Source organism: Mauremys mutica, chromosome 10 (genome assembly GCF_020497125.1).
Source record: "Mauremys mutica isolate MM-2020 ecotype Southern chromosome 10, ASM2049712v1, whole genome shotgun sequence".
NCBI lineage: Eukaryota > Metazoa > Chordata > Testudines > Geoemydidae > Mauremys > Mauremys mutica.
The window spans coordinates 86,506,553-86,576,497 of record NC_059081.1 but is presented as its reverse complement, the minus strand read 5'-3'; the positions used below and the strand labels follow the sequence as shown (position 1 = coordinate 86,576,497).

General features: G+C 57.6%; 1 protein-coding gene across 1 annotated transcript; it reads right to left on the bottom strand.

The window, feature by feature from the left end:
- Positions 1-19,566: 19,566 nt before the first annotated feature.
- LOC123378627 (lanosterol synthase-like) lies at positions 19,567-68,649 on the bottom strand. The gene is made up of 21 exons (XM_045032670.1): positions 68,121-68,649; positions 66,303-66,441; positions 65,448-65,556; positions 63,277-63,398; positions 61,384-61,480; positions 60,260-60,395; positions 53,519-53,627; positions 45,651-45,769; positions 45,007-45,104; positions 44,505-44,532; positions 42,769-42,825; positions 41,488-41,559; positions 32,800-32,850; positions 31,602-31,751; positions 24,988-25,084; positions 24,605-24,710; positions 23,921-23,986; positions 23,319-23,399; positions 22,612-22,782; positions 21,881-21,959; positions 19,567-20,324 (listed from the first exon to the last, which is right to left on the bottom strand). Exons 1-21 carry the CDS (start codon positions 68,421-68,423, stop codon positions 20,112-20,114), a joined length of 2,403 nt encoding a protein of 800 aa, XP_044888605.1. The 5' UTR covers positions 68,424-68,649; the 3' UTR covers positions 19,567-20,111.
- Between the last annotated feature and the right edge of the window lie 1,296 nt (positions 68,650-69,945).

Sequence of the window (69,945 nt, the reverse complement as noted above, 5' to 3'; positions counted from 1 at the left end):
AGCAGCCAGCTGGTCCAGCTCCAAGGCGTTGGGGACGGGGCAGGGTTAGGGTTAGGGTCCGCGCACGGCTCTCGCCCACAGTCACTGCCCTCCCAGCTCCCATTGGCTGGTTCGGCGGAGCCAGTGCTCGGGGTGGGGGCAGCATGCGGAGTTCTATGCCCCCCACACACACCTAGGAGCTGGACCTATTGGTCACTTTCGGGGTGTAGCATGGTGCCAGGACAGGCAGGGACTAGTCGACCTTAGCCCGACAGCACCGCCAACCGGACTTTTAACAGCCCTGTCGGTGGTGCTGACCGGAGCCACCAGGTCCCTTTTCGCCGGGGCATTCTTTGCAAAAACCGGACTCCTGGTTGGTAGCAGGGTGTTCTGGTCCCACACTTCTGAAATGCGTTTGTGTGAATGTCCTGTGCCTAGAACTTCTCATGAATGTGTGTTTTTGCAATACCAGCCCTCTTCTTGCCAGGTTCTGTGAGCTTGCGTGCGGGCAGTACGACGATGGCCTTCGCCCGCCAGCAGAGTTGGGAGTGGGGGAGCAGACAGAGCCCAGCTCCTCCGGGCAGCCCCACCCCTCTGTGACACTGTTCGGAAAATGTGGGACACTTTGTGCTATTGCTGATACCAATGTTATAAAATTGCAATGAGTCTGACCAGATATGCCATGTGAGGTATCTGCAAAAATGTTATAATTTGCCAAGTATGAGAATCTTGTTTATATGTTCATATCACCTTAGTATTATGAGTTATAGGGATGTGGGGTATATCTGAATTTCCAACTTGTGCTGTTTCTGGGTGACACCCCCAGACAGACTGGCATCAGCACCGCCTAGCCTGTTCGATGGCCCATCAGCGGTCATCAGCTGTACGATGAACCCCTTGAAAGGAACCAGGGAAGACACCTTATGAGTCAGCAAGACGTGGTATGCCTGTGCACAGAAAACTCTAAGGCTTTTCCATGCCACATGCTGGGCAGCTTGTGTTTGGGACAAAGGAAGTACAAGCCACATAGCAAAGGATATAAAAGGCAGCTGCATAGTCCTCATTTTGTCTTCATTTCTGCTTCTTACCTCTGGAGTAACTCTTCTACAAACCAAAGCTCTGAACAAAGGATTCAATGACCCATCCAAGCTGTGGATGTGTTCCAGAGGGACTTTCAAGCCAGCAAACCCACCAATACTGCTAAGAACCTGATATATGGACTCTGAAGTTTTTGCATGTATGCTTTACCATTTCACATCTCCCTTCCTGTTCTTGCTTTTGTCTTTATAATAATACCAGGTCTTGCAGGTTCACACAACAGGACCCATCAGTTAGGTCCCTCTTGGGGGGAGGGGGTTGCAGGGAGGCCAGAGCCCCGTTGGGAGGCCAGAGCCCCATCTGGGCTCCCCTCCATTTCCTCAGCCAGCTCCAAACTGAAACTCCCTCCAGCCATCTCACTCAGCCTCCCCCCGGCTCCTCCCCCACCCTTTGTCCAGTTTCCCAGGCAGTGGTGTCACCTGGCCTCCAACCCCCTTCCTGGGTTCTCATGTTATGTGCTCAGGTATCCTCCCTCAAGGAAACTCTCCCATCCCCCAATGCAGAACAGTCCCAGCAAAACTCCTCTGCAACCTTCCCAGGTCAATACTCCCACCCAGTATTCAAAGAACTCATTAAGAACAGTCCCAGGTCGTCACAGGGCTCACGCCGGTTCTGGTGAGCATTGTGAAGAGGAACCCCCCAACATGGCCCTGGTGGCTGCTGCTATCACCTGGCAGAGGGGCTACATAAGAGGGGGAATCTCTTCAGTGACGTGGGGAAACGAGCCAGGTCATGAGCTTAAAATGCTTCCAGTCAGAAACTGAACAAACCAAACAGAAGAGAATCACTAGTCACACGGTTGCAGGAGGTTCATTTAGAAGAGGAAGCAAAGGGCAGCAGAAGAGTGAACTGGAGAGAACTAACAGACGTTCTTAAATTGTATTTGGTTTCTGCTGCTGCTGTGCCACAGATGTGAGCCAGGCCAGTGGGAGGCGCTTTCTTAATCCGAGTCAGAACTGCTGCTGGATCCACTTCCATGCTGAAAGGGACAAGGATTGACGTGTATTAGATACCGTGAGAATAGCCCTCTCCCACAGCTGTCTGCATTCACAGCAGTTACCATCCCACAGCCTGTCTCAGAAGATGGGAGCTGGCCCTGCTGCCGGGCCAGTTACACTCCGGCTGCTCCTGTGTCACCTGTACGTGGTGCCCTCCACTTCCTGACCCAGACTTTGGCATCATTTTCCGGTGGCTCCTCGGAGGGACGGCCGGGGCTAGTAACTGGTTTCTCTGCTCGCCCGTAGCAGACAGCGCTAGGGAGTCTGATGCCAGCTCTCCTAGCCAGGCCTGCAGCAGGCATGGGGTGGGGTGGGGGCAGGACTGCTCAGGCACTGAGGAATAGGCAGGGGTGTGAAGGTGGAAGGTCCGACCTTTGAGAGAAGCACAAGCCCACGAGCTCCCCTTCAGGAACAGCCCTGGCAGGCTTGGGGACACTCCCGGCCAGGCCTAGCCAGCAGGAAGGAGGCAGGAGGGCTGCAGCCCTGGCTCCCGAGCATGCCCAGTGTGATGAGAAGGCCCTGGGCACAGAGAAAGCAGTGGCCAGGCCCAGTTGGCAGACGGGCACCTCACAACACTAAACAACGAGCCCACTGCACACTATTTGTTACCAGCCAGGAGGCTGCTTCCCCTTGGAAAGGAATCGCTCCGGCAGAGACAGGTTGTGCAGGGAGACACTGAAACAGCCTGACCTGCAACCCCTGACACTGCGGGGGGGAGGCTGGGCTTTGAGTCCAGTTCTCAGCCCCGAACCTCTGCACCCCCCATGCTGCTGGGCTTCTCTACACTCGCCACGTGATTCTAGGGGCCAGTCCCCGCGCCTGAGCCCAGCCAAGTAGAAGAGCCACTAACTGCACCACAGCAACCCCAGGGCTGCGGCAGCACGTGCGGGACCCTGTCCCCAGCAGGACACTAAGGCCCCGCCCTGCGAAGACGTGTGCACATGCCTGACGGTCCCTCGGCCTTAGCAGCGCTGATTTCCAGGTGCTGCTTACAAGCTAAGGCTGAGCATGTGCACGCGTCTGTGCGGACTCGGGGCCTCAAGCAGGGAGTCAGGCCCTAAGGGCTCCCAGCGCCAGGCTCCGAGGCAGAGGGATATTCCGGCTGGATGACGGGTGTTTACAAAGGCATCACACCCAGCAAGCTGGGTTGGTTTGTTGCAGCCACGTGTCCCGGTACATGAGCGAGGCTGGCCACAGGCTGCAGGCTGGGCGCGGCGCTGGGCAACGTGCTGGGGGGGTCCCTGGGAACCCAGGCTGCCTTGTGAGGTGTGTCGAGGTGCCATGTCGCGGCTCTGACACTCTGTGCTGAGTAGGATGGCCAGCTGTCTAATCGCACAAACCCAAGCACCCTTACCCTGCTCCCTGACCCACAGCCACACCTGTGCCCTGCCCCTTCTCTGGGGCCCTGCCCCCCACTCACTCAGTCCCCTGTCCCTCTATTGCTCACTCTCCCCTGCCACTCACTTTCACCGGGCTGGGGCAGGGGGTTGGGGTGTGGAAGGGAATGTGGGTTCGGGGCTGGGGGGTGGGGCCGATGGGTGTAGAGTGTGGGAGGGAGCTCCAGTCTGGCGCAGAGAGTTGGGGTGTGAGAAGCGGTGTGGGGTCAGGGAAGGAATTTGGGTGGGGGGGGCTCAGGGCTGGGGTTCAGGAGGGGGTGCGGGGTGCAGGCTCTGGGAGGGAGTTTGGGTGAGGGAGGGGGCTCCGGGCTGGGGGTTGGAGTGCATGAGAGAGTGAGGCATGCGGTCTCCAGGCAGTTCTTACCTCCGGTGGCTCCCAAAAGCGGTGCCATGCCTTTGCAACTGCCATTGGCCATGGTTCCTGGCCAATGGGAGCTGCGGAGTCAGTGCTCGGGTCAGAGGCAGCGCACAGAGACTCTCTGGCCACCCCTGCCTGAACCTAGGAGCAGGGCCGGCTCTAGACCCCAGCGTGCCAAGCGCGCGCTTGGGGCGGCATCCCGCGGAGGGCGGCAGGCGGCTCCGGTGGACCTCCTGCAGACGTGCCTGCGGAGGGTCTGCTGGTCCCGCGGCTCCAGTGGAGCATCCGTAGGCATGCCTGCGGGAGGTCCACCGGAGCTGCGGGACCAGCGGACCCTCCGCAGGCACGTCTGCAGGAGGTCCACCGGAGCCGCGGGATCGGCGACCGCCAGAGCGCCCCCCACGGCGTGCCGCCTTGCTTGGGGCGGCGCAAATCCTAGAGCCGCCCCTGCCTAGGAGTCACGGGGACATGCCGCCACTTCCGGGAGCCACACAGCTGCCTTAGCCCCACTGGGCCACCAACTGGACTTTTGGCCTATTAAAATCTCCCAGATTCCTTTCGATAGCATCTGGGAGGTGGAGGCCGACTCCGGGAGACTCCCAGCCAGTCCGGGAGGGTTGACAACACTAGTGCTGAGCTGAGTTCTCCGTCCCACCCGCGTGCCCTGAGCTGTGGCTCGTGCTAGGCCTGCTCCCTCTGACGCTGACTGTAGGAACACCTGGGTTCCCAGCAGAGCTGGGCCGGTCCTGCACTGCTTTGGCTGCACAAGGTGTCATGCAGTACCCTGTAGCTGCAGGTGGGTTTGGTTTGGGGTTTGAATACAGGAACCAGTGATGCCCTGGCCAATACAAACCCTAATCCGGAATCCAGGGAACTTGTGAAAACAGCCAACTCTTAAGGGAAAGAAAAATGTTTCCAGGGACTGGTGTAATGTCCCCTGGCTGCAGGGAGCGGAGAGGGTGGGTTCTCATGTCCCCACAGCCCCATGTATGGGTTGGGAGCAGAGCAGTCCCTAGCCCAGCTAGGCTTTGGGCTGTGGGCCCTGTGCAGCGTCCCAGCACAGAGCTGACGCTAATGGTGCATCTTCTGCAACGTGGCCCCCAAACCCTAGTGACCAGGGCTCCGTACCTTGTGTCCATGGTGACCATGGCCATGCTTCTTATGCTTGTGCTTTTTATGGTGCCCATGAGGGCCCCCGGGGGGATGACACCCAGGAGGAGGAGGGCATCCAGGAGGGCATCCAGGTCCACCGGGCATCGGGGGTCCATGTGGGTGGTGTCCATGCGGGTGTCCATGCGGGTGGTGTCCATGCGGGTGTCCATGTGGGTGGTGTCCATGCGGGTGTCCATGCGGGTGGGGCCCACCAGGCCCAGGGCATGCAGGAGGGGGAGGAGGACAGACAACAGGAGGGCATGGATTCATGCCAGGCCCAGGGCATGGTCCAGGGGGAGGAGGACAATATGGCGCATTTGGTGGGGGCATCCCACCAGGCGCTCCTGCCAGACCAAAGGAAAGAAGAGGAGATGCGTTAGAGAAAGGCCAGGGCTCTTCACCCATCCTCACAACGACCCAGTCCATGCTGCAGTTGCTTCGGCCAGCCTGTTGGTGTCACTAGGCATAGCTACCAGGTAACTCGGGGGGGGTGGAAGACCACGAGTGTCGATGAAGCCCTCCTGCTCTGGGTCTACGTGAGCCAAAGCAACTCCATCTTGTGAACTTTAACCAACCTAAATGTTAACAGCCTAAAAGCAAAATGTGTAATAGTCAGCATTTCTAGCAAACAGCTAACAGCTGTAGCTTTGCTCAAACTAGCAAAAGCGGTAGTGATAGGAAGGGGGAAAGTCTACATGCGCCTGGGCCGACAAGGCCAAAGATAAGCATGCGGACGGGAACTTTTCTAACACGCTAAAATGTAATGCTTAAAGTAACTGCTGTTGGGAAGGGAGGGGTGAGGAGGGAAACAAAACAAAAGGCTTACACAAACAGCTTAAGATATAAATACTGGGACCCCGCCTGCGTGCAGGTGTGCAGGATTTGAGAATGCTTTTTCTCCCTGGCACCTTATTTGGGCGCAAATAAACTTGGTTTGCTTCTCCACCCTGGTGTGTTAATTAGTGCGACGCACACCGGGCAACGAACCCCGCTGTTGCCCCCCCTCGGGCCCTTTGGGCCGGCAACAAGAAGGCTCGCGCTGAGTAGGGCATTGCCTGATTTCAGTGGCCTGCCAGCTCCAGAGTAAGTGGGCTGGGGAAGGCGAGGAGGCAGCATGGGGCCAGTAACCAGGCCATGGACACTACACACGTACATGTCCACACGTCACGCTCCGGGAGGGCTGGGTGCTGCAGTCCTTACACGGGCAAATCTCCCAGAGACAGCCCTGCTGTCTGGCTCCCAGCCAATCCCCGCTTTAGCCATAGCCCCACACAGAGAGCCCTGAAACCCGTCTGGGTCCCCGTAGAACAGAGGAACTGGCCTTAGCCTGAGGCCCAGGAAACAGCCCTCGAGTTCCCCAGCTTTAAGCAAAGCAGCTGGAAACAGCCCGTCCCGGCTCCCCCCAGCAGGCCGGCCTGTGCTGAGCCAGGGTCTCACCTGCATTCGGACACCACATGCCGGGGGGGTTCATCAGCACCTGCAAGGGAAGGAGAGTCCTGGTCAGACGGTTTCTCCCCCCCCACACCTCCATTCACCTGCCTCACGCCCCTGCAGCCGCTCTCTGCACCAGTGCAGCAAACCAGGGAAAAGCGCCATCATCAGGGAGGCAGAACAGTCCCGACCTGCAGCCTGCGCCCCCTGCACTGCCCCATCCCTGGGCAGTAGGGAGTGAGCGGGCCCTGCCCCCCCAGCACAGGGAAGGGGCTCAGGTTCTGCTGGCCCTTGCCCACGCCCTCCAGAGAGCCAAGCCGTGGCCAGAGGAGGCAGGTGCAGGGCACAGAGCCAGCAGCAGAGCCCTGCCCAGGCTATTGCCTGTCTCCTCTGGGCCAGTGGGCGCCCAGCCAAGGGTTAGCGCAGCTCCTCGGGGCTCCGACCGGCTCCGCTGTCCCTCCCGCATGGGGCTGGGGCAGGCGCCAGTGCACTCCAGCTCCCCCCACCCGCACGACGAGGGGAGGTGCTGCCAGTGTGCGATGGCACCGCACACACACGCCCTGCTCCAGCCGGCTGCCAGCCTGGGCTCCCGTCCTGTCTCTGCCACAAGCTGCTGGGTGACCTTGGGCACTTCCCCTGCCACCTTGGTCTGCCTTGGCAGCCGCTCTTAGAGCAGGGCCTGTCCCAGTGCGTGTGCAGCGCCCAGCACCAGGGACTCCTCAGCTCAGCTGGGGCCACGAGGGGCTGCTGGACTACACAGCGCCAGGAACAGGAGCAGCAAACCACCAGGGCCAGCTGCAAACCCACACGAAACCCACAGGGCCGCTGCGCCCACGGCCCCCTCCCCCGGCAAAACTGCCATTGGCCCCAAAGGGATCGAACACATGAGCTGAGGGAATAAAGAGAAGGTGGCAGATGGCACGTGAGTTCCACCAGTTTTTGTTTAAGCCCCTCTGTGCGTGCAGCTGCCTTTGATCTCAGTAGCTGTGGCACGTACGGATCTCGCCTACAGCTCAGCAAAGTGTTTCAGCCGAAACTGGTTTTCCATTCAAAAATGCAGTTTCCAGTTGATGGAACCATTGGTGAATTTGTCGATTCCGACTAATTGTTCCCAATTAAAATCGTATTTTGGAAATGTCGAGACGGTTCATTGGGCCCTGCGCCAAACAAAAGCTCCCTTGATCTGCACGGACAAGGGGAAGGAGGTGCTGGTCAGCAACATGAGGTGGGTGGTGTCCCCTTGTGCCCAGTAGTGCCTGGGGCAGTGCCCCACCTGGGAGGGGAGAGACCTGGTACAAACCCACCACAAATGCAGGGCTCCCAGCTGGGTGCCCGAACCATGGGGCTAGGGACACAAAGGGGGCAGCGCCAACGCCTCGGCTGCATGAATGGCATCTAGGTGCCCCCCTGTCCCAATTGCCTTTGCTTTTATTAAAAACACCCCGAAATCAAACACAACTATTTTATTTGCCCCAAAATAAAAAAAAATCCCCCTCCCCGCCCTTTGCTAAAAACAGCAACTTCCAAATTCCAAACTCCCAGTACAATTAGCACTTTACTGCCTTCTTTGTCTGAATCGTCACATTATATCATTGGATCAGGTGCCTGCACCCTCACACATACCCCCACATATCCCCCCCACACCCACTCACAGACTCCACTCACATAAAAACACGCCCCCCAGACGCACACAGTCACACCACGGTTGAAGAAAGTGCTGCAAGGAGCAATACTAGTTCAAGCCTAGCAAGCAGCCTATAGCTACTAAACAAAACTGCCTACGATACCAGCACGAGACGGTGACACAGACGCCGCTCCCTGTGGCCGCTCTCTCCGGTCTGGCTAAAATGTGCTGACAGAGCAGACCACAGGTCCCTTAAATACGCCCCCCTCTGCCCCCCGCGCCCATCGTCGGCTGAGCCAGTGAGCAGGCGGGGGGCAGAGCACCAGAGATGCTGTGGGCCGGGCTGAGTGCAATAAAGTTGCGTAACTGGCTTCTCACCTCTTGCCTCCCTTGTTGCCAGGCCCTGGCGCTGTGTACAAACATGAACTGCACACCCAGGTGAAGTGCAACGGTCACCTTGGGCTTGGCGCAGAGGCTGGAGGGGTGGTGCAGTTCCTTCCTCTCACAGTTCAGCTGTGATTAACGATCAGCTGAGTGACATGAGTCAGACTTATGTAACCCTTCTGCCCATGTGAGTTAGCAGCAACAAGGGCCGGGTTCAGTATCTAGGGGTTCCATTTCAATAACGCAATGCAAAACCGGCTCGAGCCTCCACGCAGTGACCTGGGACAATTACATACCACTCCCTGGGTGCCTCTAAGAGGCAATACTTCCCTCTTGCCGGGGCGGCTCCCAACACCAGCACGCCAAGCATGTGCCTGGGGCGGCAAGCCGAGGGCGGCAGGCAGGTTGCCGTCGGCAGCATGCCTGTGGAGAGTCCGCTGGTCCCGCAGCTTCGGCGCACCTCCCGCAGGCTGCCACCGAAACTGCGGGACCGGGAACCTCCCGCAGGCAAGCCACCGAAGGCAGCCTGCCTGCCGTGCTTGGGGCGTCAAAATACCTAGAGCCACCCCTGTCTCTTGCAAGCACAGAGTCTGAGTGTAGCAAAATCCTTTTAATAAAGGAGGGAAAGAATGCAGCATTATGTTGGGGAAACACCACAAACAGGATTCATAACACAAAGCATGAGCAAAAGACCCACCAAGTAAGTTTGGCACTATCCTTTGTCCCTCAGGGTCTTAAGTCCAGCAACCCAAAACTCACCCAAAAGTCCAACGCCCCAAAAGTCTCTGTCCCTGGTCAATGCAGCCACAGAGTTCAAAAGTTTATCTGCAGTTTTACCTCCCAGACTGGGTGGCAATGAGGGAGGGGGCACGGGGGTGTTAAGGGGCACCTTACATGGTCTGAGGCCGACTGCCTCACCTCTCCATGGGGTTCTGCTGCAGCCTTCACCACGAGCCACTCCAGTCCTCTCCACGCAGCCATCCCATGAACCGCTCCAGCCATTCCACAAATTGCTCTGCTCCACCAGCCGCTCCACTCCACCAGCTGTCCCATGAACCGCTCCAGCCATTCCACAAATTGCTCTGCTCCACCAGCCGCTCCACTCCACCAGCTGTCCCATGAACCGCTCCAGCCATTCCACAAATTGCTCTGCTCCACCAGCCGCTCCACTCCACCAGCTGTCCCACAAACTGCTCTGTTCTGCCAGCTGCTCCACTAGCTGTCCCACAAACAGCTCTTCCAGCCATTCCACAAAATAGCATCAGCCCCTTCTACTTAACACAGCACTCAGTGATTTCAGCTTGTAGTAGAGGAGCATCAGTACTGGTGCACCACTGGCCCAAAGTGAAGTCAGATCAGCAGCCTGTAACTGGACTTCTAATAGAATCAAAATTATTTCTCGATAGGATGGGATGGGATGGGATGGGATGGAAGTGCAATTGGTACTTCAAGCCCTCAAAAGGTGCCCATACTATCAAGTACAAGTACAAATCCACTCATCTCTCCCTCCTGTGGAACCCATGTCCCTTGTCTAGCGAGTGCTACTTAGTTGATGGCAAGTCCCTCTGTTATAGAACAGTTCCACTGGCCTTGATTCACATAATCAGGGTAACATCACTTTATTCTTCCTGCCCCAATAACAGAGAAACTGGGGATCCCACAGCAGCCAAAGTGACCATTTGGGCAGCTGTGGGCTCATGCTAGGCAGGGTGGGTGTGCCTATGCAAACAAGACCAGCCCCTGAAGTTCTTTTCCACAACTCACCACAATTCACCACCAGATGTCAGGGTAGAGCTCATCCTGACTCTGCTTACATCTATTCCAATTGCTCTTGGGCATGGGCCTTTCCCGTGCCCCCTCTGTCATCAGTGCCAGCCCCCATGACTGCCATGGGTATAGGCCTAGACCTTGGGGGCAGGCTCTCCTTTCTGCTCTGGCCCCCTAACCTGGCATAAAGGGCTGGTAAATCCAGCAGGCCCATGCCCCATTGAGCACTCCAGCACAGGGGTTTCCTCAGGAGGCTGAGCACAGGCAGGATGGCCCTAGACTGGTCCCTTCCAGGCCCACTATCTCGGGAGAGGATGGGTGTGGCCCAGAGGTTGCTGTGTTCTTGCTGTTCCTCGTTGCTGCCTTGCCCCTGAGGTGAGCATAGGTTACAGCAGCCCTGAGGCTGCTCTAATCATGCCAGCAGCCAGTGCAATCACAGCCACATGAAGGCATGTGCAAGCCACCTGCCAGCCCTGCACTGAGCACAGCTTGGGCAGAACAGAGACTCAGGATCGATTCTCCTCTCGCTGCCACGCCTGCTAATTGGGCCACCCCTGCGAGCTCATTGACCCTCCAGGGTGTGCAGTCAGATGAGACCCCATCCACGGGCCCAGGGCTGAGCCCACCATCTGGGGAACCCTGTCTGTGGGGTGCCCCTGAGGCTCTGCATTCAGACCCTGGTGCCTAGATATGGTGAGTGGCACCAGGAACACCCTGTCCCTCCCATGGGGCTGCCTACCAGCCATGGCGCCCTGCTCTCTCCAGACATCAGGTACCGGCCCTCGCCCACCAGCAGAGCCTGGAGGGGATTGCAAGGTCCCACCAGGCCAGGGCACCCCCCCAACATCTCTCCCGCTGCCTGCAGAGGGGAGGCTCCTGGGCATGGGGCTGGCCGGGGGGAGGAGCCTGGAGAGTCCTTGCATCAGGGGAGGGGCAGGGCAGCCAGTGCGCATGGTGACATCATCAGCACAGCTGCCATGACATCATGCCCCTGGCAGGCTCTGTCCTTGTGACATGACAGAATTTACAGCCCCGCCTGGGACTCCCTCTTGGTATGACTCCCATCCCCCACTGCCCCACCCCCTCCTGAGGAACAGCAGTCACCCAGAGCCCATGCAGGTAGAGCATCCCAAACCCATCCCCGCCCCCCCAGGAGCCAGAGGCGTTTGAGAGCAGACAGAGCCCTGCTCCTCGGAGTGGCCATGCCTCTTACATCTCCCCTTCCTGACAGTCTGCTCCCTCCTGTGAGCAATGGGTCAGTGTGACCCCTTCTCCCCCCCAATTAGCAATGGGTCAGTCTGACCCCCATCCCTTCCCAGCCTCCTCCCCCACATGTGAGCAATGGGCCAGTCTGCTCCTTCAGTTCTGCCCACACGCCCCCGTCTCTGCAGCACCAGCCCTGGGGAGGGGCAGTGGGGTGACAAGCCCCTGGAGCTGTAGATGAGGCCGGTGTGGGGTTTGGAGGCAAGAGTGATGTGGAGCGTGGGAGGGGCATAGTTCCTTGCTGGGTGGAGGAGGGGCAGGGGCAGGAGTGATGTGAGGTGGGGGAAGGGCATAGTTCCTTGCTGGGTGGAGGAGGGGCAGGGGCAGGAGTGATGTGGGGTGGGGGAAGGGCATAGTTCCTTGCTGGATTATGTAACAATGCAGGTATGTAACAAAAAACTCCTACATTTGTAAGTTGCACTTTCATGACAAAGAGATTGCACTACAGTACTTGTATGAGGCGAATTGAAAAATACTGTTTCTTTTGTTTATCATTTTTACAGTGTGAACAGAAGAGAAGCAAACAGAAGGAGTTTACCTGGGGGGAGTTGCCCCAGAGTTTTTGCCTTTCAGCCTTCTGTGAGCAGTAAGTACAACATCTGAAGAGGCTCTTAGAAGGAAGACAATATGGCCAGTGAGCGATCAGCTGTTGTGACCTGCACAGGATGTGCCATGTTTGTCTTTCTCCCAGAGGGTAGAAGCGACTTCGTCTGTACGAAGTGCAAGCTGGTCTCCATCTTGGAAGAGAAGGTTAAAGAGCTAGAGACCCAAGTGTCAACCCTGCATTGCATCAAAAAACATGAAGACTTTCTGCATAGAAGTCAGCGCTTGGTACTGCAGGCACAGCATGCCGAAGAATAAGAGAAGGCAGTGCAGAATGGGGAAGAAAATTGGCAGCATGTGACCTCCCAGAAGAAGAAAGAGGAGCACCCATGTACCCCCAATGCAGATAGAGGTAAGAAACTGTTTTCAAGCTCTCTGCACAGGTACTATAGCAGAGAATGGTTTGGAAGAGTCATCTGATGGAAGGGATCAGAAGGAGACCCGATCGACCGGAAGGCATGGGATGCATTGTCCTAGGGATGGGGGTCCCACAACCACCACTCCCAAGAGGAGCAGATGGGTGGTGGTGGTTGGGGACTCCCTCCTAAGGGGGATGGAGTCGTCCATCTGCCATCCAGACTGGGAAACTGGAGAAGTGTGCTGCTTGCCTGGGGCTAGAATTCAGGATGTGACGGAGAGACTGCCGAGACTGATCAAGTCCTCAGATCGCTACCCCTTCCTACTTCTCCATGTGGGCACCAATGATACTGCCCAGAATGACCTTGGCGGGTCAGTGCAGACTAGGAGGCTCTGGGAAGAAGAATAAAGGAGTTTGAGGTGCAAGTCATGTTCTCGTCCATCCTCCCTGTTGAAGGAAAAGGCCCAGATAGGGACCATTGAATTGTGGAGGTAAATGTATGGTTACGCAGGTGGTGTCGGAGAGAGGGCTTTGGACTCTTTGACCATGGGATGTTGTTCCAGGAAGAGGGATTGCTAGGAAGAGATGGGATCTACCTAACGAAGAGAGGGAAGAGCATCTTCACAGTCAGGCTGGCTAACCTAGTGAGGAGGGCTTTGATCTAGGTTTGCTGGAGGATGCAGACCTCAGCCCTGAGGCAAGTGGGGAAGTGGGATACCAGGAGGAAACACAAGGAGGAGGGTGCAAGAGGGGAGGTCTCCAGATTCATACTGAGAAAGCAGGGCAATTGGCTAGTTATCTTAGGTGCCTGTACATGAACGCAAGAAGCCTGGGAAACAAGCAGGGAGAACTGGAAGTCCTGGCACAGTCAAGGAACTATGATGTGGTTGGAATAACAGAGACTTGGTGGGGTAACTCACATGACTGGAGCACTGTCATGGAGGGGTATAAACTGTTCAGGAAGGACAGGCAGGGCAGAAAAGGTGGGGAAGTTGCACTGTATGTAAGGGAGCAGTATGACTGCTCAGAGCTCCGGTATGAAACTGGAGAAAAGTCTGTTGAGAGTCTTTGGGTTAAGTCTAGAGGCAAAAGCAACAAGGGTCATGTCATGGTGGGCATCTGCTATAGACCACCAGACCAGGAGGATGAGGCAGACAAGACTCTCTTTGGACAACAAACAGAAGTTTCCAGATCACAGGCCCTGGTTCTCATGGGATACTTCAATCACCCTGCATCTGCTGGGAGAGCAATACAGCAGTGCATAGACAATCCAGGAAGTTTTTGGAGAGTGTAGGGGACAACTTCCTGGTGCAAGGCTGGAGGAACCAACTAGGGTCTGTGCTCCTCTTGACCTGCTGCTCACAAACAGGGCAAAATTGGTAGGGGAAGTAGGAATGGATGGGAACCTGGAAGTCAGTGACCATGTGTCATAAACAGATAGTTAAGGGTTAAGGTCTCTTTTACCTGTAAAGGGTTAACAAGCTCAGTAACCTGACGGACACCTGACCAGAGGACCAATCAAGGGACAAGATAATTTCAAATCTCTGTGGAGGGAAGTTTTTGTTTGTGTTCTTTGTTTTGGGGGTTGTTCTCTCTTTGGATCTAAGAGGGGCCAGACGTATATCCAGGCTCTCCAAGCTTCCTGAAGTATTCTCTTCTATTCAGTACAGTGAGTATTAGAAAGGCGGATTAGTCTTATAATTAATTTCTGTATTTGCAAATGTGTGTTTGCTGGAGAAATATCTTTATTTCTGTTGGCTGTTACTTTTGATTATTCTGTAAAAGGGGTGGGGGGGGAGTCCCTCTAGGTTTATAAGCTAGACCCTGTAATATTTTCATCCTGGTGTTACAGAGATAGTGTTACTTACTTTCTTTCTTTTTAATAAAATCTTTCCTTTTAAAAACCTGATTGATTTCTTCCCTTGTTTGGAACCTCAGGGGAGAAGGAGGGCGGGGGAAGGTGAATCCCTCTTTGTTTTGATTCAAGGAGTTTGAATCAAGGTGATCTCTCCCGACGGCTAAGGGAAGGGGAGGTGGGGGAATGGGCTATTTCCCTTTGTGTTAAGATCCAAGGAGTTTGGATCGGTGTTCCCCAGGGAAAGTTTGGGGGAATAGGGAGTGTACTAGACACTGGAATTTCTAGTTGGTGGCAGCTTTACCAGATCTAAACTAGGATTTAAGTTTAGAGGAGCCCATGCAGGTCCCCATCTTGTGGACGCTAAAGTTCCAAGTGGGGAATAAACCTATGACACCATGAGATGGTCAAGTTCAGGGTCCTGACAAAAGGAAGAAAGGAGAGCAGCAGAATACAGTCCATGGACTTCAGAAAAGCAGACTTTGACTCTCTCAGTTAACTGATGGGCAGGATCCCCTGGGAAGCTAATATGAGGAGGAACGGAGTCCAGGAGAGCTGGCTGTATTTTAAAGAATCCTTATTGAGGCCACAGGAACAAACAATCCCAATGTGCAGAAAGAATAGTAAATATGGCAGACGACCAACTTGGTTTAACAGAGAAATCTTTGGTGAGCTTAAACTCAAAAAGGAAGCTTACAAGAAATGGAAATTTGGACAGATGACTAGGGAGGGGTATAAAAATATTGCTCAAGTATACAGGAGTGAAATCAAGAAGGCCAAATCACACTTGGAGTTGCAGCTATCAAGGGATGTGAAGGGTAACAAGAAGGGTTTCTACAGGTACGTTAGCAACAAGAAGAAGGTCAGGGAACGTGTGGGCCTCTTACTGAATGGGGGAGGCAACCTAGTGACAGAGAATGTGGAAAAAGCTGAAGTACTCAATGCTTTTTTTGCCTCTGTCTTCACAGACAAGGTCGGCTCCCAGACTGCTGCACTGGGCAGCACAGTATGGGGCGGAGGTGAGCAGCCCTCAGTGGTGACAGAACAGGTTAAGGACTATTTAGAAAAGCTGGACATACACAAGTCCATGGGAGCAGATCTAATGCATCCGAGGATGCTGAGGGAGTTGGCTGATGTGATTGCAGAGCCATTGGCCATTATCTTTGAAAACTCGTGGCGATCGGGGGAGGTCCCAGACAATTGGAAAAAGGCAAATATAGTGCCCGTCTTTGAAAAAGGGAAGAAAGAGAATCCAGACAACTACACACTGGTCAGCTGTACCTCTCTCCCTGGAAAAATGATGGAGCAGGTCCTCAAGGAAACCATTTTCAAGCACTTGGAGGAGAGGAAGGTGATGAGGAACAGTCAACATGGATTCTCCAAGGGTAAGTCATGCCTGACCAACCTGATTGCCTTCTATGATGAGAACTGCTTCTATTTGGCACTGGTGAGGCCACATCTGGAGTACTGCATCCAGTTTTGGGCCCCTCACTACAGAAAGGATGTGGACAAATTGGAGAGAGTCCAGCAGAGGGCAACAAAAATGGTCAGGGGGCTGGAGCACATGATTTACGAGGCGAGGCTGAGGGAACGGGGCTTATTTAGTCTGCAGAAGAGAAAAGTGAGGGGGGATTTGATAGCAGCTTTCAACTACATGAAGTGGAGATCCAAAGAGGATGGATCTAGGCTGTTCTTAGTGGTGGCAGAAGACAGAACAAGAAGCAATGGTCTCAAGTTGCAGTAGGGAAGGTCTAGGTTGGATATTAAGAAACACTATTTCCCTAGGAGGGTGGTGAAGCACTGGAATGGGTTACTTAGGGAGGTGGTGGAATCTCCATCCTTAGAGGTTTTTAAGGCCCAGATCAACAAAACCTTGGCTGGGATGATTTAGTTGGGGCTGGTCCTGCTTTGAACAAGGAGCTAAATGGACTCCTGAGGTCTCTTCCAGCTCTGATCTTCTATGAGTCTATAATTCTATGATTGATACAGTGCAAAAATTTGTAATTAAAAGTAATATACAGTTTCATTTCAGTTACAACACAGAATACAATATACATGAAAATGTAGAAGAACATCCAAAATATTTAATAAATTTCAATTGCTATTCTATTGTTTAGGAGTGCGATTAAAACTGTGACTAATTGACAGTCCTAATTATTATTGTATTTGGTATTGTTCCATACACCAATTATATATGTTTTCTTTTAGCCCTTAAAAATCCACGTTGTTTGGTTTTGTTCATAGCCAGAGAGAGCTGGAATTGTTTGTATTTTCTTTTAATCCCCGTTGTTTCTTAACACCATGGTTTCACGTGGTCTTTCAGTGCTTGTCACTGGTGCAAGTCATTGGCATGCATGATGCAGCGTGTCTTGATGTCACATGTGATGCTGCCATGCAACGGTCCTGAGCGATGGTGCCCTCCCCAGACAGTTTGGCATGTATAGTATGGTGCCAATCAATGTGTGCCCTGTGTAGGGAACACACCCCAATTAGCTGGTGGAGGGTGCCACAGGAGTGAGGATGGTGGGGTGTGACCATCTGTCTCCCTGCAGGTGCCCGGGTCGGGGTGGTGCAGTACAGCCATGAGGGGACGTTCGAGGCCATCCAGCTCAACGACGAGCGCATCAACTCGCTGTCCAACTTCAAGGAGGCGGTGAAGCATCTGGAGTGGATCGCCGGGGGCACCTGGACACCCTCCACCCTGCAGTTTGCCTGCAACAAGCTCATCAAGGAGAGTAAGCGAGAGAAAGCCTGTGTGTTTGCCGTCGTGGTGACAGACGGGTGCCACGATCCGCGGGTGGATGACAACAATCTCTGGGCCTTCTGCCAGCTGGGGAGCAGATCCCCATGGGCAGCCCCCATCCCCGTGGGTGTCCTCACCCACCACAGAGCGAGAGGCCTGGCCTGCTGCTGAGACGGGGCAGCACCATCTTACTAGCTGCTCCTTTGTTCTCGTTTCAGATCCACAGATCGTCTGCCCGGAACTGCCCTGCCAAACAGGTAAAAATAACACCAAACAGCTCCATACATTGTGTGCCACGTGGTAGTGTCATGGGCTGTGGGGTGGGGAACGGCAGCCTTTCTAGCCACGCAATATCCCGGCGGGGGCAGAGAAAGGGGCTGTCACTTTATCTCAAGAGAGACCCCAATTTCCATCCCCCCAGCGTTATAACTTGGGGCGGAAGGCTGTCGCATCTCTCTCTCCACACTGAGGGAGAGGGAGAATTTCGTGAGTGACTCTGTCCAGTTCCCTGTGTGGCGCAGGACGGTCTAACACCGGGTTTACACTCCAAAGGGGGGTGCATGCCTTGAGAGCTGGGATGTGCCTTAGCCTTCCCATGCAGAGCTGATCTCAGCATCTGTGTGCAGCGGCAGCTGGCTGTGTCCCTACCTGTGAGTGCTGATTGAAAGAACAAGCTTGGAGAGCTTAGCAACTTGTCACAGCAGCACAGTGTGAGAGGCACCCCAGGCTGGTGGGTCAGAGGGGTTCAGTGGTACCCCAGTTCCAGGCGGCACCCTGGGGGGAACCCATCACAGACTGCCAGGGGGAGGGAGAGGCGGCAGCTGGCAAAGCCTCGAGCAGGGACGAGAGTGGAATTTTGCACCTCATGGTGAAAGTGCCAAGCTGCTGTCCCGGGCCAGAGAAGGGGCTAGCTGGGCACCCTGCCCTCCTGCTGATCTGCTGCTGTGCGTCAGCGCTGACGGCTCCGGCTGCTGCAGCCTCGCCTGTCTTGAGCAGCACCTGGCAGGTGTGTCAATCGGTGTGTTGTGCACGAATATCCAGTCGGGACCGTGCAAACCCCACTGACTCCTTTCACTGACTCAGGTTTAACCCTGCACTGCGGAGCTGCACAGCTAGCCCCGAATGCGGCACCTTCCCACAGAATTAGGGGCTCTGGACGATGCACTCCAGCCCCAAGTCTGATGGCGGACGGAGTCTCTGACACACTTGTGCCTCAGAATAGCACCCTGACCCTGTAACCCCCAAATTCATCATTCATATATGGTTGTGATATTTCGTACAAAGCATGCCATGTAAGATATCATATGAAAGGCCATGATCTGCTGAAACTCATTGTTCTGTCAAAATGGGCCATCGGGTGGGGAGCGGCTGCCTAAAGCCAGAACCAGCCAAAGTGGAGGTGATCAGAGACTGGCCCGCTCCCCAAACCAAAAAGCAGGTCCAGGCCTTTATTGGGATGGCGGGGTACTATGGAAGGTTCGTGCCCAAGAAGGGGAAGCCAGACAAGGTGGTTTGGACTGAGCAGTGCCAGCAGGCTCTCCGGGTGCTGAAGGAGGCTCTGGTTAGTGGCCCAGTTCTGGCAAACCCAGATTTTGACAAGCCCTTTATGGTGTTCACCAATGCCTCAGACACGGGACTGGGGCGGTGTTAATGCAGGAGGATGAAAAGGGGAGGAGACACCTCATTGTGTACCTGAGCAAGAAGTTGCTACCCCAGGAGCAAAACTACGCAGCCATCGAGAAGGAATGCCTGGCCATGGTGTGGGCCCTTAAGAAACTGGAGCCATATCTGTTTGGGCGACACTTCACCGTGTACACCGACCACTCTCCCCTGACCTGGCTGCACCAGATGAAAGGAGCCAACGCCAAGCTCCTGAGGTGGAGCCTGCTCCTGCAGGACTATGACATGGACGTGGTCCATGTGAAGGGAAGTGCCAACCTGACAGCGGACGCGTTGTCCCGGAGAGGGGGCCCTGAACTTCCCCAGGTCACTGGGCAGAGTGACCCCGCTCAGTTCAGTCTCGAAGGGGGGGAGAGATGTGATGGAGTAGGGACTGTCTGTGTGGGGGATGGAAGAACCGGGGAGGACTTTAGGTGAGGGACAGGTGCTCAGCCTGGAACCTGAGCCAGGGAGGGGGGAGGTGTGTCAGCACCTTTGCCCAGGAAGCTGGACAAAGGAAGGGGCCGGCTGGAGGGGTGTGTTAGTTTAGTTTCGGTTTGGGGCTGGGTGGTTGGAATTCAGGGAATCCCAAGCTGTGGACTAAGCTTCCTGAACCCCAGAAGGACTCGACTGAGGGGTCCTGGCTGTGCCCACAAGCTCTGCTGTAGCCTGTGTTCCTGTTGTCCAATAAACCTTCTGTTTTACTGGCTGGCTGAGAGTCACTCCGTGACACCATTGTTGTGTTGCTTAGTGTTAGTTGTATACCGACTTGTGTTTTCCTTGAGTGAACACATTTTGCTTGCCACATTTTTTAAAAATGTAGCTTTACTAAAATGCTTTGGGTTCAAAGCTCTTGAAGCATTTCTTTCAGTGAACAGGAACCAAGGACATCATTTCTAGGGTTACAGTTTAATTTTAATTACTACATCCATATAATCAGTCTCCTCCAGAAGTGTCACTAGTGGGCGGCAGCGCCCATGGCAGCCGCCCAAGTGGGCCTCAGGGAAGCAAGTTTAGGAACCCCTGGGTTAGTGCTGTAACTCGATTTCAGCGAGCGTTGGAGTGTCTCCTCCAGCTTGAAGTGCAGACACCTGCTCAAGGTCATACGGTTAGGCCCCACCCCCCAGCAGCCTGTCCTGTGCGGCAGCGTTCACCTGCAGACACAGCCTTTTACACAATGGATCCAGGAAGAGGGGTCCATTCAAGCCAAGCCCCAGACATACAGCACGTTTGACTGTAAGCCAGCCAGTGCCCACACACTCGCTGCCCCCTCCAAGCCCACACGTAGGCCTGGAGCTAGAATCAATGTGCAGAGTCCTCATGGACCACGACACAGCGCCAGGGCCTGCTGGCCTCCCGTAAAGAGCCTTGTAACCAAGCAAATCCAGCTCGGGTGTCACTGAGGCTGCAGGCCTGCCATGGGGCGTGGGCAGGGCCCAGGCTCAGGCAGAGGGGGACCCTGACAGAACCCCATCCCGCTTCCCTCCAGCCAAGATCTCCTCTTCGCTGCGCAAGGACCTGGGCTGCAGCTTGCCAGCAAGGGCGCTGCCGGGGTGCAGGCGTGCAAAGCGCCCCAGGGCCCAGATGGGGAAGACGTTGCGGTAGGAGGTGTAGTTTATTGCACAGGACCTGCTGAACACTCCGGAGATGTTCTCCTGTGAGGGGAGAGAGACAGAAAGAGGCAGGATTGGCAGGGTGCTCGTGAGCAAGGGGTGCTCTGGCAGGTGGTCCCACAAGCCCTTTGCACTCTCAGGTCTGTTGCGGGTACTGTGCCACGCACACGTTATGACTGATACACTCGTGTTTCCCACACACCCCGGCACATGGATACACTCCCTGCTCACTCCCCCTGAGGCATGACACCGCACACATGTGGGGCCAGGCTCCCCATCCCACTCCGGTGGCCCCGAGGGTCCAGACACTGGCCACCTGCCCATCCAATCCCACCCCCTTAACACGCAGTGCCTGCATCTCCCCGAACACCTCCAGCCGCTGAACAGCAGCAGTCAGCAGATGAGCCCTGTCCTGTTCCTGGTTCCAGCTGGATCCAGGGCTCCATTAGCCAAGGGCACAGGGCCCTGGGAAGGGTCAGGTGGGGTCACACAAAGCCACGCAGCCCGAGCCAGGGGGGAAATACCCCTGAGATATATAGAAGAAGCCTCATCCTGCCCACAGTCCTTGCACCCAGGGTGCCCCACGGGATGGGGAGCTGCTGGGACGCAAAATGGATCCGTGTCCAGGGATTTGATAGGCTACTTCCATGTGCAAAAAGCAGCAAACCCCGCAATGGCCCCAGCTCCACATGACGCAGAGGGCGAGTGCTGGCAGGGGAAAGCAGGGCACACAGGATTGGCTTGGGGTGCTCTTTGGTTTGCCAGCGTGAACAGCAGGGAGATGACAGGCAGCTGGCAAAGCCAAGCCCAAGGGCAGTGTGGTGGGGAGAGGAGGGAGGTCAGCCAGAGACCCTGCCGCATCTGGGACGCTCCCACTGCCGAGGGCACCTGCTCCCAGAGCATTTCACTGCTCTGCAGCCTGGGGCTGCTATGGGCCCTGCATGGCGCCTGGATCCCCAAGTAACCATGACAGCAAAAGCCCCCTCACCTCGTGGCCTCGGCCTGAAGCCTGCACTGATCAGAAGCAGGCCCCTCCCAGAGTGTATCCTGCCCACCCCACCTCTCTGTGAGATCTACGGCTCATTACTGCAGCTAGGCACGGACCCACAGGCCCTGAACAGCTCCGGCTGGTTCAACATGCCGCACAGGTCAGCCCAGTACACGCTCCCTGCTCCGGCTCCCCTCTCACAGCATCTAGGGCAAGGGCTCCATCTGCTGGTCAAACCTTCTCCACCAGGGAGATCGTCCCTTCTTCTGACACCACGACTTCTCATGACAACTGCATTCCACCAGCTCACCCAGACAGGGAGGCTTTTCAATACAGGAGGCAGAGCTGTCCCTGGAGCTGGACCCAGACTGTGGAACTCACTGCCACATGACAAAAGAGACCACGGGCCGGAACAAAATGCAAAGCTCAGCTCTTCCACGGAGCCACCCTCAGCCAGCGATTCCCTCTCATGGACAACCCCCAGCAAAACCCTTTGAGCCATCGGCCTGCTTCTCCCGCAGCTGGGGGGACGAGAGGGCGAGTGGCTGGCTGAAATGCCTGCAGTGACAGGGGCTGGACACGTTAGAGAGAGCAGTGAGGAGCTGCATACCTGAGGCCAGTCACCATTGGGCAGCTGCTTGTCAATCAAAACCTTGATCCCCTTTTCCAGCACCCCAACGTCCGGGTATCTGCAACGAGAAGGGGCAGACGTCAGTGGTGTGACTCCGAATAACATGCTAGCCCCCCATCCCCGCCAGTGCAGCCGCAGCCGGAGCTCTCCTCTCTCCCTCCCCGGCACCGCAGCGGGGACAGGAAAGCTCTTCCCCTCCCCCCACCAGCCACCAGCACTCGCACTATGGCCACCCCCCACCTCTGTGTCGTTCCCAGGCCGGCAGGGCGGCACCGAAGGCCCCAGACAGCCAAGCAGGTGAGGAGGCACCAGGCGTTAAAGCCAGGCCTGCGACAGCAGCCACCTCCTGCAGCGCTGAGCACGGCAGTGCCAAGGCTGGGGGGCAGCTCTGGGCCGTGCTGCTGCCTTACAGAGCCCGGACGCTCGCTCTGGGGAGCCGGTAGCGTGACGACGGGCACCAAGCACCAGCCCATGGAGTGGAGCGGTCACTGGCTAACCCCTCTCGGCACAGGTGCCTCCCAATCGCTGGGGCGTGAGCTCTGGGGTAGCCCAGGCGAGGACACCGCAGAGCACAGCAGGGGGAAGGCATGGTGTGAACGAAGGCTTCCACACCAGCGCCCCGGTGCCGAGGTCCTTGGCAGGGCTGTGCTCTGTGAATGCAGGTGAAGAGGACGATGTTCTGTGGTGAGAAGCGGCATCGGTGCTCCTACCTGACGGCCATGAGCCCCAGCAGGGCCCAGCAGGTGTTGTGGATCTGGGAGGTGGAGCTCTGCACGTATCTGCGCTGCTCACAGGACTCAAAGTCCTCTCCCCAGCCACCATCCTCCATCTGCTTGGAGACCAGGAACCGGCAGGCCTGGGCCACCTCCCTGCATGCGGCTCTGAAGGGACGAGGCAGAGCAGTGGGAGTCACTGGGGGCAAAGGGACTAAGCCAGGGCAGCCTCACGGGGCTTTGGGGGAAGGGGCTGGTGGAGCAGGTAGGGGCAGCAGACAGTGTGAAGCTGGGGCAGGGAGGCTCTAGCAGGACCAGGGGGCTCCGAGATGAGACCTGGCCCCGGGGGTGGGAGCAGCAGCCTAGGACCAGGCCAGCTTCCTCTGGTGAGTGCACAACCTGGCTCTGCACACCAGAGCCCCCAGCTGCGTGCAGCCAGCCAGCTGGAGCCAGGGGACCACGGCTGGGGACAGGGCCCCAAGGGGCTGTGACTCTCAGTGAGTGGGGGACCGGAGGGTACAGCACAGGACATAGGAGCCCGACCTAATGCCCAGTGCGGAAGGCTGCTCTGGGTTTGAACAAGCTCCTCCCCCAGCAGACTGATGCGGCACCTCCCGTGCTCCAGGGATGGCGCCAGCCACTCCAGGCCATGCCCTGCAGGCCGTGGGCAGACAGGGAGCCGCACGCCGGATTCCCACACTCACCCGTTCTGGTAGGTCTGCTCCAGACAGGCGAAGGCCTCCAGTCCGAACCAGGTGCCGTAGGTAAAGCACACGCCAAAGTTCCTGGCGAGAGGAGAGAGCCAGCGTCAGGCAGTGCAGAACGCTCTGCGGGTCTAACACCACCGGCCCCCCGTGCCACAGACGGGCATGGGAAGTCCCCGCCTCCAAGTACAGACCCTCCCCGCCGCAGACCAGGGGAAGGGTCCCATCGCCACAGGCTACGCTGAGCCTTTACTGGAGCTGTCGCACACACACGAGCCAGGAGTCGCATCCCATCCCCCGTCGCTGCGTGTCTGGCTTGTCTCTAGTCTGCAAGCTAAGGGGGTTAGTCACTCACTGTCAGCGCCCGGCACCACAGGCTCTGGTCTGCAGGGGGCCCTAGACACGACTGAAACAGGCCGGACTGCTGTGGGCTCCCTGAGCCAGCCCCCCATGCCCCCTCCCCAGACACTGGCACACCTGGAGGTAAAGGGGAGAGAGGGTTGCCCAACAGTACAGGTACCAGCACCTCTCTCCTCACCCCACCGCCTCCTGCCCCGAGCAGCGTGGAGTTTGCTGCACCAGCGGTGCACGCGGCCACTCACCCTTCCCATGAGCCGTCAGCTCTCTGCACCCTGCGGCAGTACTCCAGGCCCTTGCGCAGCGTCTCTCTAGACAGGAGGAGAGGGGGTTCCTTAGTGTGCAGCGTCCATCCTCCTGCCAGCCCGACCCAGGGGCTCCTTGGGAGCTCAAATCCCCTCGGAGAAGTGGGGGCCCAGCCCCTATTAAAAGAGTCACTCGAGGGCCGTAAGCTGCAAGATGGACTGAGCTTCCACAGCCCCTGGCAGCTGCCCGACCATGGCCCCTGGGGCTCAGATGGAGACAGGACGTTTGCCGGTGGCCTCCCGGCTGGACTGCGGGTGAAACACAGCCTGGTCTCTGCCCCCAGTGCCCTGCTTGAGGCCGGATGGCCCTTTGGCCTCACGCAGGAAGCGGATGTACTCAGTTGGGCTCTTCTGAAAGGGTAGCTAGGAAAGGAGGGTGCCCCTCACTGCACCAGGGCAGCGCTGCCCCAGGGGCGTGCACCCAACCAGCGGCACCCGCTGGCACAGGAGCTGCCGTGTTCGGTTACCCGATTCATTCCTGGAGCTGTGTGGGCGGCAGGGTCTGCCCTGCAGGTCAGAGCGTACAGGCGGGGCCCGCACCAGGTTCATCCCAGCAGGCCCCACTTACTGACCTCCCCAGGGTGCAAGCTCTGGACTGACGGTTCGGCGCTCCCCCTCCCTTACCTGACCTCCCGGGCCCGGTGCTCGGGGAAGGCCTCATGGAAGTGCTTCAGTGCCTGCACGACGGCCGACGTGCACTCCACGGAGCAGTAGTCTATCATGATGTCACCTGCCAGACAGGAGAAGGAGCAGTGAGCATCCCCGTCACACAGGGACTCATGGCCAGCAGGCAGCTCGAGGCCATTGCCAGGGCCCTACTTCCCTGGTGCATGCCCATCCCAGGAGCTGTGCAGAGCTGCTGTCTCTGGGGAGGGGCACTGGCCGTGTGACTGCACCAAGACCCCCCCGGGCCTGCCATGGGCACCACGCCCAGCAGACCTGGCCCTGCCTCCCCTCGCGGTGCGAGTGACAATAGCTGGAGAGAGGCCCAGCGCGCCTGCCCTTACCAAACACCTCCGAGGGGTTCAGGAGCTCCAGCAGCCGGCTCCCCCGCTTGGTTTCGTACGTCGCAAAGCCTCCATCAGGATTCCTCATGCTCAGCAACTGCCCGGACATGGAAGGGAAGAGATTGACAATCCAAATCAGCCTCGTTCACCCCTTGCTACAAATCACCACCACCACCACCACTCCCTACCCACCTCACAATCCCTTGCCAGAACCTAGATCCCAAGGCCGGAAGGGCTGGCCTGACCTGCAGAGCACAGGCCAGAGACCTGCCCCAAAGTAACTCTTTTCCAACAACAGCAGATCTTCTAAAAAACAGTCAATCTTGATTTAAAAATGGGTAGTGATGGCGAATCCACCACAACCCTTGAGGAGTTGTTCCAAATGTTAAATACCCTCTCTCTTTCCAGTCTCAATTTGTCTGGCTTCAGCTTCCAGCCATTGGATCGTGTTAGCCCTTTCTGTGCTAGACCGAACAGTCTATTATTAAATATTTGTTCCCCATGTAGGTACAGTCGAACCCATTTATCTCGACCTCGGTTAACTTGCCAATCCTATTAAGTCGACGTTTTAGAAGTGGAACCGCCAAACTCCCTCTTTGTCTTATCGGTTTCTCATCGGTTATGTCGATTCTTTAATCTCGCCGAACCCTAATATCTCGAGCACAGAAGAGCGCCGAATTTGCCACTTACCGGCAAACTACTAACTCCGGCGGCGGCCCTGCCCGGCTCCTGCCGCATCCCTCCCCGGCCACGCGACTCCTGCCCTGGCCCCGCGTCCCCGGCCGCCCGGCTCCCCGCGTCCCCGACCCCCCGGCTCCTCAGCCCCAGCCGCCCAGCTCCCCGTGTCCCCAGCCGCCGGCCCCCCGGCCCCGGCTCCCCGCGTCCCCGACCCACCGTGTCCCCAGCCGCCCGCTCCCCGGCTCCCCAGCCGCCCGGCTCCCCGCGTCCCCGACCCACCGTGTCCCCAGCCGCCCGCTCCCCAGCTCCCCAGCCGCGCGGTTCCCCAGCCGCCCGGCTCCCCGCGTCCCCGACCCACCGTGTCCCCAGCCGCCCGCTCCCCGGACGCGCGGTTCCCCAGCCGCCCGGCTCCCCGCGTCCCCGACCCACCGTGTCCCCAGCCGCCCGCTTCCCGGCTCCCCAGCCGCGCGGTTCCCCAGCCGCCCGGCTCCCCGCGTCCCGGGCCGCCCGGGTCCCCCCGTCCCCGGCCGCCCGCTCCCCGGCTCCCCAGCCCCGCGTCCCCAGCCCCGCGGTTCCCCGTGTACCCGCCCGCCCGGCCCCGCTTCCCCGGTCCCCGCTATGCCGCCCGCCCGCCCGCCCGGCCCCGCTTCGCCGGTCCCCGGTTCGCCGCCCGCCCCCCCGGCCCCGCTTCCCCGGTCCCCGCCCGGCCCCGCTTCCCTGGTCCCCGCCCGGCCCCGCATACCCGGTCCCCGCTTCGCCTGCCGCCCGCCCGCCCGGCCCCGCTTACCCGGTCCCCGCTTCGCCTGCCACCCGGCCCCGCTTACCCGGTCCCGCTTCGCCTGCCGCCCGGCCCGCTTACCGGGTCCCGCTTCTTTGGCTGCCCGGCTCCGGGTCCCCGTCCACGGCCGCCCGGCCCCGCTTCCCCGTCCCGCTTCGCCGGATCCAGCCACGTGCAGGCACCGCGGTAAGGGGGCAGGGAGGGGGTGTTGGAGAGAGGGCAGGGGAGTTCAGGGGTGGGGGGGTGGATAGGGGTTTATCTCGATCATCGGTTATCTCGACGCTTTTTGGCAAACCCCTAGGCCAGCGACATAACAGGGTTCAACTGTACTTATAGACTGGAATCAAGTCACCCCTTAACCTTCATGTTTTTAAGCTAAACGGATTGACCTTCTTGAGTCTATCGCTATAGGGCAGGTCTTCTAATCCTTTAATCCTTCTCATGGCTCTTCTCTGACCCCTCTCCAGTTTGTCAACATCCTTCCTCACGTGTGGGCACCAGAACTGGGCACGGGATTCAGCAGCCCTCACACCAGTGCCAAATGCAGAGGTAAAATAACCTCTCTGCTCCTACTTGAGATTCACCTGCTTATGGATCCCAGGATCCCATTAGCCCTTTTGACACTGGGAACTCCTGTTCAACTGATTCTTCAGCAGGACCCCCAAATCTTTTTCAGAGTCCCTGCTTCCCAGGATAGCGTCCCCCATCCTGTAAGTGTGGCCTGTCATCTTTGGTCCTAGATGTATACATTTACCCATATGAATATGCATATTGTTTGCTTGCACCCAGCTTACCAAGTGATCCATATTACTCTGAATCAGTGACCTGTCCTCGTCATTATTCACCACTCTCCTAATCTATGTGTCATCTGCAAATTTTATTAGTGATGATTTCATGTCCTCTGCCAGGTCACTAATAAAAATTAAGGCTGTCAGGTGATTAAAACACTTAATCACGATGAATCGTGCGATTAAAAAAGTTTATCATGTTCTACTGTGTGATTAATCGCACAGTTAAACAGTAGAATACCATTTATTTAAATATTTTTATGTCTTCTACATTTTCAAATATATTGATTTCAATTACACAGAATACAAAGTGTATAGTGCTCACTTTAAATTTATTTTTATTACAAATATTTGCACTGTAAAAAACAAAAGAAATAGTATTTTTCAATTCATCTAATAGTGCAATCTCTTTCTCATGAATGTTGAACTTACAAATGTAGAATTATGTACAAAAAAAACTGCTTTCAAAAATAAAAATGTAAAACTTTAGAGCCTACAAGTCCATTCAGTCCTATTCCTTGTTCAGCCAATCGCTCAGACAAACAAGTTTGGTTACAATTTGCAGGAGATAATGCTGCCTGCTTCTTGTTTACCATGTCACCTGAAAGTGAGAACAAGTGTTTGCATGGCACTGTTGTAGCCGGCGTTGCAAGGTATTTACATGCCAGATGCACTAAAGATTCATATGTCCCTTCATGCTTCAACAACCATTCGAGAGGACATGCTTCCATGCTGATGATGGGTTCTGTTCAATAACAATCCAAAGCAGAGCGGACCGACGCATGTTCATTTTCATAATCTGAGTCAGACGCCACCAGCAGAAGGTTGATTTCTTTTTTGGTGGGTTGGGTTCTGTAGTTTCCACATAAGAGTGTTGCTCTTTTAAGACTTCTGAAAGCATGCGCCACACCTCGTCCCTCTAAGATTTTGGAAGGCACTTCGGATTCTTAATCTTTGGTCAAGCACTGCAGCTATCTTTAGAAATCTCACCCTGGTACCTTCTTTGCGTTTTGTGAAATCTGCAGTGAAAGTGTTCTTAAAATGAACATGTGCTGGGTCGTCATCCAAGACTGCCATAACATGAAATATAGGGCAGAATGCAGGTAAAACATAGAGCAGGAGACATAGAATTCTCCCCCAAAGTGTTCAGTCACAAATTTAATTAACACATTTTTTTTAATGAGCATCATCAGCATGGAAGAATGTCCTCTGGAATGGTGGTCGAAGCATGAAGCGTATCTGGCATGTAATTACCTTGCAATGCCGGCTGCAAAAGTGCCATGCCAATGCCTGTTCTCACGTTCAGGTGACATTGTAAAATAAGAAGCAGGCAGCATTATCGCCCATAAATGTAAACAAACTTGTTTCTCTTGGCTGAACAAGAAGTAGGACTGTGTGGACTAGTAGGCTCTAAAGTTTTACGTTGTTTTGGTTTTGAGAGCAGTTATGTAACAATAAAAATCTAAATCTGTAAGTTGCACTTTCATGATAAAGAGACTGCACTACAGTACTTGTATAAGATTAAAACGGCAATTAATTTTTTAAAATCACAATTAATTTTTTTTAGTTAATCGTGTGGATTAATCACAGTTAACTGACGGCCCTATTAAAAGTATTAAACAGCAAGGGTCAGGAAACTCATCCCTGTGACACACCTCTAGAAACTCACCGCTTGGTGCCGATCCCCTGTTGACATTACATTTGGAAACCCATCAGTTAGCCAGCTTTTAATCCATTGAATGTTTGCCAGGTTAATTTTGTATCACTCTAGATTTTTTACCAAATTTTGTGTGGTACCATGTTAAACATCTTACAAAAGTCTAAGTCTTACATCAACACTATTACCTTTATCAACCAAACTGGACAAAAATTTATTATTTTCCATAAATAATTTTTTGATTATTCTAATTTTATTCTCAATGGTGACTGGCATTAATTATATTATCCTCCTTTATTTTTTTATTAATGAAGTTCCTTGGCCGCTCCATTACCTTGCTAGGGATTGATGTCAGACTGTCCGGCCTTGAACATTTTATTTACCCTTTTCAAATACTGGCACAACATTAGTTTTCTTTCAGTCATCTGGAACGTCTTCAATGTTCCAAGGCTTTTTGAAAAAAATCAACATTTACAGTCCAGTGAGCTTCTCAGACAGCTCTTTTAAAACTCTTGGATTCAAGTTATCTGGACCTGCTGATTTTTAAATGTCTAACTTTAGTTGCTGCTGTTTAACACCCTCCAGAGATACTAGTGGAATGTAAAGATCAGCAGCATATGATACGACTACACCAGCCGGCTTTTCCCCCAAATACAGATAAAAAATATTTATTGAACACTTCTGCTTTGTTTTGCATTATTACTGATCATTTTATCATTTTCATCTAGTAATGGACCAACACCATTGTCAGGATTCTTTTGTTCTTAATATCTTAAAAAACTCTGTATTATCCTTAACTCTGCAGGCCAAAGAGTTCTTCTTCTGCCCCTTTGTTTCCTGCATCCATTTTCTACAATTCTTAGCTTCCGACTTCAACTTCCCTTTTCTGCCATTTGTTAGATATTGTTTTCTTATTTTTATAGGTGCCTTCACCTCCCCTCTAATCCAGGTCTTTCGTTATCCACTCCCGCCTTCTTCCTTGATTGTGGGATTGTAGCTTTTGGGGCATCCACTTGTTCTTAAACAATTACCAGTTATCATCTACATTTTCTCTGATTAAATTCTTCCTCCCAGCTGATTTGGGTCATAGTTGTTTAGCTTTGTGAGACTGGTCCTTTTAAAGTACCAAGTATATATGCCTCTGGTCTGGACTTTATTCTGTTTGCACAATACACATGTGATCGAGTTATAATTACTTGTCCTAAGCTTCCACTAATTTTTAGTTGTGTGATCAGTTCCTCTTTATCTGTCAAGACGAGGTCCAATACAGAATTCTCTTGTCTCGGTGGCAGCACTTTTTAAGTTAGGAACCTGTCATCGATGAGATTTCGAAATCCCAAGGAGGTTTTGGTATTGGCTGCATGAGCCCTCCAGCGTGTGTCACTCTGACCGAACTCCCCCATCATCACACAGCTTTTTTCCCTACACACTGTAGATAGGTGCGTAAGGGGCTGGACATCCTGGCCCCTCCTGTGATTTGGAGTCTGTAGGAAACACCGACTTGTGCTCGGTCTATTAGAACATTGATCTATTAAGCATCTGAGATCATTGTCTTCCGAGTTATCAGTGACTCAGAACAGGTGATGCCATTTTTGATGTAGATGCCACTTCCCCTCCCCTTTTGCCCACTGGGTCTTTGCTAAATAAGTCAGGGCCATTGACTTTACCATTCCAATCGTGGGACTTGTCCCAGCAGGTTTCAGTAATGCCAGCTTTGGGTATGGCTACACTTGCAACTTCAAAGCGCTGCCGCGGGAGCGCTCCCGCGGCAGCGCTTTGAAGTTGCAAGTGTGGTCGCAGCACCAGCGCTGGGAGAGAGCTCTCCCAGTGCTGCAGGTACTCCACCTCCGCGTGGGGATTAGCTTACAGCACTGGGAGCCGCGCTCCCAGCGCTGGGGCACTGTTTACACTGGCGCTTTACAGCCCTGTAACTTGCTGCGCTCAGGGCTGTTTTTTCACACCCCTGAGCGAGAAAGTTGCAGAGCAATTCCAATTCCTCCTGTTTGTTACCCAGGCGCTGAGCATTGCTGCATAGGCAATTCAAGAATTTTTTCTCTCTCATGTCCTTTGGCTCCCTGATTTTATTCTCAACATCTCAATTTTGTGCTAAAGGAGGCCTCATTTCTTCCCTCTTTTTCCCCCCTTCCCTATTGCTAGGAGCTGGCCAGAGCCAGAGGCACTTTTATCCTCCCCCCAGAACAGCTGCCTGGTCTCCAAGGCCCTGGAGCCAGCTCGGGACACTCGCTTCCGCTCCCCAAGACCTGGGCGAACGAGCTCCCTGCACGGGGTGTCTGTGCTGTGAGCAGACTGCCCACCGGGGAAAGGCTCTGCACTGTCCCTCCACGCGCCGTCCCAGGGACTGAGAACAGCTCTGAGCTCTCTCCCGCACACAGGGCAATCTGGTCACGTCCGGTCAGCCTGCACGCGCTGCTCCCCTCTCGGGACTCATGAGCGACACCCGTTGGCAGCGAGAGGCGCTGCACTAACAGCCCTGCCTGGGCTCCTCCTGGGGTTCATGCCAGCCCGGCCCAGCTCACATCCAGACGTGATCCCAGGCTCACGCCCAGCAGGCCGTAAGCCCAGTCACTGGACGCCGGAGGCCCACAGAGGCAGAACATCCCCCACCCAGAAGCCATTTTGTTTTAAGCTGTTCCGAGATACGTGGCGCTGACTCTGGGGTTCTCCCCCCAACCGGGTCTCCGCCACCTCTTACCACATTCACAGCGTCAAAGAGGCGCCCCGTGGGGACATGCTCTGCTATGAAGGGACACTTCTCCTGCAGCAGCATCACCGATTTCAGCCCCTCCGCAGTGCAGTCAGACACGATCCAGCCGCAGTCACGGGTGCTGAAGGGGAATCCGCCCTGGGGAGTCAGGCACCAGCACTCAGCCCCAGGAGTGAGGGAAACTCCCCCGCCAAGCTCTGCCCTGCCCAAGGGACGGGGGAGCCCCCTCACCCAACCCCGCATTACCGCTCCGCCTGTGCACACGAAATGGGGAGAGAAGGCTGGCAACCATCCCCCACTTCGAGTCCAGCAGGCAGCTGGGGAGGCAGGGGAGTCCCTCCTTAACAGCAAGGTGGCACCAGGAGCTACTGCCATAGCTTTCAAACCTAAGTCTGGGCCCCAAGCAAAGTGCCAGTGGTGGGTGAAATCCAGCCCATGCCGTGGGCAGGTGTCCAGACACATTCACTGAGCAGCTGGGCGCAACGGGAGGCCCTGGGGCAGGTGAGTCCCAGAGCTGGCACAGTGGGGGCTGCAGCCCAGGATGGCAGTGCCATGGTGGAGCCTGGGGGCAGGAGCTCACGCTGTGTCTGGCTGCGCTTTGCCTGTTACACGGGACCCTCATAATTACCCAGGTGAAGCTGCCTCCCGCACCAGAAAATACTGTACTGGAGAAAACAACACTGCCCGGCCCCACCACAAACAGGCCTTAGTGGGATTGTGCCACATCTCCTTCCATGGCAACTGGCCTGACGGCCAGCCCCGGACCCACGGCCATTGGCCTCAGCTTACAGAGCCCCTCCTCCGCTGATGTGATGTGTATTGGCCAAGCCCCACCTCCATATGCAGACACCAAGCCACCTGCTGTTCTGCTTCACATGCCCTGCACACCGCCAGGTAAACGCCAGCTCGTGCCCTTCTTCCAAGCAGGCTGAGGCTGTCTAACTGTCAGCCCTCGGCACCTGGGATCTCAGTCACGGCCGCAGACTCCTCCGGACACCAGAGAGTCGCTCTGCTGCCAGAGCCTCCCTCTGACGCTATCACGGGATAGCTCCACTTTGAGTCTAAAAGGTTCGTTCCCTGCCCTGCGAGCAGCCCAGAGCTAGGGGCAGACAGACACGTGAGGAACAAACATGGAACAACAGGGGAGAATCATCCCAGGGAAATCCAGGCACGTGGCCCGCTGTACCTTGCTCATGTGGCGATAGTATTTCTGGTAGTCGGGCGGGTTCTCCGGAATCTGCAGGAGATACGAGGGGCACCAGTGAGGAGGAACAGCAGGAGCAGCCTGGCTGCAGGCTCCATAGGCCCCACTGCAAGAGCGGAGCACTGCAAAGGGCAGGGGTCCCACAGTTATGGTCAGGGACGGCTCTATGTATTTTGTTGCCCCAAGCATGGCCATCAGGCGGCTTTCGGTGGCATGCCTGCAGGAGGTCCGCCGGTTCTGCGTGTCTTCAGCATACCCGCCGCCGAATTGCCGCCAAAGCTGTGGGACCGGCGGACCTCCCGTAGGCATGCCGCCGAAGGCAGCCTGACTGGTGCCCTCACAGCGACCGGCAGGCTGCCCCCCGCAGCTTGTCGCCCCAGGCACACGCTTGCTGCGCTGGTGCCTGGAGCCGCCCCTGGCTATGGTGATGGCCACGGGATCAAGGCCAGCCATACCCGCAGAGCACTCCTGTCTCCACTGCCACAGTCTGGTCGCCAGAGGCCAGGCTGGGACTGGTGCTTGTCTGTGCCACATCTCCCTGGATCAGGCTGGGGCCAAGGCTGGCCCTGGACTCCACCACTGGGCGGGGATGAGCAGAAGGGACTTCCACAGCTGACCTTTTGCAGTACGCCCCAGTGCTGCCCTGGCGTGGCTGTGTCAGTGCACAGGGCACCTGGAGCTCTCCCCCCAGCCCGGCTGCAGAGGGCCCTGTGCACCCACTTCTTTTCAGGGCTTCACCTCCCCCCTCCCGCCCGAGCCCTGAGAGGGACCCGTGGCTGGGACCGTCTGCACCAAGCTTCCCATGAAACTACCCTGCCACGCTGGCCCCAGCACCAGCGACAGGGCAGCCTGAGAGCAGAGGGCTGCTGGGGTGCGACCCCCCGGGCCAGGCAGCCCTGCTCAGAACAGGCCTGGACGATGAGGTGGTGAGAACACCAGTGGAGGTTCACACGTGTGCTCCCATTGCCTCTAGCGCCTGTGGAGCAGCACCGGGAAACGGCACCAGTGCAGGGACATCACGGGAATCTCAGGGTCAGCCAGGCCCATGTGCCAGCTGTGTCCCAGGGCAGGCGGGTCTCCCTCCCTGAGAGAAGGGACCTCAGGAGGTATCTAGTCCAACCCCCTGCTCAAAGCAGGACCAAACCCAACTAAATCATCCCAGACAGGGCTTTGTCAAGCCTGACCTTAAAAACCTCTAAGGAAGGAGATTCCACCACCTCCCTAGGTAACCCATTCCAATGCTTCACCACCCTACTAGTGAAAAAGTTTTTCCTAATGTCCAACCTAAACCTCCCCCTCTGCAACTTGAGACCATTATTCCTTGTTCTGTCATCTTCTACCACAAAGATTCCACTGTAAATGAGGTGAGGCACATCCCACTTCACAAGGCCAAGTGCGCCGCGCCCTGCAGCACATGCAGCTCTGGCTGGAGAGCTGGGTGGGGAACAGCTCACTGCGAGAACCCTCACCGGAGCTGCAGGGGGACAGCGGCACGGCACTGGAAACGGGAACTAGAGAGAACCCAGCTGGCTCTGCCCCTACAGAAAAGCCCCATGGAATGTAAGAAGGAGGAAAAAGACGGTTACTCACCGTAGTAACTGTTGTTCTTCGAGATGTGTTGCTCCTATCCATTCCAGTCAGGTGTGCGCGCCGCGCGTGCACGGCTCTTCGGAACATTTTTACCCTAGCAACTCCGGCGGGCCGGCTGAGTGCCCCCTGGAGTGGCGCCGCTATGGCGCCTGTTATATACCCCAGCCGGCCCGTCCGCTCCTCAGTTCCTTCTTGCCGGCTACTCCGACAGTGGGGAAGGAGGGCGGGTCTGGAATGGATAGGAGCAACACATCTCGAAGAACAACAGTTACTACGGTGAGTAACCGTCTTTTCTTCTTCGAGTGATTGCTCCTATGCATTCCAGTCAGGTGATTCCCAAGCCTTACCTAGGCGGTGGGGTCGGAGTGAGACGTGGCGGAGTGTAATACCGCGGAGCCGAAGGCTGCGTCGTCTCGAGACTGCTGCACCAACGCGTAGTGGGAGGCGAAGGTGTGGACAGAAGACCAGGTGGCCGCTCTACAGATGTCCTGGATGGGGACATGGGCCAGGAAGGCGGTCGACGAGGCTTGTGCTCTCGTGGAGTGAGCTGTGAGGCGGCATGGTGGCACGCGAGCCAGCTCGTAGCAGGTCCGGATACATGTTGTGACCCAGGAGGAAATCCGTTGGGAGGAGATCGGCTTGCCTCTCATGCGGTCAGCAACCGCTACGAACAGCTGTGTTGAACACCGGAAGGGCTTTGTCCGCTCGATGTAAAAGGCGAGTGCCCTGCGGACGTCGAGGGTGTGAAGCTGTTGCTCCCGAGGCGAGGCATGCGGCTTCGGGAAGAAGACCGGGAGGAAGATCTCCTGGTTGAGGTGGAAGGCCGACACCACCTTGGGGAGGAAGGCCGGATGTGGTCGAAGCTGCACCTTGTCTCGATGGAAGACGGTGTATGGTGGACCAACCGTTAGAGCACGGAGCTCAGAGACTCGTCCCGCTGATGTAATTGCGACGAGGAAGGCTGTCTTCCAGGAGAGGTAGAGCGGGGAGCACGTGGCCAAGGGCTCGAAGGGGGGACCCATCAGCTTGGCCAGCACGAGGTTCAAATCCCAGGTGGGGGCAGGACGCCGCACCGGCGGGTACAAGTGGTCCAGGCCTTTAAGGAAGCGGGAAACCATCTGGTTGGAGAAGATGGACCGACCTTCCACAGATGGACGAAAGGCGGACACTGCTGCCAGGTGAACTCTCAAGGAGGAGACCGCAAGACCTTGCTCCTTAAGGTACCAGAGGTAGTCCAGGATGGTAGGGACAGGGACTACGAAGGGATTGAAGCCTCGGTGGTCACACCAGAGCGCAAACCGCTTCCATTTCGCCAGATAGGTGGAGCGAGTGGAAGGCTTTCTGCTCTCTAGCAGGACGTGCTGAACTGCCGCCGAACAGTCCCTCTCTGTGTGGGTCAACCACGCAGGTACCAAGCTGTAAGATGGAGGGACTGCAGGTTCGGATGGCGGAGTCTGCCGAAGTCCTGGGTGATGAGGTCCGGCCATAACGGAAGGGGGATAGGATCCCAAACCGAGAGCTCGAGCAGCAGGGTGTACCAATGTTGCCTCGGCCAGGCCGGAGCCACGAGTATGACGCTGGCTCTGTCCCTCCGAAGCTTCTGTAGCACCCGGTGCACGAGTGGGAACGGAGGGAAGGCGTAGAGGAGGTGATCCTTCCAGGAATACAGGAAGGCGTCCGACAGGGAGCCCGGCGAGTGACCCCGGAACCAGCAAAATAGGTGGCACTTCCTGTTCGCCTTGGAGGCGAATAGGTCTATCCGGGGAAACCCCCACCTCCGGAAGATTGTGTGTACGACGTCGGGACGGAGAGACCACTCGTGGGAGAGGAATGACCTGCTGAGATGGTCGGCCAGCGTGTTCTGCACTCCCGGAAGAAAGGACGCTTCCAGGTGAATCGAGTGGGTTACGCAGAAGTCCCACAGGAGCATCGCTTCCTTGCAGAGGAGGGAGGAGCGGGCTCCGCCCTGCTTGTTCACGTAGAACATTGCTGTGGTGTTGTCCGTGAACACTGTCACACAGCGGCCTTGCAGGCGGGTGCGGAAGGTGTGACACGCCAAACGGATTGCTCGCAGCTCGCGGATATTGATGTGCAGAGCGAGCTCTTGGGGCGACCAAAGGCCTTGGGTGTGAAGGTCGCCCAGGTGAGCTCCCCAACCGAGCGCTGAGGCATCTGTGGTCAGAGTGGCGGATGGGCGAGGAGGGTGGAACGGGACTCCCGCACACACGACCTCCGGGTCGAGCCACCAGCGGAGGGACTCGAGGGTCGGCTTGGAGATCATGACCACCATGTCGATGGGGTCTCGATGCGGCCGGTACACCGACGTGAGCCAAGACTGGAACGGGCGGAGGTGGAGCCGCGCGTACGCGGTGACATACGTACACGATGCCATGTGGCCCAGGAGGTGGAGGCAGGATCGCACCGTCGTGGTCGGGAAGGTGACGAGGTCCCGGATGATAGAGACCATCGTCTGGTGCCGAGATTGCAGCAGGCAGGCGCGAGCCAACGAGGAGTCGAGGACTGCTCCAATGAACTCCACCCGCTGTGACGGAATCAAGGTGGACTTCTCGGCATTGATGAGAAGACCGAGGCGCTGAAAGAGGGACAGGATTTCTGTCATCTGACCCATTACCAGGCGCCGAGACGTTCCGCAAACCAGCCAGTCGTCGAGATATGGGTAGACGTGTATCTGACGACGGCGGAGAGCTGCGGCAACCACTGCCATGCACTTGGTAAACACTCTCGGTGCGGTGGATAGGCCGAATGGCAACACTGCGAACTGGTAGTGTGCGTTGTTCACCACGAAACGCAGGTATCGTCGATGGGGAGGGTAGATCGCGACATGGAAGTAGGCATCCTTCATGTTGAGGGCGGCAAACCAGTCTCCCGGATCCAGAGAGGGAATGATGGTCCCCAGGGTGACCATGCGAAACTTGGGCTTGAGCAGATATTTGTTCAGCTCGCGGAGGTCCAGGATAGACGTAGCCCTCCTTTCGCTTTGGGGGATGAGAAAATATCGGGAATAGAATCCCCTGCCCCGCCTGTCTTGAGGCACTGCCTCTATGGCACCCACGCTCAACAGAGTCTGGACCTCTTGTAAGAGGAGTTGCTCGTGAGAGGGGTCCCTGAAGAGGGACAGGGAGGGTGGGTGGGAAGGGGGGGGCGAAACAAACTGAAGGCGGTACCCCGACTGGATTGTTTGAAGCACCCAGTTGTCCGTTGTTATTCGGGACCACGCCGAAAAGAAATGGGAAAGGCGGTTGTAAAACAAAAGGGTAGGATCCGGTAGGGAGAGTGATCGGCCGTCCTCGGGCGTCCCATCAAAAGGCCTGCTTGGACCCTTGGGGGGCCTTGGAAGGGGCCTGGGCCTGATTGCGCCTGTTGCCGGATGGTCGACGGCGATTCGGGCCTGGTCGCCTGCTGTTGTACGGGCGGTACCGTTGTTGAGGGAAAGACCGGGAGGGTTGTTGCCGGAAGGACCTGCGTTGAGGAGCCGGTGTGTGCATCCCGAGGGTGCGGATGGCGATGCGACCGTCCTTCAGGGTCTGGATCCGGGAATCAGTCTTCTCAGAGAAAAGACCCTGTGTGTCAAAGGGCAGGTCCTGTAACATATACTGCACCTCCGGTGGCAGGGTGGAGGACTGCAGCCAGGAGATGCGCCGCATCGTCACCCCTGAGGCCAAGGTCCTAGCTCCCGAGTCCGCAGAGTCAAGGGCGGCCTGGATGGAGGACCTGGACGATTTCGTCCCCTCCTCCAACAACGCGGAGAATTCCTGGCGGGAGGCTGTTGGTAGGAGCTCTGTAAATTTCGCCAGGGACGCCATGATGTCGTAGACGTACCTGGTGAGGAGGACCATCTGGTTGGCGATGCGAAGTTGCAAGCCGCCCGCCGAGTAGACCTTGCGGCCTAACAGGTCCATTTGTGGCGCGTCCTTCGACTTTGGCGCAGGGGCAGGTTGACCATGCCTCTCCTTGTCGTTGACCGACTGAACGACCAACGAGTCCGGGGTCGGGTGAGTATATAGATACTCGTAGCCCGTGGGGGGGACAGAGTACTTGCGCTCAACCCCACGGGCCGTAGGAGGGATGGACGCAGGCGTCTGCCAGAGTGTGGTGGCATTCTTTTGTATCGTGCGCACGAACGGTAATGCCACGCGCACTGGCGCCTCTGCTCCAACGACATTGGTTATGGGGTCCTCGTCCTCCTGGACCTCTGCCACTGGGAGAGCCATAGCCGTCGCCACGCGGCGAAGCAGGTCTTGGTGCGCCTTTAAGTCTATCGGCGGAGGATCCTTGGCCGATGCTCCGGCCACTGCCTCGTCAGGTGAGGACGAGGAGGATAAGCCCTGGACAACAGCCTCCGACGATGGATCTGCTGTCCGCTCGTCGTCTGGGTCGGGCTGCGTGTGCCTCTGGGGTTCAGGCGGTATGGAAACCGCGCCTGGTGACGAAGGGGCCGGCCGGCTGACGGTCGCCGCTGGTACCCTGCGCTCGGAGGCAGGGGCTCTTGGGGGGAATGGCACCCCCTGAGTATCGTACTGGGCCCAGGGAACCCAGAAGCCCCACTGCTGTGCCCCCTGAGGTTGGCCTTGTGGGGTAGGTGGCAGGTGCCCGTTACTGTCTGCCCCAGAAGCAACCGACGCGGGACGGGATGGCCATGGAGGCGCCGAGGCGCTGACGAATTGCGCCGCCGACTGAGGTAGTCTGTCCCCGGACGGTGCCGAGGATCGGTGCCGGTCCACACGGTACCGGGATGGTGACCGAGACCAATGTCCGCTGCGGTGCCGGGAGCTCGACCGGTGCCGGGAGCTCGACCGGGATCCAGACCTGCGGCGCCAGGAGCGGCTGCGCGAATCGCGGTGCCGGGAACGGTGCCGGGAAGCAGACCTCCGTCGGTGCCGACGCGACGGCGATCGGGACCTGGAGCGACGCCGGGAGTGCGACCGGTACCGCGATGTCGAACGGTACCGGGACTGCAACCGGCGTCGAAACAGCGACCGGTACCACGATGGCGAGCGGTGCCGAGATCGCGAACGACGGGACGGTGACCTGCGGCGGGACCGGGAAGGTGACCGGGACCGGGAGCGTCGTCCGTGCCGTCTGTCTGGAGAGGGGGGCCGAACCATCATTGCCGGCTTTCCCGCCGAAACGACAGCCCGCACCGGCGGTGCCGGGGGCCGGAGGCTCGGTGCCTCTGTGAGCTCTATGAGCTCGCGCGCCGTGGAGAAAGTCTCCGGCGTCGATGGCAGCCGTAGCTCAACCGCGGCCAGTGCCGGGGAGCATGGCAGTGCCGGATTCGACGGCCCTTGCGGCGCCGGAGTCAACGGCCCGGTGCATGTCCTGTGCACAGCCACAGCGGGGACCGCAGGTGGCGCAACTTTCTTGGCTGCTGGGCTCTCAGCGTGGGGCTTGGCACCAGCTTTCGCCGGCTTGCGCTTCCTTGATGGCGAGAGGGAGCGGTGCCGGGCCTTCGGTGCCGGTGGCTGAGGGCGCGTAGTCTCAGTGCCGGAACGGCCCGGGGCCGGCGGAGCACTCCGGACCGATGAAGCCTTCGGCGCCGGCGCGGACGGTGCCGGGGGCTGGAGCGAAGCCTCCATGAGGAGCTGCTTTAAACGTATGTCCCGCTCCTTACGCATCCGGGGTTTGAAAGAGGAACAGATAGAGCACTTACCTGCCCTGTGAGTCTCGCCGAGGCACCGGAGGCAGGAGTCGTGCGGATCCCCTACTGGCATAGGCCGCTGGCAAGATGCACAGGGCTTAAAGCCCGGTGCCTTGGGCATGAGCCCGCACCGGGGGAGGAAAGGGAGGGGAACCCCCCCCTTTAACCTTATCCTAAGAACTAACTATCTAACTAACAGAAACTATCTACACTAATCACTAAATGAACTATATACACGAGAAAGTAGCGAGAGCTAGAGTAGTGGAGGACAGAGAGCACTCCACAGTTCCAACTGGCCGTCACGGGCGGTAAGAAGGAACTGAGGAGCGGACGGGCCGGCTGGGGTATATAACAGGCGCCATAGTGGCGCCACTCCAGGGGGCGCCAGCCGGCCCGCCGGAGTTGCTAGGGTAAAAATGTTCCGAAGAGCCGTGCACGCACGGCGTGCACACCTGACTGGAATGCATAGGAGCAACACATCTCGAAGAAGAACCTACAGATCCAGAGACATTTGACAGGGTGCACAAAAAGGACTCTGCAAACTAGTGCGTTTGACAGACAATGAAAGCCCCTGAGCTGAGCTAGCCCATGGGACCCACAGCATTCACCTCCCTGCCACGCTGCTTTAAAATGCCCCTGGGTTCTGACCCCCAGCCCCAGATGGAGTTAGACACCTCAATACCTTTGAGACTCTGGGCCTCTCTCCCTACCATGTCCTGGTACCAAACCCCTTTCCTCTGTATCCGGGGACGCCCAGAGGGAGGGGACAAGTGGGACAATTTGCCCCAGGTCCCGGGCCCCACAGGGGCCCCAACGAGTGTTTTTCGGGGGCCCTGAAGCAAGGGTCCTTCACTCGCTCCAGGGGCCCCGGAAAACTTTCACGGGGCCCAGGCCCCTGGAGCTTCTTCCGCTCCAGGTCTTCGGCAGCAGTTTGGCGCCGGGGGGGGGTCCTTCCCCTCTGGGACTCGCCGCCAAAGTGCCCCGAAAACCTGCAGCAGGGGGGTCCTTCCTCCCCGGGACCTGCCGAAGACTCCAGGCCCCCTGAATCCTCTGGGCGGCCCTGTGTGTATCTCCTACCACGGCCAGAGGGCAGAGGCGCTGGGTGCTGAAAGCCAGCTAACAACACTGTAAACCCTGTGTGTTCAAACACAGTGTGAAAAAGCGCAATTCCTGCTCACACCACACTGGTGCAGCACATCTCCAGAATTCTCAAGAATTCCTTCTAGCAGCACCAGCAAACGTTTCACAGTGAAACCTGGGGGTGCTGCAGCACCCCCATCCCCCTAGCTCCTGTGCCTATGACTACAGCGCATGAAGGGGATGAGCCACATGGCTGGATGCCAAGAAGCTACGCAGGACACTGCAGTCTTACCAAAGTCAATGCTGGCTTCCCACATCTGTGACCCCAACTCAGGACTCACCTGGGTGATTTTGAGGAACTCATGGGCCTGCCTCAGACAGGAAGCGAATGCCGGGTCGTTCTGAGCACCAGCCTAGACAAGGAGGCAGACACACAAAATAAACAGACATCACTGCTCAGCTCTGTGATCAGTTTAGTTCTTCGGGAAAAACAAATTAGAAGAGAGCTCCTGGAACCTGTGCCAGGCAAGGTCACCCCCTGGTAAGACTCAAACACAGCACTTTGGCCAGACAGGGACTCTGGGGCACCAGAGATCTGCACTGGGGTGGCTCATCTCCCACTGGCTGGTATCGGGGAGGAACAGGAACTCTCAGGCTCTGAGCGACTGGCGCAGCAGCATTGCAGTGCCCAATGCTGGAGCTGTGCCAAGCAACACACCTCCATCGCTCGCTCAGAGCCCACTCTCAGTATTCCAGCATTGCTGCTGGCTCCGAGCAGCGCTGGGCTCTGGGCGGGTTTTACCACGGCAGGGGCGATATGGCCCATCTTCGTACCAGTACCCCAAAGAGAACACAGCGCATGTGGGGAAGAGGTAACAGGAACTCCCCTTGGTCCCTGCCCATGTGCATTTCAGCGCCTACCCACCAGTGCCGTGGGGCCACGTGCCTGCACCTGACGGGGGTTAGGACAGTGTTTTCGGGGACCATCCCCGGCAGCATGCCACATGCCTATGGAACAGCTATAGCAGCTCTTCCCTACGCTCCTGCCAGCTCCACGCCTGCAGCTGCCCAAGTGCAGGTTACCAAGCGACATGACAGTGCTGCTCATCTCCGGGTGTTACTACAAGGGGACACGTGCAGAGCCCCGTGACATTCTAGCCTTGCTCCAATGACACCTCGCACCCAGCGTTCAAAGGCCAGTCCGCCTGCAAACCTGCACACAGCTGCCTTTGTACACAGGTGCGTCCACCCGACGCTACAGGGCACTAGCTGTTCTGCGCCCTTAGCGTGTGTTCGGAGCTCATTGGGATCGCAAGCCTGCAGGTCTCTCTCTAAACACTGTGCTCTGGCTGCACCACCAGTTACCGGCTCAGCGCAGGGAGCTCAGGGTGACATTCTCTGGGCTGTGCTATGCAGGGGGTCAGACTCGACGATCGTCACAGTTCTGTCCAGTCTTGACACCCGAGGCTGTCGAAGCCTCTCTCTAGTGTTGCTGTTGAGCGTACACTGCAGGAGCCGGGCCCCCAAGAGCCACAGCACTGAGGAAAGTGCAGGATGGTGCCTGTCTGAGACCCACGGCCCTGGGGGGCAGCCCAGCAGGCCGGCACGACAGCAAACATTACCTCCAGGAAGGCTTGGAGGGCAAACGCTGTGTCCCAGAGCTGGGATCCGTTGGTGCCCTGGAACAGAAGAGTGTGCAATGAGAAGCAGCTTTTCAATCCGCCCCAGGCTTCCCGCCCACCCCTACGGGCCACACTGCCTGTAGGCGCCATCACGCTGGACCAATGGGCCCCATAGACAGAGAAAGCTATAGGGCACACGGCTGGGTGCAGTCACGCAGTCACTGCACCAATGGGCCCCACGCACAGGGAGGGCTGCAGCCTAAGGGAACCCACTGGGGCAGAAACGGGCAGCAGGAGCAGGGTTATGGAGTTTTTTGGTTCCGGGGATGGGGTTAGAATTTCCTTCCAAAGCTATTTTAGGGTCTGGTCCTGCAAGCCCCTCATGGACCCAGTGCAGGATAGCTCTAGGCACCTCACCCAAACCAGTGTTGGTGTGTATAGCACCCTAGGCTGCAAGTTGCATCCCAACACAGCGACTGGAAACAAGAGAGAGCCCACAGCAGCATGCAGAGCACGAGCCGTAGGGACAGGACGGGATGGGACGGGACGGGGGGCGTCTCTGAGCTGAGATGTGAAGCGAGGCAGAGCCAGGAAGACTGGCCCAGAGGGCAGGAGCTGCAGGGGACCCGGCTCTCGCACAGCAGAGGAGGCTGGAGGAAAGGGAAGAGAAGCTGCAGCAAGCCCACAGAGGGGTTCAGAACGAGGGCAGTTTGACCATGAATCCTGAACCCAGAGGTGAGCGCGAGGAGGGGACTGGGATGGGCTGACAGGGCTCCAGGCACATGGGGGGCTTGGGCAGCAGCATGTGGGCCCTGCTGGGCTGGGCCGTGGGGCAGCCGCGGTACTCAAGCCCCAAGGAGCTGAAGGCTGGGAGAAGGTCTCGGTGGAGCACTGCACTACGAGACTGCCTGCATGGCAGGTCTGTGAGTGCTCTGCTGGCCAGGGCCAGGCCACGACACCAGGAACAGTCAGTTTTTGCACAAACTTACAGCAGTGCGAATGGCTGGCTGGGCGGCAAGGGGAGCCGTGGGGCGGGGGAGGAGGGAGGTGGCAGAGCTGTGTCTGGGGGATACACCGCTGTCCCGGGAGAGGCACGTTTGTCTGGGAGACACTGAGCTGCAGGAAGTGGGACAGAGAAGCAGCCTGTGTGGCCAGGGCATGGGGGAGCAGCACGCAGCCCCTTTCCTTGCTGGACACTCAGCAGGGGCCAAGCAGCCGTTAGTGTTCTGTTCTAGCCCCCAGCGCAGGTAGGAGAGGGGCTGCCCGCTAACGTGGGGGCCAGAACCGCACAGCTGAGACAGGACAGGATGGGACTCCCCCCTAGGCTCCATCCCAGGGGCAATGCGTGTGTGACAGGGGCTGGGCACGGGATGGCGGGTGCAGAGCACCCCCCAGAGGTGCAGGGGAAGCAGCTGCCTGAGAGCAGGACACACACTGCTCCCAATACCAACCCCTTCTACCCTCGGCCAGGAGGAGGAGCAGGGATGGGAGAAGCTGCTGCTGTGAGCCGCACAGCTGGGCCAGGGCTGGTCCTATGACCATCAACAGCCCGGCAGGAAAGGGAGACATTGCAGGGGTGGCGGATCCCCCAAGGCAGAGCAGCCTGGCGAGACCCCCTTTGCAGTACGCGCTCAGTCCCCGGGGGAGGGGTCCCTGCCCAGCCCTGGGAGCCGTCTCACAGCAGCGAGAGCGGGCCCAGGGTCCCTGCGTTCGCTGCCAGGGCCTCAGCGCCTTACCTGCATCTTCATGCCGTCCAGTCCCAGCCTGGTGGAGAGAGAGCACATCAGTGCAGCAGCCTGGGGAGCGTGGTCCTGTCCCCAACTCCCGCAGCCACCAGGCGTCTAGCACTGCTGCCAGGGCACGGAGCACTGAGCTTCACAGGCAGCCCTGCAGCAGGTTCCCTACGGGGGCCCTGGCCTACCCCTTCCCAGCCCTCTGGCCCCCACCTGACTGGGAGAACTGGAGCGAGTGCGACTCGCTAATAAGGAGCCAGCGTCTGGAGCTGGCTGCTGATCAGAGCAAGACCCCCCCCGTTCGCATGCCGCCTGCACAGAGCTCCCTGCTCCTGGGGCCTAGGCAGTGTGGTAGCCCTGGGGGCAGAGCGGGGTCCCCCATGGCAGGTCTGGGCAGCAGGTTCCCTGCTAGGGCCTGGGGATTCCCGCACAGGGCAGAGTGGCTCTCTCTAGCTGAGTCCTGCGCTGTCTCTGGGGCTGGGGAGGTGCATGGGCCTGGCCTTACCAGAGATAATCAGGGATCCTGGAGACATGCTCCTGGAAGGCTGGAGAGCTCTCCCCCTCCACGGACCAGCGAACCAGCATGTTAATGGTCTTGGAAATCTGCCGAGAGAGAAGGCGTCACTCCCCTGCAGAGCGCAGTGGTGTTCGGCACCTGCACAGCATGACCTGACCTCGTGACCAGCCAGAGGAGCAAACCCCAGGCTGGGGACTGTCTGCAGGCGAGCGAGCACGTCTCCTTGGGGCTCTGGTCACAGAACGGACCCCTTGGCATCCCCATGACTGTTCCCCATCCCAGCGCAGGAGATCACTCTCCAGCCAGGGCCTTCCACCAGCTGTTCCCAGCACAGACTCTGCAGAGGGGAACAGCTGGCACGCCCTGCCTCCACAGCCACTGCACAACGACCAGGCGGTTGCTCACGCTCTCCTCTCCCGCCAGCCTGCTCACGCCCCTTGTCACCCACCGTGAACTCTCCTGTGTGCAGCGCCCAGCACAACAGGCCCTGAGCCTGCCTGGATTGCTGGTTGCTATGGTTACGTGCCAGCAGCCGGGAAGAGACGGGGAGTCCCAGGCCGGTCTCTCCCGCACCTGGGCAGGAATTGGAGCCATCGCCGTTGATTCGTTGGAAGCGGTAACGAGCAGCCTACCGGGCCAATGCTGATGGCCTTGGTGAATCTGTCGTCAGCCTTGATGTGGTCATACAGCTCCGCGATGGCTCGCTGCCTCAGCCGGGCGCTGTGGTGGGCTTCGTACATGTTCAGGATGGCTGAGACGGGAACAAGAGAGACACAATAAGCTGCCTGGGTTCAACTCCTGTGCGAGCAGGGCCCGGCCCCGAGCCCCAGAGAGCTCCCCCATCCCTTCCCCAGCAGGCCAGGGCTCTGCGGGGCGCCCCAGGGACACAGTGTCACAAAGTGTGGGGGAGTCCGGTGTTGCACCCCTCTTCCTTGGACTCACAGTGACTCTCAGCCAGCCAGTAAAACAGAAGGTTTATTGGACAACAGGAACACAGGCTACAGCAGAGCTTGTGGGCACAGCCAGGACCCCTCAATCAAGTCCTTCTGGGGTTCAGGAAGCTTAGTCCACAGCTTGGGATTCCCTGAATTCCAACCACCCAGCCCCAAACCGAAACTAAACTAACACACACCTCCAGCCGGCCCCTTCCTTTGTCCAGCTTCCCGGGCAAAGGTGCTGACACCCCTCCCCCCTCCCTGGCTCAGGTTCCAGGCTGAGCACCTGTCCCTCACCTTAAGTCTTCCCCGGTTCTTCCATCCCCCACACAGACAGTCCCTACTCCATCACATCTCTCCCCCCTTCGAGACTGAACTGAGCGGGGTCACTCTGCCCAGTGACCTGGGGAAGTTCGGGGCCCCCTCTCCGGGACAATGTGTCCGCTGTCAGGTTGGCACTTCCCTTCACATGGACCACGTCCATGTCATAGTCCTGCAGGAGCAGACTCCACCTCAGGAGCTTGGCGTTGGCTCCTTTCATCTGGTGCAGCCAGGTCAGGGGAGAGTGGTCGGTGTACATGGTGAAGTGTTTCCCAAACAGATACGGCTCCAGTTTCTTAAGGGCCCAAACCATGGCCAGGCATTCCTTCTCGATGGCCGCGTAGTTTTGCTCCTGGGGTAGCAACTTCTTGCTCAGGTACACGATGGGGTGTCTCCTCCCCTTTTCATCCTCCTGCATTAACACCGCCCCCAGTCCCGTGTCTGAGGCATTGGTGAACACCATAAAGGGCTTGTCAAAATCGGGGTTTGCCAGAACTGGGCCACTAACCAGAGCCTCCTTCAGCACCCGGAGAGCCTGCTGGCACTGCTCGGTCCAAACCACCTTGTCTGGCTTCCCCTTCTTGGGCACGAACCTTCCATAGTACCCCGCCATCCCAATAAAGGCCTGGACCTGCTTTTTGGTTTGGGGAGCGGGCTAGTCTATGATCACCTCCACTTTGGCTGGTTCTGGCTTTAGGCAGCCGCTCCCCACCCGATGGCCCAGGTAAGATACTTCAGCCATCCCCACCTTGCACTTCTCAGCCTTTACGGTTAACCCAGACTCTCAGAGTCGGTCCAGCACTTGTTTAACCTGGGACACGTGGTCCTCCCAGGTCCGGTTAAAGACAAAGATGTTGTCAATATACGCCACGGCAAAACTCTCCATCCCCCACAGTAGCTGATCCACCAGGTGCTGGAAGGTGGCCGGCGCTCCCTTGAGGCCGAAGGGCAGGGTCAGAAACTCGTAGAGCCCCAGAGGGGTGATAAAGGCCGATTTCAGCCTGGCATCTGCGTCCAGCGGCAATTGCCAGTAGCCCTTTGTAAGATCCATGGTGGTGAGGTACCAAGCACCTCCCAGCTTGTCTAGGAGCTCGTGAGGCCTGGGCATGGGGTAGGCATCAGATACGGTGATGGCATTGAGCTTTCGATAGTCCACACAGAACCGGATCGACCCATCCCTTTTGGGGACCAGCACCACTGGCGAGGCCCAAGGGCTGGAAGACAGCTGGATCACCCCCAAAGCCAGCATGTCCCTGACCTCTCTTTCTAGGTCCTGGGCAGTTTTCCCGGTGACCCGAAAAGGGGAGCATCTTATAGGGGGATGTGACCCGGTCTCCACCCGGTGGACAGTCAAATTAGTACGTCCAGGCTGGTTGGAAAACAGCTGTTGGTACAGATGCAGCACCCCTCTGATCTCAGTGTGCTGGGCCAGGGTCAGCTGATCAGATAGGGGAATTGCCTCCAGGGGGGAACCAGCTTTTGTCCCAGGGAATAGATCCACTAAAGGGTCATCTCCCTGCTCCTCCCAATGTCCACATACGGCCAACACCACATTCCCCCTGTCATAGTATGGCTTCATCATATTCACATGGTACATCCGGCGGTGATGTGCCCAGTTAGACAGCTCCACCACATAGTTTACCTCATTTAGTTGCTTGACAACCTTGAAGGGCCCTTCCCAGGCAGCCTGGAGTTTGTTTTTCCTCACGGGGATGAGAACCATCACTTGATTCCCGGTGGCGAAGGCTTCTGCTTCCTCTGGGCTCGGGCCAGATTCTCCTTGGCCAGGCCCATGAGCTCGGCAAGTCTTTCCCGGAAGGTCAGGACATACTCCACCACTGACTCTCCATCGGGAGCGGCCTTCCCCTCCCATTCGTCTCTCATCAGTCCAGGGGCCCCCTTACCTGCCTTCCATATAACAGTTCGAAAGGCGAAAACCCGGTAGATTCCTGGGGTACCTCCTTGTATGGGAACAGCAGGTGAGGTAAGTACTTGTCCCAGTCCTGCAGGTGCTGGTTCATAAATGTTTTTAGCATCATCTTTAGCGTCCCGTTGAACCTTTCCACCAGCCCGTTAGACTGGGGGTGATAAGCTGAGGCCCAGTTGTGCCAGACCCCACATTTCTCCCACAAGCACCGGAGCAGGGTCGACATGAAGTTGGACCCCTGGTCCGTTAAGACTTCCTTGGGGAACCCCACCCGGCTGAAAATGGTCAGCAGCGCATCTGCCACGGTGTCTGCTTCGATAGAGGACAAGGCCACCGCCTCAGGGTAGCGAGTGGAGAAATCTACCACCACCAGAATGTATTTCTTCCCCAACCGGGTCGTCTTGCTGAGAGGTCCCACTATGTCCATGGCCACCTTCTGGAAAGGTTCTTCTATGATGGGTAAAGGCCTCAAAGCCGCTTTCCCCTTGTCCCGGGCCTTCCCCACCCTCTGGCAGGGGTCACAGGATTGGCAGTACTGTCGGACATGGGTAAACACCCCAGGCCAGTAAAAGTTCTGTAGCAGCCTCTGCCTGGTGCGCTGGATGCCCTGGTGCCCTGCGAGAGGGATGTCATGGGCCAGGTACAGTAGCTTGTGGTGAAATTTCTGGGGAACCACCAGCTGCTTCCTGATCCCCCATGACTCTACTTCCCCTGAGGGAGCCCATTCTCGGTACAGGAACCCCTTCTCCCACAGGAACTTCTCCTTGCAACCTCTCCTCATGGACTGTACTGCACTGAGGTCAGCCAGGTCCCTTGGCCTCCGCAAGGAGGGATCTTTCTGCAACTCGGCCTGGAACTCAGCAGCTGGGACAGGGATGGGGACATGCTCTCTCTCGTTGGCTGGGTCTGAGGCCACAGCCTCTCTGAGCCGTGTCCCTGGGCGTTCCCTCCCCACCAGGTTAGGGTCCTGCGCCTCGGGCAGAGTACCTTCCCCGTTGTCAGGGCGCAGTGCCCTGCGCCGACTCTGACTACGGGTCACATCCAGGGCACCCCAGGCGTTGCTTGGCCAGACCTCCACGTCCCCGCCCCCATTAACACCTCTGTGGGCAAATGTGGGTGTACCCCCACGTCCTTGGGGCCCTCCTTGGCCCCCCACTTCAGGTGTACCCTCGCCACGGGCACCTTGAATGGGGTCCCGCCCACGCCCATCAGGGTCAGGTAGGTGTCTGGCACCATATGATCTGAGGCCACCACCCCACGCCGGGCCAGCGTCACCTCTGTGCCCGTGTCCCAGTACCCAGTTCCTCTCATCTACCTCCAGGGGAACAAGGCACTCTATCCAGAGGGGCAGCCACGCGCCCACCCTGTAAACCAAAAACTCTGAGCCTGGAGCATCCAGCCCCTCAGAGGAGCTGACCTGGGGCCCTCCTCCCTCCTTCGCAGGTGGTACGCGGCAAGCCCCCCTTTCCTGCGAATGCTGCCCCTCGTCCAGCTGGGTCTCTATCAAGTTAACCCGGTGTGGGGTCGGTCTGCTCAGTCTGTCCTTGAGCCTGGGGCACTGGGACCGTATGTGGCCCCTCTGGCCACATTGACAGCAGCTCATGTCCCGTTGGTCTCCTCGAACCGGTCGGTTGTCCCTGACGCTGGGCGTTCCCTTTGGGAGGGGGTTCTCCCTTTTCCCTCTTTGGGAGGTCCCAGGATGACTCTCTCTCTGCATCGCGGCAGGCCTGTTCCTTTGGGGCTCCTCCCTGCCACCCCCCGACCAGCTCTTCACAAACTCATCAGCCAGGCGCCCTGCATGTTGCGGGTTCTCTGGCTTTTGGTCCCTCAACCACAGCCTCAGGTCGGATGGGCACCGCTCATACAGCTGCTCCAGTACCAGCAGTTTAACCAGGTCCCCCGGCGTCTGGGCCCCATCTGCCCACTTGCTGGCGTATCCCTCCATGCAGACGGCTAGTTGCAGAAATGAGACCTCAGGGGTTTTATCCTGACTCCGGAACCTCTCCCGGTACATCTCAGGAGTCAGCCCAAACTCGCGCAGCAGGGCCTACTTGAATGGTTCGTAGTCCCCTTTCTCCTCCTCTCCCAGCTGGCCGTACAATGCCACGGCTTTGGGGTCCAGTAAGGGGGTGAGAACCCGGAGCCTGTCTGCAGGATCTACCTGGTGCAGCTCGCAGGCCGTCTCAAAGGCACCCAGGAAGTCATCCATGTCCTCCCCCTCCTTACTCTGGGCCAGGATGCACTTATCAAAGCTCCGCGCAGTCCTGGCCCCCCCTCTCCTCCCGACTCACCGCAGCTGGGGCCCTCAGTTCGCCAGTTCCAGCTCATGATGACTCTGTCTCTCTTTCTCCTCCAGTTCCCGCTGTCTTTGTCTCTCCTCATGTTCCCTCTGTCTCGCTTCATGTTCCCTCTGTCTCTCACAATCCTCCAGCTCTCTCAGTTTTAGCTCTCTCTCCCATTCCAGCCGCTTCCGCTCCACGGATGCCGAGCGTCGCCGGGACAATCCCCTGCTGGCAGGTGAGCTTCGCCGGGAGGGTCCCGGGGGTCACGGTGCCCTTGGTAGTCGCTAGGCTCCTCCCCGCCCTTCCCCTAGACATAGGAATGGGGGGGTCTCGGGAAGCCCTCAGCCGCCAGCTGACCACTCCCAGCTGGGACAGATACTGGTGCCTCTGCTGCATCTGCCAGGCTGCTTCCCTCAGAGACAGGGATCAGTTCATTCAAGTGGTCTCCCTCCTCCGGCTGGGCAATGAGCTGGTCTTTGGTGAGCCTCCCTCTGCGCAGCCCCCTCTGCTTGCACAGCTCCACCAGGTCGCTCTTAAGCTGCTTGGCAAACCTCTTCCTGCTGGCCACTCACAGGCCTGGGTGCTCACCGCTCCCCACAGTTTCCAGGGAGACCCCTAGTGCGCCAGCCCTTCTTGAGGTCACCACCTCTCTGCCAGGGTCAAGCTGCAGACTCCTCCACCCCGGGACCGGTCGCTGCAATCCCCCGGGGGACCCTGTTACTGGGCCTTCTCACTGGGCACACACTCCCAGGGGTTAATCACCCCTAATATCGTCCCTTCGTTTTACTGCTCCCCAGTCACTTACTGCAGGAAGTGTCCACGGGGTGCAGTAGATTCCGCCGCTGCCACCAGTTGTCACGGAGTGTGGGGGAGTCCGACTCTGCACCCCTCTTTCTTGGACTCACAGTGACTCTCAGCCAGCCAGTAAAACAGAAGGTTTGTTGGACAACAGGAACGAAGGATACAGCAGAGCTTGTAGGCACAACCAGGACCCCTCAATCGAGTCCTTCTGGGGTTCAGGAAGCTTAGTCCACAGCTTGGGATTCCCTGAATTCCAACCACCCAGCCCCAAACCAAAACTAAACTAACCCACCCCTCCATCCTGCCCCTTCCTTTGTCCAGCTTCCCGGGCAAAGGTGCTGACACCCCTCCCCCCTGCCTAGCTCAGGTTACAGGCTGAGCACCTGTCCCACACCTAAAGTCTTCCCTGTTCTTCCATCCCCCACACAGACAGTCCCTACTCCATCACACACAGCCCCAGACCACTCCACACCTGGACTGAACCCTGGTTGTTTCACTGCTGCTCAGCCCGAGACAGGACCAGAGGGAAGGTGGGAAGCTGCTGAGTGGGGACAGAACCCGAGGTATTAAGATTCACTCAGTGCCCCAGCACACAGCCCACGCTGGACTCAGAGCCTCCACAGACACCTCAGAGACGGAGTGTTTGGAGTTGTTCTGTGAGCCCTGATTCGGCACTGTCATAGGTCTCACCCCCACTTAGAGCTGTTGGGTTCCAAAATGGGGACCTGCCTTGGTTTCCCTCTAAACTAAAATCCTAGTTTAGATCTGGTAAAAGCTGCCACCACCCAATAAGGTACGTGTATTGGGACACAGTCCTTCCCCAAAATCCTTGGGGATCCCAAGAGCCCCAAATCCATGGAGTTCTTACACCCAGGAGAAATAAACCATTCCCTCCTGCTTCCTCCCCCGTCCCTTTTCCTAGGAGAGATACCGGGATCCACTACAGAGGGATGCTTCCCTCCTCCCCTTTCCCTGAGAATCCACCCAAGGAAAGATCAACCAAGTCCTTTATAGAAAAGATTTATTAAAGAATAAAAAAGAAAGTCACTGTCTCTGTAACCAAGATGGAACAATATACAGGGTCTAAACTTATCAATCTCTGGAGAGAATCCCCCCCTCCTTTCTTTCTCAGTAAAAGCAAAGTAACAGCAAACAGGAATAAAGAATTTCCTTCAGCAAACATACAATTGCAAATGTAGAAATTAAATTATAAGACTAATCCGCCTTTCTAATTAATACTCACTATTGAATAGTAGGGAATACTCCAGGAGAACTTGGAGACATGTCTGGCCTCTCTTAGATCCAAAAAGAGAACACTCTAACAAAGAACACAGACAAAGGCTTCCCTCCACAGAGATTTGAAATTATCTCGTCTCTGATTGGTCCTCTGGTCAGGTGGTCACCAGGTACTGCATGTTAACCCTTTACAGGTAAAAGAGACCTTAACCCTTAACTATCTGTTTATGACAGGCACCAATGGCACCAGACAGTCAGGATGGGCCTGGGTCCAGCCCCCTCCAGCGGCAATCAGCACAGAGCCCTGCGCCTTTCCTATGTGCAGGGGCGGCTCCAGGCACCAGCACGCCAAGCGCGTGCCTGGGGCGGCAAGCCACGGGGGGTTCTCTGCCGGTGCCGCGAGGGCGGCAGGCAGGCTGCCTTCCGCGGCTTGCCTGCAGAGAGTCCGCTGGTCCCGTGGCTTCGGCGGACCTCCCGCAGGCGTGCCTGGAGAGGGTCCGCTGGTCCCGCGGCTTCGGTAGACCTCCCGAAGCCACGGGACCAGCGGACCCTCCGGAGGCAAACCGCCGGAGGCAGCCTGCCTGCCGTGCTTGGGGTGGCAAAATCCCTAGAACCGCCCCTGCCTATGTGCTGGACCCAGGTGGCTGCTGCTGGCTCGTGGCTGACGCAAGCGAGCCAATGCCGCACACAGATTGCCCTCGTGCCCACTGGGCAGGGCAGTAACGGTGGCGCAGTGCGGAGGCCAGGCAGGCACAGCTTTGTCAGGCACACGCATTCCCTCCCAGGTTAGTAAAGTCTTCCCAACTTCTGGTCCCTGGCCACTCTGAGATCCCACTGGCAGAGCAAGGCTGACAGGAAGCTTGGGGGCTGCACTGGGGTCAGATGTAAGGCTATGGGGCAGCTCCACTAGTGACCCACGGCCGTGGGGACAGAAAACAACCTGCACATCAGCTATCCCCCGCCCTGCCCTGGCCAGGCCCAGCCACTTCCCTACTCACCATTGGCAAGTGTGAGCAGCCAGCTGTGCGGGGTGTAGAGATCGCAGACAGCCACGTTATTCCTCTGGGCCGGCCAGTCAATGCTGGAGTAGTCCTGGACGTACAGCTCCTGGCAGGGAGCAGGCGGGAGATTAGCCATCCGCTCACTAGCACGCCATGGGAGCAGACCCATGAGACAGCTGCAAGTGTCAGCCTGGCGGGGTTGGCAGCCTGGGGGAGTACAGCATGGAGCACGCAGGGGAGCACCGGGGAAGGAGGGCAGCGCTGCCTGGCTCACTCTGTGGCTCCACACCAGCCACCGGGACAGGTCCCATGTGGGAGCTGCTCCCAGCGCCCTTTGCTAAGGAGAGTTAACAAGAGGAGAAAGCACCTTCAGATAGTGCCAGAGCACCTGAGGGGGGTGTCGGGGGCCCACGCAGCCTGGGGGCGGTGTCACGGAGTGTGGGGGAGTCTGGGCCCTGCAACCCCCACTTCCTGCGATTCCCCATCACTCTCAGCCAGCCAGTAAAACAGAAGGTTTATTAGACAACAGGAGGACAGTCCCAAGCAGGGCTTGTAGGTACAACCAGGACCCCTCAGTCAGGTTCCTTTGGGGGCAAGGATCTTAGACCCAAGACTTGGGGTTCCCTGCCTCTTTCCAGCCAGCCCAAAACTGAAACCAAAAACCCCTCCAGCAGGCTCTCTTCCTTTGTCCAGCTTCCCGGGCAAAGGTGTTACTATAATAATAGCAGACAAACCAATCTCCTACAACTGGAAGAGACCTTACAAGATCATTGAGTCCAGCCTCCTGCCTTCACTAGCAGGACCAAGTACTGATTTATGCCCCAGATTCCTAAGTGGTCTCCTCAAGGATTGAACTCACAACCCTGCATTTAGCCCACCAATGCTCAAACCACTGAGCTATCCCCCTTGACTCTCTCCACCCCCCTTCCTGGTTCAGGTTACAGGCTCAGGTCCTGTCCCTCACCTAAAGTCATCCCCTGCTCTCCCATCCCACCATGCAGACAGTCCCTACTGCATCACATCTCTCCCCCCTTGGAGACTGAACTGAGCAGGGTCACTTTGACCAGTGACCAGGGGAAGTTCAGGGTGGCAGTGGTGGGATCTACTGCACCCCGTGGACAGCGCTTCCTGCAGTAAGTGACTGGGGAGCAGTGAAATGAAGGGGGATTGACGGGGACCAGGCGTGCTGAAGATTCAGAGAGAGATGGTTTCAGGGGGCGATTAACCCCTGGGAGTGTGTGACCAGAGAGAAGGTCCCAGGGGCGGAGAAGTCTGCCACTCGACCCTGGCAGAGAGGTGGTGAAGTCAAGAACTGATACTCTAGGGGTCTCCCTGGAAACCGTGGGGAGCAGTGAGCACCCAGGCCTGTGAGTGGCCAGCAGGAAGAGGTTTGCCAAGTGGCTTAAGAGCGACCTGGTGGAGCTGTGCAAGCAGAGGGGGCTGCGCAGAGGGAGGCTCACCAAAGACCAGCTCATTGCCCAGCTCAAGGACGGAGATCGCTTGAATGAACTGATCCCTGTCTCTGAGGGAAGCAGCCTGGCAGATGCAGCACAGGCACCAGTGTCTGTCCCAGCTGGGAGTGGTCAGCCGGCTGCTGAGGGCTTCCTAAAACCCTTCGGCCTATGCCTAGGGGAAGGGCGGGGAGGAGCCCAACGACTATCGAGGGCACCGTGACACCCCCGGCCAGCAGGGAATCCTCCCGGCAAATCTCGCTGGCCAGCAGGGAATCGTCCCAGCAACGCTCGGCATCCGTGGAGCGAAAGCGGCTGAAATGGGAGAGATGGAGGACCATGAAAAACAGAGGCAGCATAAGGAAAGACAAAGGCAGCGGAAGCTGAAGAAGAAAGAGAGACAGAGGGAACACAAAGCGAGACAGAGGAAGCATGAAGGGAAACAAAGGGAGCATAAAGAACGACAGCGTCATCATGAGCTGAAGCTGGCGAGGCTGGGAGGCAGCGAGCCCCCGGCTGCGGTGAGTGAGGGGGGGCCCAGGACTGCGCGGAGCTTTGATAAGTGCATCCTGGCCCAGCCTAAGAAGGGGGAGGACATGAATAACTTCCTGGATGCCTTTGAGACGGCCTGCGAGCTGCACCAGGTTAATCCTGCGGACAGGCTCCGGGTTCTCACCCCCTTACTGGACCCCAAAGCCGTGGCATTGTACCGCCAACTGGAAGGGGCAGAGAAAGGGAACTACAAACTATTCAAACAGGCCCTACTGCATCACAGGGGGCACACAGTCCGAAGGGGGGGGGTCTCCAGGACCCACACAGGCCAGAATGGGGGGAACATGCTGGAGCACGCTCAGGCAGTAGGGAGGGCTAACGGCCCAACTTAATTCTGGCTGGAGGCCTGTGTGCAGGACTCCACCTTGCTCCAATTCACAGCAGGGCTCCCGGGGCCCAGTGGGCAGGAAGAAGACAGCCCCTAAGGCGTAACTCCCCTTCAGGCCTAGGGGTGTCAGGTGCCCAGCCTGAGACACCAAGTCTGATTCGCAGAGAGCAGGGCTCAGTGCTCTAAAATCAGACCCCTCCCGGGGGGCCGACGGGGCCTCCCAAAAATCACTCCTCCCTTTGGAAAGTGCAGGCCTTAGGCATTGTGAACAAGTGTGTGGGACATATCTTGCTGTGGATATAAACTGTTCAGGAAGGACAGGCAGGGCAGAAAAGGTGGGGGAGTTGCATTGTATGTAAGGGAGCAGTATGACTGCTCAGAGCTCCAGTATGAAACTGCAGAAAAACCTGAGTGTCTCTGGATTAAATTTAGAAGTGTGAGCAACAAGGGTGATGTTGTGGTGGGAGTCTGCTACAGACCACCGGACCAGGGGGATGAGGTGGACGAGGCTTTCTTCCAGCAACTAACAGAAGTTGCTAGATCACAGGCCCTGGTTCTCATGGGTGACTTTAATCACCCCAATATCTGCTGGGAGAGCAATACAGCAGTGCCCAGACAATCCAGGAAGTTTCTGGAAAGTGTAGGGGCCAATTTCCTGGTGCAAGTGCTGGAGGAACCAACTTGGGGAAAAGCTCTTCTTGACCTGCTGCTCACAAACAGGGAAGAAATAGTAGAGGAAGCAATAGTGGATGGGAACCTGGGAGGCAGTGACCATGAGATGGTCGAGTTCAGGATCCTGACACAAGGAAGAAAGGAGAGCAGTAGAACAGAGACCCTGGACTTGAGAAAAACAGACTTCGACTCCCTCAGGGAACTGATGGGCAAGGTCCCCTGGGAGAATAACATGACGGGGAAAGGAGTCGAGGAAAGCTGGCTGTATTTTAAAGAATCCTTATTGAGGTTGCAGGAACAAACCATCCCGATGTGTAGGAAGTAAAGTAAATATGGCAAGCGACCAGCTTGGCTTAACAGTGAAATCCTTGCTCGTCTTAAACACAAAAAAACAGCTTACAAGAAGTGGAAGATTGGACAAATAACCAGGGAGGAGTATAAAAGTATTGCTCAGGCATGCAGGAGTGAAATTAGGAAGGCCAAATCACACTTGGAGTTGCAGCTAGCCGGAGATGTTAGGAGTAACAAGAAGGGTTTCTTCAGGTATGTTAGCAACAAGAAGAAAGTCAAGGAAAGTGTGGGCCCCTTGCTGAATGAGGGAGGGAACCTAGTGACAGAGGATGTGGAGAAAGCTAGTGTACTCAATGCTTTTTTTGCCTCTGTCTTCACAGACAAGGTCAGCTCCCAGACAGCTGCACTCTGCAGCACGGTATGGGGAGCAGGTGACCAGCTCTCTGTGGAGAAAGAAGTAGTTCGGGACTATTTAGAAAAGCTGGATGAGCACAAGTCCATGGGGCCGGATGCACTGCATCCGAGGGTGCTAAAGGAGTTGGCCGATGAGATTGCAGAGCCATTGGCCATTATCTTTGAAAAATCATGGCGATCGGGGGAGGTCCCGGATGACTGGAAAAAAGCTAATGTAGTGCCCATCTTTAAAAAAGGGAAGAAGGAAGATCCAGGGAACTACAGGCCAGTCAGTCTCACCTCAGTCCCTGGAAAAATCATGGAACAGGTCCTCAAGGAATCAATTCTGAACCACTTAAAGAAGGGGAAAGTGATCAGGAACAGTCAGCATGGATTCACCAAGGGCAAGTCATGCCTGACTAACCTAATTGCCTTCTATGATGAGATAACCGGCTCTGTGGATGAGGGGAAAGCTGTGGATGTGCTATTTCTGGACTTTAGCAAAGCTTTCGATACAGTCTCCCACAGTATTCTTGCCAGCAAGTTAAAGAAGTATGGGCTGGATGAATGGACGGTAAGGTGGATAGAAAACTGGCTAGATGGTCGGGCTCAACGGGTAGTGATCAATGGTTCCATGTCTAGTTGGAAGCCGGTATCAAGTGGAGTGCCCCAAGGGTCGGTGCTGGGGCCGGTTTTGTTCAATATCTTCATTAACGATCTGGAGGATGGTGTGGACTGCACCCTTAGCAAGTTTGCAGATGACACTAAACTGGGAGGAGTGGTTGATACGCTGGAGGGTAGGGATAGGATACAGAGGGACCTAGACAAATTAGAGGATTGGGCCAAAAGAAATATGATGAGGTTCAACAAGGACAAGTGCAGAGTCCTGCACTTAGGACGGAAGAATCCCATGCACTGCTACAGACAAGGGACCGAATGGCTGGGCAGCAGTTCTGCAGAAAAGGACCTAGGGGTTACGGTGGACGAAAAGATGAATATGAGTCAACAGTGTGCCCTTGTTGCCAAGAAGGCTAATGGCATCTTGGGTTGTATAAGTAGGGGCATTTCCAGCAGATCGAGGGATGTGATCATTCCCCTCTATTCAGCACTGGTGAGGCCTCATTTGTAGTACTGTGTTCAGTTTTGGGCCCCACACTACAAGAAGGATGTGGATAAATTGGAGAGAGTCCAGCGGAGGGCAACAAAAATGATTAGGGGGCTGGAGCACATGACTTATGAGGAGAGGCTGAGGGAACTGGGATTGTTTAGCCTGCAGAAGAGAAGAATGAGGCGGGATTTGATAGCTGCTTTCAAGTACCTGAAAGGGGGTTCCAAAGAGGATGGATCTAGACTGTTCTCAGTGGTAGAAGATGACAGAACAAGGAGTAATGGTCTCAAGTTGCAGAGGGGGAGGTTTAGGTTGGACATTAGGAAAAACTTTTTCACTAGTAGGGTGGTGAAGAACTGGAATGGGTTACCTAGGGAGGTGGTGGAATCTCCTTCCTTAGAGGTTTTTATGGTCTGGCTTGACAAAGCCCTGGCTGGGTTGATTTAGTTGGGTTTGGTACTGCTTTGAGCAGGGGGTTGGACTAGATGACCTCCTGAGGTCCCTTAGAACCCTGAGATTCTATGATTCTATGAGGCATTCACCGGGAAAGCCTGCTCCCTGCACAACCCCATACACTCTGCCTTTGGCTTCCCTTCCTACCTTGCCCTCCCAGCTTTCTCCTTCCTTCCCCAAAGCCCACCCCAATTCCTGCCCCATCGGGCTCCCATCAACCAAGGTTACCAGCAATGGAAGAGTGTTAATGTGGCGCCTACACGGGCTGTTTGAAGCAAGCACTCCCGGGGCCCCCATAACTGTCCTGGCCACTGAGTATCAGAAATAAGACTGGCAGGTGACTCGTAGAAGAACCTTCACAGGGAGAAGATACCAGGTACTGAAGGGCGGAGAAACGCAGAACAAGAACCAGTGGTTGAAGCCATGAGGCCCGAACTGTGAACAACGAGGACGATCAACCACCGGAATGAGCTGCCAAGGGAACTGGCAGACTCTCCATCTCTTGATGTCTTCAGCTCCCAACTGGCTGCCTTTCTGGAGGGCACGTTGTACTGCAACCAGACATGTCGCTGGCCTCAATCCAGAGTAACTGGGTGACATTCTCTGGCCTGCGTTACACAGGAGCCCGACTAGATGATCTACCGGTCCCTTGATGTGATGAATCGAGCTCTGGGTCATCACACAGACAGCAGGGCATCGGTTCCATGCAGTTCCTGTTGGGAAGGTTACTACTGCACCCATGAAGGCAGAGCCTTTCCATCTGCTAACGGGAGCTCGGATACTGCACAGAGGTAACATGCCAGCACAGGCCAGTCATACCTCAGCCCTAAGCTAAAGGGAAAGCATGGAAGAACCACGTGGCTCACTCAAGCAATACCCCCCTGAGGGAGCAGTAATGTAGCCCACACGACGCCAACGTACAGAAGTATCAGCTGTGACAGGGAAGGCGTAAGGAGGCTCAGAGGGAACCGGAATGGCCAGCAGCAAATAGCAACTTCTGTAAGTCTCAGAGAACCAGGAAGCTGGTGAGAGTCGCTGGCCCTGCTAGATCAGCAGGGAGCGAGCGGAACAACCAGGGAGGACAGGATGCTGAGCGGCAGGATTACTAAAGTCTTCACCACAGAGAACAAGGGGAGAGTCCCACCCTGAGCTCCTCTTTGGTAACAGATGAGGCAGCATGAGGGACGGAGGTGTCAGACAGGGGCTGCTGGGACATGGCTCAGAGCCGTCGCAGTTAGTGCCCAGGCAGGGGGAAGACCCAGTAGCTCTGGTGGGACGGGGGAACAAGGGGCTGATGTGGGGATCACATCACAACAAGCCTACAGGGATTTCCAACAAAGCACTGCCAGGGGCTGCAGGGGCTGGGATTTGTGCCCAATGAGGAGATTTGGGTCCATGCGACTAGACACAGCTGGGCCTGGTGGGAAGGGTCTCCAGGCCACCGTAACGCAGGGTGAGGAGCGGGGAGGGTGCTCAGGGAATTCATTTACCTGTCGGAGGCTCTGGACAAGCTCATCCTCCTCGGCAGTCAGGCGCGTGGCGTAGCAGTAGCTCATCGGCAGGTACACCTGGCGGCAGTGGCACCAGAGCGTGGAGGGGTGGGCTGGCATCCAGGCCGGGAGCAGCCTGTCACACAACAGAGGACGCTGTCGGCAGTGTGCGGGATGGGGGGCCACAGGGACATGGGCACAGTTAAGGACAGAGCTGCGGGGCAGTCAGAGGGGTAATGTGCCCAGGAGACACTCGGGGCCCAGGATAGCCGCTGCCTGAGGGGTAGAGCAGCCGTTCAGCACAACGCGCAGACCCCAGGCGACCGCTGCTCCGTGCTCCCGGGGTGCGGGGGAGCTGGGAGAGAAGCTCGTTTGGAGCCCTCGTTTGGAGCCAGGAGACTGTCTGCTCCAGCCCGAGGAGAGCGTTCTGGGCTCTCCCAGCAACCCAGCAAGGCTGTTATCTGGGCGGGGTCTCTTCCCACAGCCTGCAGCTGATTCCCTGTGGTTCGTGTTAACGGGGTGTGGAGGGAGGCTCAGGGAATAAGCAGCCTCTCTTGGGGGAACATGCCAGTGGGCAACGCTGCCACTGGTTTCCCTGTAATCAGCCAGCTGCCTGAACTCCCTCACCTCACACTGCCCCCTGCTCCTGGCCCCACGGCCAGCTCAGGCACCAGCTGTCCCTGAGCACAGGGGGAGTCTGCGGCAAGCCCAGTTCCAGGACGGGGACAGCCATGGCATGCCAAATGGGGAGGGACCGTGTCAGGACCCAGCACAGGAGGGAGGGACTTGGGGAGAGCGCAACGGGTGGGTCTGGCGGCTGGCAGAGAGAGCAGGAAAGCTGGAGGTCAAGCAGGTGGGCCGAGCTTGGATGGGGGAGGGAAGGTCATCAACAGCACATCCCTCCCCCATCAGCCCACACCCCAGCGTATCCCCTCTGCTCCAGGTCCACCCAGGAATAGTGCCTGGTTTCCATGTCCGAAGCCTGCTGGCCCAGGCTGAGCGTGAGAATGGGGGACTGGTGCAGGCCGGGGATTGCTCTCAGGTCCCTGGTGTTCGGCGTCGGGCTTTCTGCTGTGTGCTGATGCGAAAATCAATACACTCTGCAGATACAGAAGAGCACCTACCACAGCTCAGGGAGCAGCGTGTTCATTCCCTCCCAGCTGTAAACGTTCAAGACGGCCAGCCAAAACTTCCCCCACGACGGGATTCCCACAGCACCACCTGGAGAGACACACACAGATCTGGGATCTGACTGCAGCCACGGGGGCCAGGGACACAGACCCTGCCACGTGACAGGGCATGAACAGAGGCTCCTGAATCCTGGTCTGGTTGTGTGGCAGGCCAGGGGCCCTGGAGAGCTGCAGGCCGGTGCAGCGGGTGCATGATGGGCACTGCGCCCCGACAGACACAGCCATTCAGAAACGACACCTGGGAAGGGCACGTTTCCTGTGCAAGGTGCAGCCAGTGAGACCACTGAACATTGTGTCATGGAGCCACGAAGTGAAGCTAAGCCACATGAGGGGGCTGGAGATGGCGATTTAACCCACAACCGACTGCTGAGATGGACCGAATGTTGGAGGGCTCATGAGTACCCTGCCTCCCAAACGGAAGCATTCACAACTGGTGAAGGCAGGGCTGCCCAGAGGGGGGGCAAAGGGGGCAATTTGCCCCGGGCCCCGGGCTCCACAGGGGCCCCCAAGAGAACAGCTGAGGCTCCCGCCTCCGCCCCTCTCCTGGAGCCCTAGCACATCAAGCGGCGTCCTCAGACAGCGGCAGCGTGTCTCCGGCGGGGCCAGAGCTCTGCCCCGCTCAGAGCCGCGTGGGGAGGGGGCGGGGCTGGGAGCTCCGGGCTGTGCTCAGCTCCCTCCGCTCGGCGTGGAGCTCCCAGCCCCGCCCCCTGACCACGCAGCTCTGAGCGGGACGGAGCTCAGGCCCCGCCGGAGACACGCTGTGGCTGTTCAGCGACGCGCTGAGGCTCCGAGTGAGGAGGGAGCCGGGGGTAAGAGGCTGGGGCCGGGGGGGCCAGCTAAGGGGCAGGGAGTCCTGGGGACAGTCAGGGCACAGGGAGGGGGCAGAGGTTGGGGAAGCGGTCAGGGGGCAGGAAATGGGGGGGTTGGATTGTGGGTGTTCTGTGGGGGGTGGATAGGGTCAGGGCCACCCAGAGGGGGGGAGGAAGAGGGGCAATTTGCCTCGGGCCCCACAGGGGCCCCCACGAGAGTTTTTCAGGGCCCCTGGAGCGGGGTCCTTCACTCGCTCTGGGGGGCCCGGAAAACTCTCGCAGGGCAGGGCGCAGGAGCTTCTTTGCTCCCGGTCTTCGCCAGCAGGGGGTCCTTCCGCTCCGGGGCGGAAGGACCCCCCCTCCACTGGCGAATTACCGCCGAAGCTGGACCCGCCGCCGATGTGCAGCCCGGTCTTTGGCAGTAATTCGGCGGCGTGGGGCCTTCCATTCTGGGACCCGCCGCCGAAGTGCCCCAAAGACCCGCGGCGGGGACCCCCCCCGCCGCCGAATTACCGCCGAAGACCGGGCTGCACTTTGGCGGCGGGTCCCGCTTCGGCAGTAATTCGGTGGTGGGGGGCTCCCGCCGCGGGTCTTCGGGGCACTTCGGCGGCGGGTCCCGGAACGGAAGGGCCCCCCGCCGCCGAACACCCCGGGCCCCTGGAATCCTCTGGGCAGCCCTGGGTGAAGGAGCTGAGGTTTCACCATCACCCCAGAAGGTAAGTGCTGCAGGGTCCTGGCACAGCAGGATGCGGCATGGGCTGTGACATGCCACACGTGCCGCGACAGCCAGGCCAAGCTGGGAGAAGCTAAGGGTGGCAGGGCAGAAGCTAACGTGCAAACTGCACATGCTGCCATGCAGCCAAGGACAAGCCATTGCAAAGGCTCACTCCACTCTGGTCGCATGTCCCCTCGCCCACCACTCACCCCTTCGGAGCTGGGCAAGCCCTTCTCAACAGTCCCAGCCCCATGGCTGCTGGGGGGAGGACAGGGTGCCAGAGAGCTCCAGCCACATGCTGACCTTTGCTGTGGAGGTTGATCCGAGCCCTCACGAGGTCCGGGTCATCCGGCCCAACCCCCAGAATCCTCAGGGACGTGTAGCTGAGCGCTGTGCCAAACACTGTCGATTTGTCTTCCACGTGCCTGCCACGTACAGAGAGCGGGGAAGTCAGACGTGGCTGAGCACTTGTGCAATCGACCGAGCCTGGCTTCATTGGGGCGAACCTAAGCAGGGGGTTAAAGCTAACCAGGCAAACTAACCGAAAAGCAACCACCCTGGGCCAAGCTGCTGGGAATCGGGAACGAAATGCTCCCAGCCCCTCACTCTAGTGGTCTCCCCATGGTGAAGGGGGGCTCTGGTCACGCCACATGCTGGCCTCCCCGGCACTGCAGCTCCAGCAGTCTCACACTGAGCCATTTCCCACATGTAAGGGAGCACCAGGCCAAGCGCTGGATGCTGCGTGGGAGCTTCCGAAGCACTCGGCCATGGCCTAGCCTGTCCCCGCTGAAGCCATAGGCAAGTGCTCTCGTCAAGCCAAGGGGGGCAGAGCGACGCCAACGCCGAGCACTGTGAAACCCCCACCACTGCGTTGCTGTGTGATTCAGTACAGCGGCACTGCCGGAGCTAAAGTCACCCCGGAAGTGCTGATGAAGTGGGGCTTGATTTGCTAATGAAATCAGAGTGTTTCCCTCCCAGGGGCCGGCTTGGGGGCTGGTGGGATTTCAGTGATTTTGTTTAATAGGTTGAGGCAAGACCCGCTGAAAATGAGCCAGTTTTGAACATTCTCCCTTGTTTCCTAGTGCTCCTCTGGGTCCCCCTCCCCTCCGCTGGAATAGGGAAACCTGCCTAGACAATGGCAGAGAGCTGGCAGTGCAGGCGTACGTCTCTACCGTGATTCTTTCCCTTTCACCCAGGCCTCTGATCACAGACCCGCCTCCTAGAGACGGGAAAGACATTCTTCTGCAGCAAAGCTCTCACAGGGTCCCTGGGCGATGCTCTGGAACTGCTCCCCACCAAGCCAGGCAGGACTCTGGGGAGCCTCCTCTCCCTCAGAGCAGACTGTCTGCAGGGCAAGAAGCTCACACGGCTTCAGCTCCTGGGTCTCTCCTTGGAGCATTCAGCATCCTCTGCCCCTCCGTGCGCTTCCCACAGCAAGCCCGTCCCAGCGGGGTCCTGGGGAAGCCACAGGGTCCTGCCCCCCCACTTCGCAGCCTGACTCTCAGCCAGCCAGTAAAACAGAGGTTTATTCGATGACAGGAACACGGGCTAAAACAGAGCTTGCAGCTACAGTGAACGGGACCCCTCGGCCAGGTCCATTCTGGGGGGCAGTGAGCCAGACCCCCACATCTGCACTTCACTCCAAGTACCCAGCCAGCTCCAGACTGACACCCCCTCCAACCCCTCCTTTCTGGCCTTTGTCTGTTTCCTGGGCCAGGAGGTCACCTGACCTCTTTGTCTCCAACACCTTCAGTGGGCACCTTTGCAGAGGAGGGGCCCAGGCCATCGGTTGCTAGGAGACAGAGTGTCAGGCATTTATGTGCACTGGCCCCTTGCTCTGCAGCAACCATACACCCTAATTCCACCACCTAGATACTTAAGAACTGCATAAGGGACAGGAGGCACCAACACAGTATTCAGAGAAAACATTAAGAACATTCCCAGTTTGTCACAGAAGCCAGGACAGAGTGCACGTAACAGCCAGAACGCCTCTGCAGAGCGGCCCCTGACACCACCCCTGAAATGTTCCTGGCAGTCCATCCCTGCCTGCTGCAAGGATCCCCTCACTCTTGTTTCTGTGCCCTCCTTCTCTGAGTGTATTTAATGACCAGCCAGCCCACCCCACTAACATACCTCCAGCCGCTACAGCTGCTCTGCGCCCCCCAGGAATGCCAGGACCCGGGGAGGGCTACTGAGGGGAAGCACAAAGCAGGTGGAGCAGGCCTAATGCCTGGCAATAATGTCTGAGGTATAAGGCCCTATCAGAGCAGATAACAAGGCGCGAGGCAGACATCTCAGGAATGGAACTGACTTTTGTGCTTGCAAGGGGCTTCTGAGATTGCTATACTGTTTTCACTGGCTGTGTTGTGCAGGGACAGACAGAGAGGAACCATTCCTCTGGTCAACTGGGTCCGGAACGCACAACCCGCCCAGTGCAGCAGGAATAAGGAGAAAGGAGCTTCTCTGCTACTCACAAGCCCCAGCCTCCGTCTGGGAGCTGCACCGAGCGCAGGTAACGCACCATCTCCCTCCTGTAACCTTCTGGCAGTGGGATCTTGGCAACGTGGCAGGTGATCAGGAAACCTGTTGGACAAAACAGTCCACTCCTAAGGCCAAACCACCCCCCGATTTCAGCCACAGGGACACTCTAGTTGGTTCAGAGAAGCATGTGTCCTCTTCATGGTCAGCACAGGACATGAGAAATCACTGTAGCTAGGAGTCCCAAGTACGCACTGCACGTGTAGCTAACAAGGGGCAGCTGCAGCCCCAGGCTAAGTGGCTCCAAGGTCGTCGTCTGCAGGAACCCAAAAGTGTCATCAGGGCCGTCCAGACAGAATGTACATCAGACTAACAACCACATGACCTTCCCTAGCATCCCCCGCTTCAGCCCCCGCGATGGAACAGGCTGTTGGGGTCAGACTGCACCAAAGGACCCCGCCCCCGTTCGGCAAAACCAGACAGGGGTTTTAACTGGCTGGGTAGTTCTTGGTGCCTCACAACAGACGCCAGCTCATTATTAAAGACACGTTCACTGGGGATTAACTGTAGTGCAATGCAGCCGGGGCATTTCCTAGGTCACTGTTTGGGGAAACGATTGGCCAGTGAGGTTCAGCACCTAGTGTGCTGGGTAATGACAAGACACTGCCCTGCCCAGGCCTGCGACAGCACCCGACCGTGAATCATCCCCAGACAGCTAAGCAAAGACCCCACAGACCCTGGCCACGCTGTCGGACCCTGCTTGGCACCCGCTATCCCATCCCTACGCAGGTAACTCTGTGGGGAGGTACTGCCGCTCAGAGCACATGGCACAGCCATTTCATCCACTGTACCTGGCAGCAAGAAGAGGGGCCCCCCGTAGTCACTGGGCCAATGCCCATCCTCCGCCTGCAGGCCAGAGTAAAACTTCATCCCATTCAGCGCTGCTTCCTGGGCCATGCAGGCCTGGGGGAAGGCCTTGAAGAACTTACTCTGCAAAGAAAGGAAGAGGAGCAGGGACAGACACAAATTGAAAGAGCAGTGCTCCAGTTCGTGCACAAAGCATGGCCAGCGGCCAAGACACCAGTACAATCAAGTGCCTTGTGCTGTGGGCAGGGCCGGTGCAAGGATGTTTCGCGCCCTAGGCAAAACTTCCACCTTGCACCCGCCCGCCTCAAGGCTCTCCCTTCCACTCTGACGCACCCTCCCACCTCAGCTCGTCCCTGCTCCGCGCACGAGTACCCCGAGCACGCCGTCACTGCTTCACTTCTCCCACCTCCCAGGCTTGCGGTGCCAATCAGCTTAGGCACCGCAAGCCTGGGAGGCGGGAGAAGTGAAGCAGTCATGGCGTGCTCGGGGAGGAGGCGGGGCAGGGGTGAGCTGGGGCGGGGAGTTCCCCTGCGTGCCCCCCCCTTATTTGCTGCAGACGGCCATCCCCACACTCCCCTACCCCAGCTCCCTCCACCTAAATGCCGGTGGCCATCGGAGCGGCCGAAGATCCAGCCGCCACGGTCACTGCCGAAGAAAATGGCGCCCCCCAAATCCCAGCACCCTAGGCGACCGTCTAGGTTGCCTAAATGGTTGCACCGGCCCTGGCTGTGGGCTATGGCAGTACTGCAGTCCCACGGTGTCACGGAGTGTGGGGGGACAAGGCCCTACACCCCTGGCTTCCTGCGATTCACCAGGACTCTCAGCCAGCCAGTAAAGCAGGAACACAGGCCAGGACAGGTCTTGCAGGCACAGACAACAGGATCCCTCCCCAGTTAGGTCCATCTTGGGTCCCCAGGGGCACCACAGCCCCACTGGGGGGCCAGAGCCCCGTCTGGACTCCCCTCCATTCCCCAGCCAGCTCCTGAAACTCTCCCACTCCCCAGTCTTTGTTCAGCCTCCCGGGCGAAGGTGTCACCTGGCCTCTAACCCCTTCCTGGGTTCTCACCTTACATGCTCAGGCATCTTCCCTCCAGGCCAATCTCCCATACCCCAGTGCAGCTCATTCTCCCAGGCCAACCCTCCCCACTCAGCAGTCACAGACCACAGTATGAACAGTCCCAGTTCCTCACACACGGGCAATCAGGGTCTGTGTACCTCCCCCATGGCCTGCACTGCACTGGCCTTTCACACAATACTTAGTAGCAACGCCAGCAATCAGACACCAAATCCAGCACAGAGCGACTGTGCAGAGCATGCGTAGGGATGAAGAGGGTGTGGGAGGGGAGCAGAGGAGGCGTGTGAATACAAGCAGGACGCTTGCTGCCTTGAAGCACCTTCTGAGTCATTCAGGGCATAATCCGCAGAGAGTCAGCAGGCAGGGAGGGAGCAGGGCAAACAGACCTCCCCAACCCCCTTCTCAGGGGCAAGATGCCCCCTTGCAGGGAGCTGTGACACCTCCCCTCTTCCCCAGCAGCCAATACAACCAGGTTGGCATGAGGTTGTGAATTCTGCCCCTGATGCCAGCACCACGTGTGCCTGCCCTGTGGAATTAGCAAGCGTGTGAATCCCAGACAGTCACTGAGAAGAAGCCTCGCTTCAGAGGCAATGATCAGCATCTGGGGGCAGGAGACAACGGCGGCAATAGGGGAATTACAGCCAGCCATACGAGCATGGGGTTCAGTTGGCTGCCCCCTTCCCAGCCTCGGCAAACACTGCGCTGCGAGTGAAAATCAGCCACCCACCGTGTCCAAGCCTAGGCAGTGAGCCTCCAGCCCGCTCTGCTCTCGCTCACATTCCTCGCCAGCCTCCAGGTAGCGCCAACTCTGCCGCCCTTCTTCATTGCTCAGTCGCCAGCGGGTGAGGTCACTCGCAGGTTCTGTTTTATACGGGCCGCCCCTTCTCCGCAAACACCTGGAGAGACCACAGGGAACCAGACAAATCCCGGGCGCGTCACCAAGCATTGCTGGCTCTGAGCATCGGGCTGTCAGTGCCCTGGGACGCGCGGGGCCAGTGCAGACGCCTGCTGCAGCGTTAGCAATAGACATGAGAACCCAGAGAGCTCTGCACTCAGCCACGAGCTGGCTGCCAACACTTAGACTTTGCAAAATAACAAGGGGGAAGGGGCGAGTCCTCGGAGCAACAGCTGGGCCAATGTCATGTTGCTTGGCTGTGACCACTCCACACCGTGCTGTCGGAGCAAGCACCTCACAGACCCTCAACCGGTCCCATACAGGGGGCTACTTCTGACAGCGCTCCCCTTTCCTGGCACCTTCCCACCCCATGCTGTCCTCACAGCAACCAGAGCACCAAGTTCTAGGAGAGTTTCCCATCGGCCCCTGGGGACCTGTCACTGCAAAGGGGTGGCAGCTCTGTCACCTCCCTCCATGCTGGGAGCGGTGGGGCACTTCATGGATTTAAAATGTCTCTGGATTCCTAAGAGCCCCGGCCCCTGCTGGCGAGTGGGTGCCACACTGCACAGACCAGTTACTCTGTGGCACTGCGCTGTGCAGCATTACACAGAGCCGTACAGCTCCGAGCACAGGGGCTCGGCCTGAGTGCGGCCTCTGGGAGCCGCTGGAACAGAAACAGGCTACAACTGGGATGCAGCAACAGCACTGGCCAGGGTCACACGGGCACACTCACAGAGACACAGACACACTCTCGCAGAGGTACACACACAAATTCACATACACTCGTACAGAGGCACAAACATGCTCATACACTCAGACGCACACACACGCAATCCCAGACTCAGACAGACACACTCACAGGTACACACACTCGCAAAGACGCACTCACACCCCCGCACACTCACATTTCGTGCCCCATCTCGCGGCTGCCCCGCAGCACCCCTCAACCTCTCGCTCGCTGGCCGCCGCACGGCTCTGACTCCGGGAGCTGCAGGCTCGTGGTGCGGTGGCTCCCCAGCTCGGCAGACACGGGCTCACACGGCGCCAGCCAATCTCCAGCCCCGCCCCGCTGCTGGCTGGCGGTGCCCCGGCTCTGGCTGCTTGGCAGCAGCGACAGACCCCTCCCCAGCCACCCTGCCAGCCCCATCCCCATCGGCACAGCCTGTGCCCTGGCAGAGAAACCCTTCACCAGCCTGCCAGCTTCCAGGACAGCATTACCAGCCGGACAGCCACCCACCTGGGAGGGGTCCCTGGGCCCGCACTGTCAGCTGGGACCCTTGGGCTAACCAGCCAACCCACAGCACTGCGGCACCACCTCCTCTACCAGACTCAGCAGCCCAAGCCACTGTTCACCCAGTGCTTAGAAGAGGTCATTAAATCCTTCCCCAAACAACTCCAAGAGAAACTCTACAACCTCATCCCCACGACCCTGCCACATGCGTCCCAAGAGACCCAAGCACGGGAACCCCGGGCAGACCCAGCATCGTACCTGGCCATGACACTCTGACTGAAGGCGTGTCAGGACACTCAGAAACCAGCCTCAAGCCAATCACCACCCAAAGGGGCAGCATCCTCCAGGACTACTGACTTTCTGCACAAACTGCACAACATTAACAACCTCCCTCAGGGTACCGTCCTCACCACCAGCCAAGTCACG

Excerpts from the sequence above, each read along its gene's own strand:
- LOC123378627 (XM_045032670.1), bottom strand. The coding sequence starts at position 68,423 with ATGTCTATTGCTAACGCTGCAGCAGGCGTCTGCACTGGCCCCGCGCGT. Across the intron at positions 42,826-44,504 it reads TGGACGGCATGAAGATGCAG|GGCACCAACGGATCCCAGCT; the intron begins GTAAGGCGCTGA and ends CTTCTGTTCCAG. Across the intron at positions 24,711-24,987 it reads GAACCCCTCGGAGGTGTTTG|GTGACATCATGATAGACTAC; the intron begins GTAAGGGCAGGC and ends CCTGTCTGGCAG.